This window comes from Pinus tabuliformis, chromosome 5_2, assembly GCF_031772625.1.
Source record: "Pinus tabuliformis cultivar Carrire ecotype Pingquan chromosome 5_2, CPIR1, whole genome shotgun sequence".
Taxonomy (NCBI): Eukaryota; Viridiplantae; Streptophyta; class Pinopsida; order Pinales; family Pinaceae; genus Pinus; species Pinus tabuliformis.
The window spans coordinates 404,088,211-404,160,299 of NC_142306.1; positions in this window are offsets into that span (position 1 = coordinate 404,088,211).

Here is a 72,089-nt window from a genome sequence, read left to right on the forward strand (position 1 = left end):
TTCCTAAAGGGGGAGGAATGATCTAGGTGGATATTGGTGTCCATCTGCCTATTCCACTTAGATCCTCACCATTGTTTTTTTTCCTTAAGTGTAGCACAATTTACTATTTTTGGCAGTTTTTTGGGTCCTGAACTTCCGGAGCCGTTTTGAGGCCCTAAATGACGTTTTTTAGGAAAAATTTGGTGATTTCTAAAGAAATCACATCAATAGTTGTAGTCCTCGGAGAGATCTTTCCAACAAGTTATCATACGCATCAAACGGAGATAATGTGACCAAGTTACGACCTCGGGAAGTTGGCTCCTCAATTAACCCCATAAACTCTTGGTGTTACATCTCCTCGGGTTAGGGTTTTGGTTGTTTAGGGTTTTCTCTTATTGTTCAATAATAAAAAGGCCCTTGAGCCTCATTGTAACTCAGTTCAGAGGCATGTAACCGCCACATCTCTTCTCATAGATAAGCTACCATCGCCCGAACTAGTCTTATTTCCATTCTATTTGTAAGCATATTTCAACATTTGATATTAATGAAATGAAGTGTTATTTCTGCTGCATCTCTGTATTTATGGTTATATATGTAATTTGTTACGTTCCTGCTTAAATCCGGATCAAATACGAGTCTAGAGGTTGAATCACCCTTACCCCTTCTACTTCAAAAGCCATTTGTTCCTTCTTTATATCAATTATAACATAATTTTCAAATGCCCAGTCTATTTTGAGCAGTGCTCGATAAGGATTCTTGTCTCCCATAATATTTATTACTTCAAATGTGCATGGCTCTTTGCCCTTGCTACATCCACTTCTACATCCTTCACTCTCCCAATTGGAAGGATACAATACTGGTTCATTATCCTCAACTGGATTGGTGAGAATGTCAACTGAGGTTTCCCTAGTGCTTCCCACGTTTTCCTTGGTAGAAAGTTGACATTGGAGCTAAGATCTAGCATAGTGTCCTTGATATGAAATCTTGCAATCTAAGCATCAATTTTGAACTCTCTGCATATTCTCTTCTTGTTTCTCCGTACTATTCTAATGTGTCTTTTGGGTAAGTTAGTGGAAATAACTCCTCCCTCAACCTCCTCCTCTGGGATGGCTGATTTCAAACTTTTCCTCAACCACCACAACATTTGGTCATCATTCATGATATGCAGAAACAATCTAAACCATTCTTCGATAGGTCAGACTTTTGTGGAATGTGAAAGGTCCGGGCTCTTAGCTTTATGAGACTCTAGCTGCCCCTTTTGTGGTCCTGTGCCTTCAGCTAGATTGTCAAAAATTTTTGTTTCCTTCGTGTAATATTGCTTCTGTTGCTTAGGGTCATATGAGTGCTTTGGGGAGGCTAGTCTAATGATCATGGGATGGTATGTGGTTCCTCGATCAACCCCATTTTTTTGCCTCTACGAGCGACTATAATAATATTGGAGATGAGGGTTGCCTCTAATACCCTTGGCTCTATGTTAATCAAGTTCACTCCCCTCTATCGGTTCTTCTCCTCCCATCTTGCAATTAGCTTCAGAAAATCCTCTGTTGCATGTGCATTTACCCTGCACTGAGAGAACCATGGATTTCTTGGTAGCAGAAAATCCCATGCAACATGCCCTTCTTGATCACAGTTGTAACAATGAATTGGGCCTCTGCCTCTTGCCCTTCCGCCCCTTGTTCCTCCTTCTCCTCGCCCTTCTCAAGCAGTTTCATTGACTTAGAAGGTTGAGCGATCTAACTTATCGTATAGAGCATCTAGTTCTCTACATTGGTCAGTGTGGCGAGTTGTGGAAGAATATAACTCATAATAATTGTTATTTGGAACATTGAATTATTTTTGTAATATCGGGTACATACGAGGAGAGTTTCCATAACACACACATACTTCACAGTAGTCCGGCTGGTTGCACCCAAGATACAATCCTTGCGATCCTACCTATGTGACTCCTGTTGCGGGTGTAGGCCCAAGTGGTCCTCCTGGAGTATATGTGGTACTTGCGCCCTGCAACCTCGGGCATTTTGCTGCAACATGACCTTCCACTAAGAAATTTGTGCACTACATGGTTGGCCTCGCCGGGCGGGCTAGTTGTAGATCTTCAACTCATCTATTAGACTTGAAATTTGATGTTGAAGACCCAAGATAGATGGATCATGCGATGTTTCCCCGCCATGGTATTCATGCGGGTATCCTGCCATAGATTCTATATAAGTTTCTGTCTCGAGAGAATCTTATAGTGTGTCAATATTTTGTTGCATCAATGGTGTACTGGTGAGAGGTAACAATGCTTTGATAAAACAATCTATTTGGTGATTCGGGTATATTGGGTAACTGAGTTTACCGATTGCATCCTTAAATATTTGCATCAACTCCCATGCAGTCTCTCCCTCCCGTTGCTTTATCTCCCACAGTTCTGACAACCCTTGCTGATCAGTTTGGGGAAGTTTGAATTCTTGTACAAATTCTCTTTTAACATCGTCCACAGTTGGGTTTTGGTGTAACTCTGACCATTTTATGAACCACCTCAAGGCCCTTTCCTTGAGAGTGGTCTAAAATTCGATTAGCTTCACATTATTAAGCATCTGGTGGGATCTCCAGATGGTCTCACATAGATACCAATGTTTTTCTACGTCTTCGTTCCCCCTACCAGAGAACTCGAGATACCTTGTGAATGATCTCGCCATTTTTTTTTAGTTTGTGCTAAAATCACAAATTCTTGTGATCCCGGTTGTAAAGATCCTTGTAACCCTGTACTATTGCTACTACTTCCGTTACTACTAGTACTAGCTTTGTAATTAACATGCACACAATAAAATCCTATAGTTTTGATCAACCTAGAAAGGAACTTGTGAGGATTGTCAAGAATACTAGGGGAAGGTTGGGTGAGACACTACTTGAGCTTCAGGGAGACATATCATTGATTCTTTTGGACACATCATCTTTAGCAAATAGTCTCCGTATAACAAAATTCATGTCATCCTCTAGGCCTTCCTCCAAGCCTACGTTGCCTTTTCCATCCAGCATCCCCATCTTTACTGGCGAGGGTGGATCCCTATCACCTTTTGGACCCACAATGGTTGTGGCCGTCTCCACCTCTCCCACTGATCTTCCTTCTATCCTGTCTCCTCCCTCCGGACTTCTCAACACCGCTCCTTCTTGGTGCAATCCTCCTGTTGACTTTTAATAGTTTGCATGGCTCTTTCCTGATATCTCTTCGCTATGTGCGCTCTCCTTTGCACTCTTAGATACCTGGACTTTCGGGAATCATTTGCATCCATCCTCCTAATAGCCTCATAGTTCCCACTCGGTAGTATTGTAACATATTTTGGTACACTGAAAATTACAAATTTTTAGTGAGAAATTGCCAATTTATTTCTTGGCCAAATGCTAAGATATATGTTGATTAAGTACTTTTGAATGATTTATAAATTCCTTTTTATAATAATAATTTTAATTTTAAAATAATCATATTTTTATAAAAATATAATGATATATTTTTATGGAAATATCTTTTTAAAGTTAAAATTTATGTTATAAAAAATTATTTGGGTATGCCCAATTGCAAAACCAAGTTAAAAGGTCAAAGCCCATGGGCCACCCCACACTTAACCATTCAAAGCTCCCTATTTTCCCATGCTTTGAGATATGGGCACATTAGATCCAAAGGTTATAAATATATTTAGCACCCCAGCTCTTCTGACATTTAACCAAAGGGGGTCTTTTTCACTTCGCACCCCCTTCCTAAACCACTTCCTACCTACGCCCCCGAAAACCACTTCCCAAATTACTACTTTTTACACTTTTACACTTGTCATCTACTTTTTCACTTCGCACCCCCCTTCCTAAACCACTTCCTACCTACCCCCGAAAACCACTTCCCAAATTACTACCTTTTACACTTGTCATCTACTTTTTCACTTCGCACCCCCCATTTAAATCTTGTATGTTTCGCGGAAGATTTATAGTCACTTGGATTAATCAAAATGATTCATCGTTTGGATAAGATTTTACAGGTGAAAGGAATTCCCCATGCAAGGAAATAGATTTACAATAGGAAAAAAGGGAGACTTTTGCAATCATATGTTTACAATTAATGCACAAGTGAGCAAAAAAAGAGGCCAAGGTGAAATAAATTTACAACTACATGGTGAAATGGATTTACTGGGGAAATAAATCTTATAGGTACATGTGAATTTGAATTTACTAGTGCAAGTGAATTGAGGTTTATGAAAGTAAATGGAGGATAAGTAAAAAATGAGTTTTTACAAAGAAGGAAAAACAACACATGGTTTTGGGAATCCATGGGAAGGAAAAACAACACATGGTTTTGGGAATACATGATAAGGAAAAACAAGACATAATTTCAAATAAGTGGATGAATTATTCAATAAAATTATCTAAGGAGATATTTTATTTAGTAAATTCATGAAAATATAAAAATATAAAATTAATTTAGAAATATTTGAAAACATTTATAAAATATTTCATTCCAAATATTTTATGACATTGGTGAAGCATTGTCAAATTATGACATAATCATTCCAAGTAGAATGACAGCTTCACAAACCCCAAATTTTAAGGCACGAAATTATCAATTGAAATACATATGGCATAATTAGCAGCTCTAGATTTCAAGGGCATGGAGATATCAACATTTAGAAGACACCTAGTAGCAGAAGACCAACAAATTGAGTATCATTCTGCAGATTTTCAGTAGTCATTCAACTAATTTCCAGATATCAAGGCACAATACTTTCAAACAGTTCCAAATTTCTGGCAGAGTATCCAGGGATTGTTTTATTTTTAGTATATTGCTTAGGATATTATTCCAGAAATATTGTAACCATTTAGGAGAAGTTTATTCTATATATTCCATCATTTGTAATAAATATGTTTTGGCTTTTGAAGCCAAAACCCTTTAGCTTTATAAAACTTTTGTTTCAAAAATCCTAATTGAAGCCTTCCAAGCTCCAGTTAATGACAAAAATTGTGTTTCACGTTGTTTTTCTAGTGCTTCCATAACTTATTTTATGCACATGTTCAAAGTATTATAAAAGATTTGGGTAAGAAAAGATTGAGTTTCAATCTCTCTGAAATCCCCTGCAAATTAATAATCGTTTAAAGAGATTAGTATATTGGACTAATAATCGTTTAAAGAGATTAGTATATTGGACTATCTGTCTGAGTTATCTCTTCTTTGAACTGATTATTGTTTGTCCTTTTATTTTCTCTTGAATATGGTTTGTTGGGCTATAGAAATCTTCTACACACATCCAAATTTCCCTAGTTGTTAAGTAGTCAGGCTAACTACTCAATTATTAGGAATCTCCTTACATTCTTCTATCATAATTCTTAAAAATCTAATTCATTATGTCAGGCTGGAAGCTAATACTTTGAGAAGGGACATTGTGTGTTGAGATGGGGTGCCTTGGGTTAGTTTGAGGTTAAGATAACCAAATTTTGGTACAATTTTGTAAATAATGTAAAGTCTCTGCGATTTGTGGATGCGGACCGCGTAGGTGAATAGGAGTCAAAGGGGCTTAGCCCCCTGTTTTGGATAAATTTTGAGTCGGTTCTGAGATTAACCCATGGTCCGCAGACCATGGCAATGTATGAAAAGGCTATAAATAGTGAGTCTTAGTGAAGTGACAAGAAGAAAGGGATGGAGAAAAGATAGAGAATTGGGTTGATTGAAGAGTCTAGGATAGGAGCTAGTGCAGGAAGGCTCTGGTTCCTGTGCTTAGATGGGGAAAGAAAGGCTCCACAGTTGAGTGTGCGGAGGCCTAGGTAGAGTTGACAATTGAGTGCATGGACCCCTGCAACTGTGTGCGTAGGGCAGTTTGAATCTGTAACCTTAAATTGAATATCAATAAAGACAGTTTTCGGAAGAATTCCTGAGTATTTATGTTTATCTCTGTTAATGTTATATACTGCTGATGAATGATTTGTTTTATGAGATATTGGTTGAATGTTACGCGATTCTCTTGAATAAGTATTAATAATGTACGCAATGCATGTTTAAATATTTTCACGAAGGCTCTGGTGATTTCTCTTATGTTTACTAATAACTTAAGTAAATCTGCGCGAACACTAAATTATGACTGCTCTCTGATGTGTGTAAGTAGGCAGATTGACTGTTAAAGGTCCGCAAGGGCTTATCGTAGACCTTCACGAAGGTTTGAATATCGTTTTAACAGAATTGCACCAACTTTCCCTAAGAGTTTATCGATCTGCGCGAAGGTATATCTAAGGCGTTGAAAGACTTCACACTAGTCTCTGGATGTAGAAACTTGGTTCTTGCATCTCTCCATATTGCTTCGAGTGAGACTGCAACCTATGCTACACAGGTTGTTGCCGAAAGGGCAAGTAGTGTAGGGTTTTGTTGGTTGGCAGAGCTAACTCCAAACCTGGGTCAGAACACCCTAAACCAACAAATGGTTTCGTTGCCGGGACCAGGATCTGCTTGAAAGAGGTGTGATGTGGCATCATTGGAACCCAACCAAGAAATAAATTTAAAAGTGGTTGGATCACAAGATTCATGAGTTCATAGCGCAAGTAAACAAGAATCTGTACGTGTCGAAGGAAGAGTGGTTGAATAGGTATCTGTATATGGAGATACACAAGATCTCCTTTTGCACTTTCCCCATTGAACTGTATGAGTGGTTAGCTAAATTGACAGACAATCAAGGAAGGTGGAAGCCCTATGGTGTGGACTCCAGAATTAGTGCGATGATTAGAAGCTTCTGAAAACAAGATCACGCGAGCTGCCGATCATTGGCTTGATCAAATTCTGGGAGGATTTGTTACAGAATTTGCAGTTGATACCTTAGTCAGCTATAGTGAAGCGGAGCGATAATTTTCCAAAGTAAACATAGTTACCGATCAAATGAGAAAGTGAATTGGTACTCGTTTTCTTGAGGTAGCAAAAAATCATGCCATTTTGAAAAGTGGTGATGCTAGAATACACTTTTTTTTAAACATATTTTTGACATTTTAAATTTACTTATGTATCAACTATGAATAATTTTTTTTCGATGTTAATATTTTTCATGCTAATTTTGAAACGTGTTGATGCAACATCAACACATTTTTTTAAATGTTAGTGGTTTTCATGTTGATTATGCTGATTTTGAAAAGCGTTGATGCAACACCTTTTTTTAGAGGGCTTATTTTTGTTTAATTTTTTTTATGTATCAAGTGTGAACGTTTTTTTTGTTAGTGATTTTCATCTTGATTTTGAAAAGTACTCATGAGTATCAATTCTTTTTGTTTAAAGGGGTTAGTTTTTACACTTAATGAATTAAGTGTGGATAGTTTTTTTTAAATGTTGGTGATTTTCATGTTAATAATAAAACATAAAAATAAAAATAAAAAAACATGACAAAAAAAATCAAATAAAAAAAATATATAAAAAAAACAAAAAACAAAAAACCTATAAAAATGTAAAAAAAATCATAAAACATAAAAATAAAACATAAAACATGACAAAAATAAAAATAATAAAAACATGTTAGTAGTAAAACATAAAAATATACAAAAAAAATAAAAAAACATAACAAAAATAAAAAAGCATAAAACATAAAAATAAAAATAAAAAACCATGACAAAAAAATCAAATACAAAAAAATACAAAAAAAAAAACAAGAAAACTATAAAAATGTAAAAAAAAAACCAAGATTAACTCGTAAAAGTAAAAAAATTGAATAAAAAATAAAAAAAAAACAAAAATATCAAAAAATAAATAAAAAATTGAAAATGAAAATATATATATATATATATATATAATTTTACTACAACCCTCTCATATTCTATTAACAAGTTCTCAATTGAAATTTCAAATAATAAAAGAAATAACAAACCAACCCATGGTATGACAAAGATTGTAAAAGTGCTAGGAGATCAATTAAGGAAGCTCTTGGTGAATCTCTTAAAATGGGCAAGATAAAAATGTACACAGCTCTAACTAAAAGGAAAAAGAGGCAATACATTGGTCAAAGACAAGAGAATCTCTTACACCTCTCTAAGGTAGCTCCTAAGAAATTTTGGAGGCAGATTTTGACTAGGAAAACTAAAGATAATAATAAAATTGCTCTACACGATTAGTATTCCTATCTTAAAAAGCTTTATGAATCTCCAAATGTCATGGATAACTTTGAAACCCTGCTCACAATCAAAGAAGTTTTCTCTTTAGAAGACATTGAGTTTGGGGTTAATCGCCTGGCTAATGGGAAAGCTAAGGACATTGAAGGTTACCAGGCAGAAATATTAAAAATTGGAGGTCTTGTCCTCACCCCCCACATCCACAAGCTTTTCAATCAAGCAGTCAAGCAAGGGTTCCCTAAAGCATGGACTGAGAGCCTCATTATCACTATTTTTAAAATTAGGATAAAAATAACCCCTCTAATTATCGGACAATTATGATCATCCCTCTCTTAGCCAAGTTATATGGTAGCATTTTGGAAAATAAGTTGAGCATATGGCTTGAAAGTGAAGGTAAGTGGGCTAAGGGCCAAGCTGGTTTCAGAAGGCATCATTCAACAACATACCACCTCGTTATGCTTAGGATCATTGTGGAGGAATGTCGTATTGATAAATCCAATCTCTTTTGTTGCTTTGTGGACTTTAGAAAGGTTTTCGATACGGTTCCTAGAAACAACCTTTGGAATAGATTAGAAGAGCTAAAGGTTCCTTTTGAGTTGAGAGCTGCCGCTATAAGGTTATACGAGAATGTAATTGCCAAGCTAAAGAGCAATGAGGGGTGGTCGAAAGATATTAAGTGTAATATCGAAGTTAAACAAGGTTGCCCCCTCTCCCCTACCCTATTTGGCATTTACATCGACAAGCTCGAAGGTTATTTAGAGGAAGCAGGATGTGTTGGCACGATCTTAGCTAGGATAGTCGTCATCCTTCTTCTCTATGCTGACGATATTGTTCTTCTCGCAAGGTGCCCATCTGATCTTGATAAGAAACTTAGGCTTCTTAAGGATTTCTACTCTACCATGGGTATGACTGTTACCACTGACAAAACAAAAGTTATGATTATCAAATCCAAGAAGTACACTTACGATAATTTTATGTATGATAATAGCCCCCGATCGAGGTGGTGGAAGTGGAGAGTATGATTAGAAGGACAACGCAGGGGAGAGGTCGGCTAGGTCGGCCACCAACTGCCCTCATCATAATTCAAACAGACGTGGTGGCGTCCTGCATGCTTGAGGGAGTTTTGAGGCAACGAGGTGACAGGAGAGTGGGGGGAGAGGAAGGAAGAAACGACGGCGGTAGTGGGATGGGACATAGGACAGATAGGAAAGGGTTCATGAGGATGGATAGGGGAGGAGGAGAGATCAGTGTATAGCAAACGAAGGAGAAGGACGGAGCTGAACGGGCGTCGGATTCTTCAGCGGTCGAGCGTAAGTCCGGGTATGTTTCCTTAGCCTCAACTCCTGCATCTCATTCTGCCATACATAGTATGTTGGAGGAGGGGGGAGAGCTGGGAATTGCTGGGGGAGGGACGCGTCTGAGTGGGTCTGCAATTCACCTTGTTATACATAGTAAGTTGGAGGAGGGGGGCAAGCTGGGAAATGCAGAGGAAGGGCTGGATCTGAACGGGTCAGAGGTTTGCATGGTGAGGAAGCGTGAGGATCAGAACATCGGTATGCCGGGGGACTGTAGGAGCAGGGCAAAGGGGCAACCTGAGAAAGCTAAGTATGCAATCTAGGTGGGGGATAGGATAACAGAGGGCCCAACCATTTTTAGCCCAGGGGGAGAGAGATCAACGAGTATCCAGAACAATGGGAGAGACTGGAGTGGTGAAGGCAAGGCCAATGATAGGGACATGCAGGCATTTGGGATGAGTGTAATTCCTAGAAAACTAACTTCTGATGTTGATAATTGTAAACAGGAGGCAGTAAAGGGAAAGATGGCTCGCCTAGGTAGAGGCAGGGGTCGTGGAGGCAGAGGGCGTCAGAGCCAGCCGGGTAGAAACGACCCGACGACCTCGACACCAGCAAGTCAGAGGCGTGGCAGGAAAACCATGAGGATGGCTGTGCAAGAAGCCGTGCACGCATACAAAGAAGGCACGGACGCTGACATTCGTCAGCTAATACAGGAAATGGAAGACAATGTCATGGAAGAGGACTCTGAGCCCGAGATGGAGGAATGGGGGGATATTATCCCCGACCCAGGGCACACCAGAGGAAGGATGACGCTCTATAGGCAAGCCTTGCACGTGTACTGGGTGTTGAAGCGCTTACTAGCCAGGGCTCTGGAGCAGGTGGCGGGTGAAATGGCAGAAATAGCCCAAGGTATGCCAAATATCAAGAAGGATATGAAAAACCTGCAAATCATCATGATTATGCAAGACAGCAAGCTGGATGAAATCCAACAACAATTGAAGAAGTTATCTCCAGCACCGGGTGACTCGGTGGTAGCACCTGCAAATGTGGATTCTGACAAAGATGACCGAAAGGATTAGTTTCTTGCAGTTTCTAGTTTGCTTCATTTTGCGGATAGCATTTTCTTTTCAGTTGTTTTATGTTAGGTTGGAACATGATTAGTGTTTTTAGTTGTGCTGTTTACCTAGCTTGGATTGAAAGACTTATTAAATTTTGTTACTGGATGGCCTATAATAGACTCAGGTGGCCAACAGACTTGGTTTCCCATATGGGCAAGTTGAGGCCACCAAACTGTTGTATATGGAACAACTTGATTTTATAAATAGATAAAGAAAGGCACTACCGCAACTTACAATTTTATTTTATTTTTTTATTTATTTATTTATTTATTTTTTTTTTTTTTTTTTTATGTATGACAATAATAACTTGGAGGAAGTGTATTCTTACAAGTACTTAGGAATTAATATTCATCACAAGTTCAACTGGAACTATAGCATTGAGAAAAGGATTAATGGAGGGTGGAAAGCTTATTTTGGTCTTGAAAATAATTGTAAAATGACAAACCTTGTAATGTGGGATAAAAGGAAGTTCCTCTTTGAAACTTTAGTCACTCCTGTTATCTTATATGGATGTGAGGTTTGGGGTTGCAGCATCTCTAGAGAATCCTGGAGAAACATTGAGCAAATCTAGAAGCGTTTTATAACGTATAACCTGAAAATTAAAAGAAATACACCCTATCCTATTCTCCTTATAGAAGTAGGTCTTTCCCCTATCAAGAGCCTAGCTATGATTAGGCTTCTGTTGTACAAGCACAAACTCAATAACATAGGAGATCATAGAATTCCTAAGCTAGCTTTAAATTCCAGCCAAAACCACCTAAGGCTCAAACGGGGGTGGTATAAAGACACGAGGGCCTGGTTAAACTATTGGAAAGTCAACGAGAATGATGCATTGCAAAACATTAATAACATTAAAATATTGATACTTCTAAGTTCAAAGAAAAAAGGTGGTGTGAGGAAGATTTAGCGGCTAAAAGAAAATTAAGTTATTATAAGAAGGTCATCAACTCCACCCCAGAATATCAAGAGTATCTCTCTATTTTAACTAGCTCAAAGAAGAAAATTAATATAGCAAATATTAGAACAAAATCTCATGAGCTCCATAGTGGAACAGGTCATTGGGAAGTTCCTAAAACACCATGGATTGAAAGGATCTTCTATCTCTGTGAGAATAGGAGCATCGAGGATGAAAACCACTTCCTCTTAGAGTGCCCCACGTACAACCACATTAGATCTCAGTTTCATAATCTTTGTCGCAATACTGACCTTCCTAGCCTTTTACGATGTCAAAATTATAGTGAGCTCAGGAGGTTTCTCTCCAAACTTTTTGAGCATAGGAAAAAAATCTTAAACCAAACTAAATAATTTGTTTCTTTAGGTCCGATAGACCAAAGTTTGGTCTCAGTGAATGTTAACTATCATCATCATCATCATCATAATTTAAAGAAAAACAAATTGAACCACAAAAAAATCTAAAAACATTGTTTTTAAGTTAAAAAACAAATAAAAAAGAAAAATCTCATATATATCTATAATTCATTTCTTTAGGTCCGATAAACCAAAGTTTGGTCTTAGTGGACGTTAATCAACATCATCATCATCTATATATATATATATATATATGCCAAAAAAATTAAAATAAAAAAAAATTAAGAAAAAAAATGTTAAAAAAAATAATTAAAATTAAAAATTAAAAAATATTTAAATTAAATAATTTAGATAAAAAAATAAAATAAAAGATAAAATAAAATAAAAATTTAAGAATTTTTAATTATTATTATTATTATTATTAGTTTTTTTAAAATCAAAATTAATAAAATAAACAAATAACAAAAAAATAAATAAATAAAGAATAACAATAATTTAGTTTAATTAATTTATTTTTTTAATAAAAATTTAAAAACAAAAAAAAAAAAAATTTAAAAACAGAAAACAAGAATTAAAAAAAATAAATTATCAAAATAAAAAAACAAAATAAAAAATAAAAAAATAAATTTGAAAACATATTAAAAAAAACAAAACAAATTAAAAAAAAAAAAAAAACAAATTACAAAAATTAAAATAAATTAAAATTAAAAAAAAATTGAAAAAAAAAATTAAAAAACATTAAAAAAAAACAATTAGAAAAAAAAACATTATTATTATATATATATATATATATTTTAAATAAAACAATTAAAAAATAAAATTAAAAAAAAAACACAATTCCCCTCCACCGACCCCTCACCTCTCCCCTCTCCCCTCGGTCCTCCCTCACCCTCCTCCCCTCCCTACCCTTGGCCCCCGCCCTCCCTCTTGCCACTTGACCCCTCCCCTCCCTTCTCCTCCCCCACGTCCCTCATCCTCCTCTCCCCTCCCCCGACACCTGCTCACCACCCTCCCCTCCCCCGACACGTGCTCAACACCCACCCCTCTTGGCCGCTAGCTGGGGGCCCAGGCGGGGAGGGGAGGGTTGTGAGCGGGTTTCAGGGGAGGGGAGAGGGGGATGAGGGACGTGGGGGAGGAGAAGGGAGGGGAAGTGTCATGCCCCTACACTGGAGATAATCTTCCAACCGCACTATAGCAAGGTGCGGCACCATGAACACTTTCTTTTCACTAATAATTATGTTCATGGACTATGCCTTAAAATTCCATAGTTTATTTTTCGTTACCAAGTATTATATTAGTCCTTTATACAGATGAAAACCCATACACATTCATCATCAACAGCATTATACAAGAGAAATGCACAACAGTATAAAGGGAGGGGCAACTCCTTGCAATATAAGTCTGCCCGAATAGCAATATATATGAATTTTCCACTTTTTACAAAGTATAAGTTAAATCTTGGAAACTCCAAGTTTACACTTAGCCAATTTTCCAACTCGTCGTGTCGTTAGCCCAACTTGGGCGCGCCCTGTCGTAACCACCCAGGCGCCGTCCGCATGAGTCACCTTCGTTTCACCAAATCAACACTTCTTTGTTTCATTGTGCACGCCACGCCCACACCCGGTTCGCTTGTCCGCACGTTCACCGTTTCGTCATGCACGACTGCCCACCGCACACCTACTCGGCGTTTCACTCGTTCAGCTTGTTTCGTCGGCGGGCGCACCTGTCGTGCCACCCTCGCCCAACTCATTGAACTTCTACCCGAATGCCCTCACCCAACGCTTCACCCAAACTCCCGTTGCACCAACCAATCGACCGCACAACTTGTCGTGCACAGCGCGCCCTCACCCAGGTCACCGTTCCACATGACTCACCATCATGCAGCTCGCCTGACTGTCCAACCGCGGTTCTGCCCGAACGCTGCTCCGTTTCGTCCTGAACGCTGTTTTGACCTGCCCGTCATGCGGGTGCATGACATGCGTTAGACCGCAGTCACCCCACGCCTTCGCACTCCTGCAACTATCCTCAACTCTTCGCACTTCTCGCCTTGTCTTCGCTCTGTGTCCAAGTGATGATCATTGTGTTCCAATGCTTTTATCCAATCATCCGTCCACCTATACATAGATTGGCTGGTGGGTCGTGCCACTGGGCCGACCTATGTTTACAAAGCTCAACTGACTCATCCAACATCGCAATGCTCTCTTGAGAGGTGGGTTGGCCCGCCCCCTCTACTTGCCCATCGCTTATTTCTTCATTCGGTCAGCTTGCAAGTTGAGCGCCCAGCTCGCTCGTCTTATAAACATGCGACCAACTCTTGCCCACGCATAAGTGTCTTGCCCGTTGGTCGTACTTCAACTCGTCCTTCGCTCGGTGGAGTGTCTCGCTCGTCGCACGGACCGCAGGTCCTTACATCCTCCTCCACCCGAAGTCATTATCTTCCTCAACAATATCTCATCTTGGTAACCATCTGCCACCAAGATAATCATATGAACAGTCATACCCTTGATCCATGATATCAACCAATCCATACACTTCTAACATCCCTGCAACATATGAAAAATGACTGTCTCCACCATGTGTTGTCCCATCCCGTGAACTGTCGTCAAGGTACTCCAACATAATACTAACACATCTATGCACACTTCGCAACCCCATGTTTTGAACTAGTTGGGTAGCTAATCCATTTGTCACGCCCAAACCATGAGAATGCACATCCTCATGCCATCATCAGTCGTTTCTCATACTTCTGCCAGATCTTGGACTCAACAAGAATCTGCTCTAATCCATGCTCAGGTCCATGGAATCTCCATCCCATCTGCAACATGTCCATTCAGTCCATGGTTTTGTTGTATAAGAGTGCATAACCTCTCCATCGGCTCATAAGTATAACATCTCCATGTCTCCAACCTGATGTCCATGACTCAAGTTGCTCATGTTGTCCAACTAAGTAGACCCATCTCAACATTTGGTCATCTGCATCCATGTTTGCAAATCTGTAATAAAGAAGCCTCCTCCAAGGCCCCCTTGTCAAGGTGGTACAGCCCCTTCCAACCAAGGTCCCTGCACCAACCCATCTCCAAGGTTGTCTATCGAGAAAGGAGGGCCAGGAAGTTTCCTCCCTGACTCTCATCCACCCATGTATCAGATTGGTACTGTGTCCTCAATTATTTGTGCACAGCCTCAACCTCCTCACATGTACACCCAAGCTCCCCAAGCTTGTCTTTCGTCAACTGAAAGTCATATATGCCCATAGCATACCTACAAAACTCCACTATGACAACGGGATCTCTACTTGCATAATCCTCACCAACCACTACTTTTGAAGGAGTACTCGGACTTCCTTCACCTGCAACTCCATTGTGAAGATCTTCAGTAGAAGATGTCTTTGCCAAGTGCTTCAGGATTCATGTGATTGATCTCCCACTTCCTTCCTTCTTCCTCGCTTTTGCAACGAAGTCAATCAACTTCCCTTCCTTCGTTGTTTGAGTCATACTCACAAGTCCTCTTTGTTCCACATCCTCATGCTTCACATTCGGATCTTTGGGATACAAAGTCATAGAATTCATCCTCGGTCTATACCCCAAGCAACTCCTCCTATTCATCAAAACTAACATAGTTCTCCCTTAACTTGTGATCAAGAGAATGTTCTGGTCCATCATCGGTATGGCTTGTGCAAGCTTCATGAAATCTTGCCCCAACACCATAGAATGATCATCCATGTCCATGATCGTCAAGTCCAACTTTTCAAACCATGAGCCCACTCTCACTTGAGTGTTCTCCATCACACCAGTAACAACTTTCATGGTAGAGTTGACTGCTTTGAAAGCACTCCACTCTTTCTCCATCTTAGCTTTCTTTCCAAAAGACTTTGCTACCTTCCTACTTAAGAAGTTATGAGTAGCCCCCGTATCTACCAAAGCTGCAAATCTCTTGCCCTTCATGGTCACCTACACAAAACTCAGCTTCAAGGCATCACCTCCTTTTGTCGGCTTTATCTTGTGTCTCACATCGACAACCTTCCTCAAGAATTCGGCCTCAGAAGTGTCCATTGGCTTATATTCCAACCCGACATTTCTCCTAAGGTACTTCACTTCCTTGCTTGGCTCTTCTAAGCAATTTGATCCTGGCTCAACTTGAATTCCTTCAACCTTATCCTTCATTGCATTCTGCTCAAGTGCACCAATCAAGTGCCCATTGACTTCTTTCATAGAACTAAGCTTCCAAACATCTGCCTGATTGTCTCGGTAGTAGTCCCCTAGTCTTCCAATGTAGTCGAGCTCATCCTGCTCAATTACAACAACCTTCTTACAAAGAAAGTTATTCTTCATCTCCTCCTCAAGCTGCTTGACTTTGGTCTCCACCATGGCACTTTTCTCCCTTAGTCAAACTCTCTCATCCAAGAGTTCTTGAAGACTAAGACCATTTCATTGGATCTCCTTATCAAGTTCCCTGAGTTCAACATCCATCGTACTTTCGCATTGGTTCATGAGTTCTCCAAGTTCTTCTATCAGCTTTGAACAACCTTCCCGAATCTTCATATTCTCGGCCTTCATCAAAACCCATTCAGAACTCCATCTACTCACCTGTTCCAACACTTTGTACCGGAAAGCTTCACCTGCATTATGGCTAGATTCACCTGCCATAGGTTCTTCTACCATCTTTTCCATTCAGCCTTCTTCACCATTCACCTAAATCACCCTGACACCACCTGTTCACTTGCAAAACTTGAATTTCCTTTCAAGTCTTTGGCCTTGTAGAATCAGCTCCTTGATTCAGTTCACCAAGTTTCCTGCAAAACTTGGACCAACTCTGATACAAACTATCACACCCCTACACTGGCGGTAATCTTCCAATCGCACTATAGCGAGGTGTGGCACCACCAAACACTTTCTTTTCACCAATACTTATGTTCATGGACTATGCCTTAACATTCCATACTTAGTTTATTTTTCCTTACCAAGTATTATATTAGTCCTTTATACAGATGAAAACCCATACACATTCATCATCAACAACATTATACAAGAGAAATGCACAACAATATAAAGGGAGGGGAAACTCCTTGCAATATGAGTATGCCCGAATATCAATATATATGAATTTTTCACTTTTTACAAAGTATAAGTTAAACCTTGGAAACCCCAAGTTTACACTTAGCCAATTTTCCAACTTGTCATGTCGTTTCCCAACTCGGGCGCGCCTTGTCGTAACCGTGTCACCTCACCCGGGTGCCCTCCGCACGAGTCACACCTTCGTTTCACCAAACCGACACTTCTTCATTTCACCGTGCACGACACGCCCACACCCAGTTCGCCCATCTGCACGTTCATTGTTTCGTCATGCACAGTGGCCCACCGCACACCTACCCAGTATTTAACCCGTCCAAGTTGTTTCGTCAGCGGGCACACCCGTCATGCCACCCTTGCTTGACTCACCGAACTTCCACCTAAATGCCCTCACCCAGTGCTTCACCCGAACTCCCCTCGCACCAACCAACCGACCGCACAACCTGTCGTGCATGGGCGCCCTCACCGAGGTTGCTGTTCCAACATAATCACCGTCGTGCAGCTTGCCCGACTGTCCAACCACGGTTCTGCCCGAACGCTGCTCCGTTTCGTCCTAAACGTTGTTTCGACCTGCCCGTCGTGCGGGCACATGACCTGCGTTAGACCGCAGTCACCCCACTCCTTCGCACTCCTGCAGCTCTCCTCAACTCTTCGCACTTCTCGCCTTGCCTTCGCTTTGTGTCCAAGTGATGATCGTTGTGTTCCGATGCCTTTGTCCAACCATCCGCCCGCCTATACATATGGTTGGCTAGTGGGTCGTGCCACCTAGCCAACCCATGTTTACAACGCACGGCCAACTCGTCCAACTTCGCAAGGCTCTCCCGATAGGTGGGTTGGCTTGCCCAACTCGTGGGACCGCCCCCTCCGCTTGCCCATCGCTTATTCTTCGTTCGATCGGTTTGCGAGTCGAGCGCCCAGCTTGCCCGTCTTATAAACATGTGACCAACTCTCGCCCACGCATAAGTGTCTTGCTCGTTTGGTCGCAGTTCAACTCATCCTTCACTCGGCGGAGTGTCTTGCTCGTCGCACAGACCGCAGGTCCTTACAGGAGGGGTCGGGAGGCGGGAGAGATGGAGAGGGCTGAGGGTGGCGACGAGAGGGGGGTGAGGGAGGGTCGAGGGTGGCGATGAGAAGGGGGTGAGGGAGGGTGGCGGGACGGAGGAGGATTTCGGAGGGTGGGGATGGGAGAAGGGTGAGGGAGGGCCGAGGGGGGAGGGGAGGGGCAAGGGGTCGGCGGGGAGGGCCAAAGGTGGGGAGGTGGGGGAGGGCCGAGGGGTCAGCCGGGAGGGCTGAGGGTGGGGAGGCGGCGGCAGGGGGGTGAGGGAGGGCCGAGGTTGGGGAGGCGGGGGCAGGGGGGTGAGGGAGGGCCAAGGGTGGAGGGGAGAGGGGAGGAGTCAGGGGAGAGGGGATGGAGGGGGAGGCAAGGGGGGTGAGGGAGGGCCAAGGGAGGAGGGGAGAGGTGAGGGGTCGGGGGAGGAGAGAGGGGAGTGGTGTTTATTTTTTATTAATTGTGTGTGTGTGTGGTTTTTTTTTTTTTAATTTAATTATTATTTTTTAATTGTTTTTATTTTTTATTTTTATCTTTCATTTGATTTTTTTTAATTGTTTTTATTTTTTATTTTTATTTTTTGTAATTTTAATTTAATTTAATTTTTTAATCTGTTTTGATTTTTGATTTTTTTTTTTTTGGATTTTTTTGTACTATGTTTTTTTTTTAATTGTTTTGATTTTTTTTTTTTAATTTTGTTTATATATATATTTTGTGTTATTTCTTTATTTTTATAATTTTAATTTAAAGAAATCAATTCTTAAATTTTTATTTTCTTTTATCTTTTATTTTTAATTTTGTTTATTTAAATTACTTAATTTAAATATTTTTTTTGATTAATTCTTTTTCTAATTTTTTTTTTTTGGTAATTATTTTAAGTTTGTTTGTTTGTTTTTTTTTTGAATGAGGTTTTTTTTTTTTTTTTTTTTTTGTGGTTCAATTTGTTTTTCTTTAAAATATATCTGTTTTTTGAAAAAAATTTCATTTTTTTAAATTTATTTTTTGATTTATTTTTGGTTTTTTCTCGTTAATTTTTTATTCATTTTTTTTTTTTTTTTTTTAGGAGTTAATTTTGGTTTTTTTCTACATTTTGGTAGGTTTTTTGTTTTTTCCTTTTTTATATATTTTTTGTATTTGGTTTTTTGTTTGTTATTTTTTTTTAATGTTTATTACTAACATGTTTTATGTTTTTGTCATGTTTTTTAATTTAATTTATATATATATTTTTATGTTTTTGTCATGTTTTTTAATTTAATTTTTATATATATTTTTATGTTTTATTACTAACATGTTTTTATTATTTTTATTTTTTTCATGTTTTACGTTTTATGTTTTTTTTTTACATTTTTATAGGGTTTTTGTTTTTTTTTCTTCAAGTTTTTAATATTTTTTTAATGTTGTATTTTATTTTATTGATTTATTTATTATTATTTTTTCAATATTTGAATTTTTGCTTCCTATATACTTTTTGTATTTGATTTTTTTGTCCTTTTTTAAACTTGTTATTATTTTTTATTTTTATTTTCAATATTTGAATTTTTGTTTTCTTATGTATCTTTCATATATATATATATAGGGTCCATGTCGATGATTGTCTAGAAACCCAAACCCATTATGTGGAATCTGATAGTTGATTTTAAATTTTTCGTTATAATGAATCGATTCTGCGCCACAATGTGTTAATTTCTTGGTTGGTCTTTAAGTTTTCATTACAATGGGTTGAGTTCACCTACACTACGTGTCAATTTGATAGTTGATTTTTTTTTTTACAATGTCTCAAGTTGTCTTAGGCTAAGATTTTAAAATCGCTATACATTTAACATTTAAAAAAAATACTCTTGGTATACTAACTCTTTCATTCATGTATCCATTTTTAAAGTTTCTTTAGCCATAATTTTTTTTTCCATAATGTCATGCTTGAAATATTTTGAAAACTTGAGTTTTTTTGTAGTCATAATCTTTGGTTTTAATTGCATGGTTGAAAAATTGTCAAGATTTTAATGTTTTTCTAAGTCATGATATTTTATCTTTAATGCTATGGTCGAAAACAATTACAATTTCAAAGTGTTTTAGAGTCAAGATATTTTATCTTTAACAACATGGATGGAAATAGTTGGAATTGCCAAACATGATATTTTATCTTTAACATCATGTCCGAGAATTGTTGGAATTTTACAGTTTTTCAAAGTCCGGATATTTTCTCTTTAACTCCATTGCTAAAAAATGTCAAAATTGTAACCCGATTTTTTTTTTGTTATTCCAGAATAAACAATTTTTTAAAGAGTGTTTTTTCCATCCATTAAAAAAATGGTTTTTGCTTCCATTTAAAAAACATGTTGAAAATTTACCCTAAAAAAAAACATCATTCTAGAATAAACAATTTTCATTTTTGGGTTGTTTTTTCAGGTTTTTTTTTGGGTATTTGGGCTCGAGTACCTGTTTTGAGGTAATAGTCCCCGTTTCATCTGTAACTATGTTAATACCGGGAGGTAAGTATTTAATATCATTGAATACTTGGATTAAAATGTTGTTATGTGAAAAACAGGTGATGCCATTACCTTGATGTTTGGAGCTACGCGAAGTGGACGATTATTTAGAAATCATGAAGGATCATACCAGAATATAGTCCATTGATTGGACCTCCTTTAAGTGACGATGAAAGGGAGGGACAAAATACACCACAAAGCGTTGTTCAGCTAATCACTCAGGGGATTCCTCGAGAAAATCATCCTTCCATGCCACCTCCACCACATACACCTTCGCCCACACCTCCACCTCCACCACCACCATTAAACATGGCAAACATAATGAAGATGACGATCTTCAAAGGTATAGGAAACGAAGATGTAGAGCAGTTTTGGTTTGTTATGAATGTTGTATGGACAACACAACAGATTACTGATGACAATATAAAGAAGGCACAGTTGGTTACTACTTTGTAGGATCACACGCTAACCTGGTACATTAAGTATTGTTCTGATAATCCTCTTGCAATGCTGGCAGAGACTAAGGCTGCTTTAAAAAAAGAGTTGAGTAAGACTAAGTCTAACTCATAGTCAGTAATTGGATTTAAAGAGATCATGACGAGGGTCGATGATATGGATTGGTAATTTGATCAGAGGTTGAAGTGTCAGATCAGAGAAGCTAACATGCAGATCATAGATAGCCAACATTGCGAATGGTTTATCACATCACTTTTGCCCCATTTGAGGATTTCTCTATCACAACGGAAGATAAAAACGCATGCAGAAGCCTTAGAGATCGCAATAAGGCTTCAGGGATCACCTATTCATGATACGAACCTGGGTGTACAACAAATCCACTCACAATTAGCTAACTTACACCCATAGTTATAGATTTTGAAGAAAGACAAGGAGACTAAACCAGAAGTGCGCGTAGAAGTCTGGTGTTTGAAGTGTAAGGGCCATGGGCATGATAAATATCACTATCTAGTGTACGCAAATTATATTATAGGAGGGGGGCCAATTCCCCTGAAGCCAGAAGCCCACATAGGTTCGAGTGTGGGGGCTGTGCTATGGTGTTCTATTTGTCAAGTTGTTGGAAAACATGCGACAGATAATTTCCATTTACTTCAAAAGTTCATCCAGACACCCCAGCAATTGTTCTGTAACTTCTGCAAATCTGTGGGCCATGATGAGCGCCACTGTCGAAGCTATGAGCTAATGATGGAAAGGACACCTACATACCAGATGCAAGCAGAAACTCGATCTCTATATCAGAGTGCCGGAGGAGCGCGCGGAGGTTATCAGGGTCGAGGATGGGGCCGACGAGGAGGAGGACCTGGTAGAGGTTGCGGCTAGATTATCTTCTACAACTGCGGATAGCCAGGGAAATATGCACGAGAGTGCCAAAATCCTACACACCCGTCATGTCAATATTGCAGACAATTTGACCATACTATAGAAGAATTCCGGTGCTAATAGCTAAGATGCAAGAGAAGAAAATACAGCTTCAACAGTCTACATAGAATCTATAGATGATGAGGGCTGAGCCCCGTGAAGAAGATCAAAGCGTTAACATTGTGCTAAGAAGTGTAATGACGACTAGCACTGATAAGGATAAGCAACTTGAAGAAGAAGGATGGGTTCGCAAAGTGCCAGAGAAAGAAGTCAGCTTTGATTTGGATCGCGCTAAGGAAACATTTATGGAAGCTAAGAATATCTTCATTGAGACCTCCACCTCAGGAAGCTAGGAAAAGATGCAAGAAATCAACGTGCCTACAGAGGTTGAACCCTCTGTACTCACTATGTTTTTAGAGACCTGCATAAAAATCCTACGTGATAGAAAAGCTGTGGAAGGCCTGTAGGAATTAATAAATAAATGCGCCAGCAAAGAGAAAGTCCCTGATAGAAACCAAGTGGTTGGAAAAATTTGCAAACATAAGGCACGAACAAGGCACGAGATGAGGTTCACCGTGCAGATAAGTGATTATGAGATGGACAAGGTCATTTTGGATTTGGGGTCCCATGCGAATGTATTACCGAAACAAACATGGGAAAGGATGGGGAGACCTGCGCTGTAGTGGTCTCTGATTCAGCTTAGGATGGTGAAACAACAGAAAATCATCCCCATGGGACAGTTATATGAAGTAACAATTGATATAGAAGGTGCGAGTGGATGGCCGACTTTGAGGTTATAGAAATTGTTGACGACAGTAACCCCTACCCCGCACTCTTAGGAATTGACTAGGCTATTGACATGAATGGGGTCATTAATTTGAAGAAAAGGACGATGTCGTTTGAAAGAAAGTCACTGCGGGTTATAGTGCCACTAGATCCTGCAGAAGGAGTGTGATATACTGAACCAGTCTGCAATTCTGAAGAAAGTGATGATGAATTAGACCAAATATACAAAATAAGAGCGTGAGATCAGAACTAGATCAATCTGACAGTAGATGGGAGGATTGCATTGAACTGGGAGAGTTCTTGCACCTCTGATTCAAATGAGGAGTTAGAGCATTGGCAAAATCGTTTACACGAAGTGTCTACATTGCGATGCAACATGATGACGAGGTCGCTGTGCTGTGTTTCGTTGGAGGTAAGGAAATTACCCTATTATGATGGTTTAATTGACGTGGGTCTATTTTTGGATGAATTTGAGTGTGAAGTCCCTGAGGATCATTGCTTCCAAGCATTAGAGTTGGCACTACGTGCTACACCTGCATGATGGTGGGGTACGCATAAGGATAGCTTTGCTGGATGACGAGATTACCGAAGAATGATGAGGTTGTGGTTTGGGCATGCTAACACCAGAATGACTAAGAAATATAATGGAAGGGATGATCTGGGCAACAACCTAGCGAAATGGACTAAAGCATGGGGACTAGAACCACAGTAAGAGTGGGTACACATATTTTTCCATACTTTGGATACAATTACCATGAACTGGTATCTGGAAATGGAGCTCTGGCATGACACCGCAGAATGGGATGTATTGAAGGAAGGGTTCTTATTGACCTTCAACTTTGAAGATGGCTTCACAAGCATTGATGAAGCACTACAAGAGATTAAGGCGGTTATCTTTAGAACACTGAAGGAACCTATGGAATGGATCCAACTAGATTGGATCACCCAGCTGTGCCATGCGTTGGAATGCTATAATGTGACCGCTAAAGAGGAGGATGAAGACCAGAAACAATAATATTCCAAAGGCAGAAGGGCATCGCGAAGTCGAAGGCCCACAAATAGAAAACCCAGACATCTCTGCACCTTTCAAGACAAAGCAAGTAAACATTGGCACTGAAGAAGAACTGAAGTTCACGAAAATTGGAGATTATTGGGATGACGCTACAATGGATAAAGTTGTTGAGTTACTACACAAATAGGTCAGGATCTATTCCTCGCTAAGTTTTTGTAGAAATTTTGAATAATTTAACACATATTCAACAGAGATTATCCTGATCATGTATTATTGCGGAATACATACACAATACATAAGCTCCTCTATGTTGATCATCAATATAGCAACATCAATAACAATAAAACATCAAGAGCATTCACACATTAACACAGTATGTATCCCAGGGAAAGCATCTTGCTAAAAACCCCACACTATATGTATATTAATGATTGAGTCATGTAACATTACATAGAATAATACTTCTAACAAGTATCTCCACCTCTGTTACACACAATACAGCTCAAATCTGATCTCCAAATCTCTTCCACTGCTTGCCTGCCTCCACTGCTCAATACCTGCTCAAGAACTAATGAGAATGGCGCACCAAACTCGTTTTTCACCTGCAAAATAGTCACTCACTCTTTGTTGGACGTGAGCACAAGCTATAATGTGGGCCAATACGTGAGCAAACTCATTGGCATACTCAATCCCTTGATTGTGCAAGATCTGGTGCACAACTATAGTCACAACTGATAGCAATCTGATTCTCTACCACCTGTCCCTGTTGAACTGAACATGCACTGACATGCAACTGAGTTAACTGATGTATTCATTAGTTGTATTATGAGTTAATAACTTGTGAATTAATTAATAACTAATTCACCCAACTCATCTCTAGTCTATTTTCCAGTTAGACTAAATACAACCAGTTTAACAAAGCTAAACTGAACACAACTCCATCAACTCCACAATCAACTCCACCAAACTCAACTGATTGAGTTCTAACTGAAGTCATGCATGCAACAACTCAAATGACTCATAAGAAAAGCGTATTTCCTTCTGACAGCTGCATGTGCCACCTCTGTAGCTCAAACTGAAGTGCTCCAAGAGAATAAGATTAAGTTTATAGTCCAAATATTATTGTGAGATAATAATATTTGACTTTTCTATTTTTGACAGCCAGTCTAAAAATAGACTTTGATCACTCACACTGTGATCACTCACACTTTCATCAAAAATATAAGTCCATCTATTTTTTCCCAACTTGATCAATCATCCATAAACAACAATCTGCAATCCATAGACATGATCCATATGTCTAAAAATAGACATAGTCTAAAATTAGACTTGCGCCAAAAATAGCCTGCGGGCCCACTTAGTGAAGGCGACTCTTTTCACTAAGCTCCATCATATTGTTGCAATCTCAACACTCCCTCTCGACAAGATATGGATTATCAGCAACCCCTATCCTGCCTCGGTGGTACTCAAATTTGCTCCTGGTGAGAGCCTTCGTCAGAATATCAGCATCCTGATCCTCCGTTGGAATGTACGAAAGTAACATGATCCTCCCATTGCACACAATCTCTGATATGATGGTACCTGATGTGCTTGGACCCAAACAACCCGACCAGGATCATCCTCATCCACACAGATCTCTGCTTCTTGCTGTACCAAGAAACTATTGTTGATCCGATACTGAAGACCCCTCCTGATGTGCTCTTTCTGTCCGTTGGGCTCCCTGCCCAATCTGCATCCGCGAAGCCACATAGCTTCACCTCATCCTCCTGTCTGTACCATAAACCATATCCCGATGTGCCTCTCAAGTAGCGCAATACATGCTTGCCCGCCTTCCAAAAGAGCTTGGTAGGCTTAACCATAGCTTGTGAAAGCTGGTTAACTGCATAGCATATATCAGGTCGTGTATTGACCAAATACATCAGCGACCCCACCAACTGTCGATAAACAGTGGCATCCACTTCTTCTCCCGAAGTGGCATCCTCCTTCCTCCAACCTCCAAGAAGAGGAGTATCAATAGGCTTGCAGCCATGCATGTTGAACTTCTCCAGTATCTCCCGAGCATACTTGCCCTGAGAAACAAACAGTCCACCACTGTGCTGCCATATTTCCAATCCTAGGAAATAGTGAAGGAGGCCCAAATCCTTCATCTCAAACTCTGTAGCAAGATCCTTCTTGCATGACAGTATCAACAACTCATCACCCGTTAGAATCAAATCATCAACATATAGTACAATGATAAGCAACTTACCCTCCACCACAATCTAGTATAGGTTCGGATCCGCCTCGCTCTTGGAGAATCCAAGTCCTGTGAAATAGCTGTCTATCCGTGTGTACCAAGCACGTGGTGCTTGCTTCAACCCATATAGCGCTCTCTTGAGCCTACACACATGCGACTCGCTGCTGAAGACTTCAAAGCCTTCGGGTTGCTCAATGTACACCTCCTCCTCAATGACTCTATTGAGGAACGCAGTCTTCACATCCATCTGATGAATGTGCCATCCCATCTGCGCTGAGAGAGCAAGAATCGTCCGTATGGAAGAATACCTTGCGACAGGTGCAAAGGTCTCCTCATAATCGATCCCCTCAATCTGTGAAAAGCCTCGGGCAACAAATCTTGCCTTGTACTTCTCCACACTCCCGTCAGCTGCCTGCTTAACTTTGTAGATCCATCTCGAACCCACCACTGATTTCCCTTGCGGTCTAGGAACAATCTCCCATGCACTGTTTCTGACAATAGAATCATACTCTTCCACCATGGCGTCTACCCATGCAGGATCCTCCATAGCTTCCTCGAAAGAGGATGGCTGAGTCACAACACACTTGCTCATAAGAGCCATGTATCCAGTGTATCGATCAGGTGACTATCTCTGCCTACGTTGGGCTGTAGGTGGTCCTACAACTTTCTCTGCATCTTGAGCCAGTCGCTCAGCTTCTGTCAAGCGCTTTCGCCCTCTAATGGTTGGTGCTGCATGAGTGGTCTCTTCCACTCCATGAACCTCGTCCTGTGGCTGATCCACGTCCTGAAGCTCATCCTTAGGAACTAATAGCTCCTCATCTGCATGCAAGTGTAGCTCCCTCTCAAGCGAACACTTCATGGCTTTCTCCTCCTGAAATTTTGTATCCCGTCGCACAACAGTTTTACCACTATCTGGAAAATACACACGATAGTTGTGGGGCGTATCAGTGTACCCCACAAATATCCCAACCTCTGCGGTCGGCTCCAACTTCTTCTTGGCATCCTTCGTCACATGCATGTAAACGTTAGCACCAAAAATCCTCAAATGAGAAAGATCAGGCTTCTTACCAGAATAAGTCTCCTCAGGTGTACTCATGCCAAGTATCCTATGAGGACAACGGTTTTGCACATAAACTGCTGTATTGCATGCTTCTGCCCACAAGTGAAGGGGTAGGCCCTGATCATGCAACATCGCCCGTGCAGCACCCACGATTGTTCTGTTCTTCCGCTCAGCTACCCTGTTCTGCTGTGGGTTATGGGGAGCTATGAGCTCTCTACGAATCCCTTCTGTCTTGCAGAAATCCTTGAACTTGTTCGAGATGTATTCACCACCATTATTGCTCCTAAGAGCCTTCACCTTCTTCCCCGACTCCTTCTCGACCAGTGCTTTGAATTCACAGAACTTTGAATATGTCTCGCTCTTCTTCTGCATGAAGAAGATCCAACACTTACGAGAGAAATCATCAACAAAAATCACATAATACCTGTGTTTTGCTGTCGAAGCAACTGAGAAAGGTCCACACACGTCTGTGTGAATTCTCTCAAGGATCGTCGTGGCGCGACTATCCTTCTCGTGAAAGGTGGCTTTCACAAACTTCCCCAAAGTACACCCCTTGCACTGATCTGATTGGGCAAGTGTGCCTTTAGGAAGCCCTGTAGTGATCTGCTGCAGTATCTTCAAGGCTCCATGGTGAAGGTGACCCAATCTCCTGTGCCACAACTTGCCATCATCCCGGCTCACCAATCCTTCTGCCTTGCCTGCCATTGCTACACATCCATCTACATGCAACTGATAAAGGTTCCTCACTCGAACCCCTATCTTCCGGGTCTCACCAGTTGTCTTGCTGCGCAGGAAGGCCTTTCCCTCGCTGAAAACAACATCATACCCCTTGTCTTCTAACATCACCACTGAGATGAGATTCTTCTTCAATCCTGGAACATGCATGACTTCCTTCAATACAAAGGGTTTACCAGACTCCCTCTCAAAGGAAATGGTACCGATACCGGTCGCACTGTATCTACCATCATCGCCCATCTTGATGTGCACTCCAAGATCTTTGTCCTCCAGATCAGAGAACAAATATCTATCTCCCGTCATGTGAAAAGACGCACCACTGTCCAAGAACCACACTGATCCCATCACACTTGAAACCAAGCATGCGATCAATGAAAAATCAAGCTCAAACTGAGAAGCTAAGGCCTCTCCCCCTGCAGATCCAACAGCTTGCTTGTTCTTCTTCTTTTGCGGACAATTTGTGGCATAGTGTCCGTACTGGTGACAGTGAAAACACTTCACCTTGGACATATCCTGCTTCTTTCCTTTCGCACCAGACTGAGAAGCTTTCTTGCTCTTCCCTTTCTTTGCTTTGGCAGCCAAAGCACAATTCTCTTCATCAGATACCTTTGATGAAGATCCATTCTCACCTTTATTGTTTCTGAGTTTATCCTTGAGCGCCAGGTCGCTCTTGCTTTGGAATAACATTTGCAATCCGTTGAAAGACATTTCAACAACACTGCTGCAAATTTGATTTCCACCAGCTCCAAACTTAACCGCCTCCAATCTAGAATTCATGAGAACACAATATTTCTCGTACAGAGATTGACTGTATGGGCATTCACCGGATATCTCACCTTCCAAAAGAAGGATGAATCCAGAGGCTACCTGGCCCGATTACAGACTCTGCCTAAAGAAATAGAATGTAAACACTTCCTGAATAGTAGATCTGATGATCAACCCTTGCTTGATATCCTGTAAAAATCTCTTCTACAAATCAAGCAACTCTGATACCATGTAGAAATTTTGAATAATTTAACACATATTCAACAGAGATTATCCTGATCATGTACTATTGCGGAATACATACACAATACATAAGCTCCTCTACGTTGATCATCAATATAGCAGCATCAATAACAATAAAACATCAAGAGCATTCACACATTAACACAGTATGTATCCCGGGGAAAGCATCTCGCTAAAAACCCCACACTATCTGTATATTAATGATTGAGTCATGTAACATTACACAGCATAATACTTCTCACAAGTATCTCCACCTCTGTTACACACAATACAACTCAGATCTGATCTCCAAATCTCTTCCATTGCTTGCCTGCCTCCACTGCTCAATACCTGCTCAAGAACTAATGAGAATGGCGCACCAAACTCATTTTTCACCTGCAAAATAGTCACTCACTCTTTGTTGGACGTGAGAACAAGCTATAATGTGGGCCAATACGTGAGCAAACTCATTGGCATACTCAATCCCTTGATTGTGCAAGATCTGGTGCACAACTATAGTCACAACTGATAGCAATCTAATTCTCTACCACCTGTCCCTGTTGAACTGAACATGCACTGACATGCAACTGAGTTAACTGATGTATTCATTAGTTGTATTATGAGTTAATAACTTGTGAATTAATTAATAACTAATTCACCCAACTCATCTCTAGTCTATTTGCCAGTTAGACTAAATACAACCAGTTTAACAAAGCTAAACTGAACACAACTCCATCAACTCCACAATCAACTCCACCAAACTCAACTGATTGAGTTCTAACTGAAGTCATGCATGCAACAACTCAACTGATTCATAAGAAAAGCGTATTTCCTTCTAACAGCTGCATGTGCCACCTCTGTAGCTCAAAATGAAGTGCTCCAAGAGAATAAGATTAAGTTTATAGTCCAAATATTATTGTGAGATAATAATATTTGACTTTTCTATTTTTGACAGCCAGTCTAAAAATAGACTTTGATCACTCACACTGTGATCACTCACACTGTGATCACTCACACTTTCATCAAAAATAAAAGTCCATCTATTTTTTCCCAACTTGATCAATCATTCATAAACAACAACCTGCAATCCATAGACATGATCCATATGTCTAAAAATAGACATAGTCTAAAAATAGACTTGCACCAAAAATAGCCTGCGGGCCCACTTAGTGAAGGCGACTCTTTTCACTAAGCTCCATCATCTTGTTGCAATCTCACAGTTTTCATATTTAAAGGGCATAGTTGGTGATTTGGGCATTATAAAGATCACTCTGAAGCCAGATGCGAAGCCTATTAAATAGAGGTCGTATCACCTTAATCTTAAATAGAAGGAAAAGGTTCACCAAGAGATGGATAAGATGCTGGAGGCAGGCATCAATGAACCTGTTGAAGAATCTGACTGGGTGAGCCCGATGGTGGTTCAGGAGAAGAAATAAAAAGGTGAAATAAGGATTTGGGTAGATTTGCGGAAGCTTAATGATGCGTGTGTTCACGACCCATTCCCGACGCCGTTTATAGTTGAAGTGTTAGACAATGTTGGAGGGTAGGAGGCCTATTGCTTGACTAACGGGTTTTCTGGGTATCATCAGATCAAGATTGCGCCAGAGGATAGGATCAAAATGACCTTCGTGACAAATGGGTTGTTTTCAATACATTGTGATGCCGTTTGGACTCAAGAATGCGCTTGCGATATTTTCCCGCGTAGTCATAACATTGTCCAAGGAGTTCATTCATAAGTTCCTGGAATTATACTTTAATGACTGGACAATGTTTGGATTAGTGCAGTGCCATGAAGCAAGTCTGCGCCTAATGTTGGATACATGTCACAGATATAAGATTGCGTTGAATTTGAAAAAATGCATATTCTGTGTTCCTTTTGGGATCTTGTTGGGTCATGTTGTCTGCAAGCAAGGATTGATGGTCAACCCTATAAAGATTGCGGTAATCATGAATTTGGAGGCCCCTAGGAATGCCAGGAAGCTACGTGTGACGCTGGGACATATGGGATACTATAGAAAATATATCAAAGCTTATGCTCAAATTATTGCGCCCATGGAGAAACTGTTAAAGAAGGACGCAACATTTTGCTGGGACAAAGAATGTTAGCGGATTTTAGATGTGTTGAAAGAAAGATGGTCACTATGATGATCTTGATATTCCCTGATTGCAAAAACGAGTTTCATGTTCATGTGGATGCCTCTTGCATTACATTGGGTGTAGTGCTAATGCAGGCCGCTGAAGGAGAAATGGAACATCCTATAGCCTTCACAAGTAGGAATTTGTTGAAGGTCGAGAAAAATTATTCAACAACTGAGCGCGAAGGGTTGGCCATGGTGTATGCGCCACAAAAATTAAGGCATTATCTCTTAGGAGGGAATTTCAAGATGTACACGGATAATTATGCCTTGAAATACTTGGTCAAAAATAATGTGTTGGGGGGAAGATCTGTAGATAGTTGCTATTATTCTCAGAGTATGACTTTGAAGTCATTGTGAAGCCAAGTAGGTTAAATGTGGGACCTGACCATCTATCGCAGATCAAAATAGGAGAAGAGCCTACTAATCTGGAGTAAGGATTACCAGATGCGTAGCTCTTTGTGGTACGTGTAGCGGATGACCATTTTGCAGACATTATTCACTTCTTTACTATGGGGATGGCACCAGAAGGATATACAAGTTAGGAGAAGAAGGAATTAGTAGTGCACGCAGCTGGTTTTTCAGTTATTGTGGGACATTTGTATAAAATGGGTGCAGGTAAAATAATGAGAAGATACGTGCCGGAATTTGAGTGGGATAACATTCTCGCTGAAGCTCATGGGGGAGCTGCAGGAGGCCATTATGCAGGCAAGGAAACTGCACAGAAGATTTTGCGCGCAAGTCTATGGTGGCCAATATTGCACAAGGATTCCAAGGCGTATTGTAAGGCGTGCGAAGCATGTCAAAGAACCGGCAGACCATCACAAAGAGATGAGTTACCACTACATCCTCAAGTATCTTTACAGCCCTTTGAGAAGTGGGCGATTGATTTTGTTGGGCCAATTCAGCCCCCTGGAAAGAAAATGGGTGTGCGCTATATTATCACTGCGATGGAATATCTAACCAGATGGGTGGAAGCACAACTGGTTAAGGATTGTATAGGGGCTACGGTAGCAAAATTCTTGTTTGAGTATGTCTTAACCAGATTTGGTTGCTCGAAAGTGTTGATGAGTGACAGAGGTATGCACTTTCTGAACGAAACGATCAACGCATTGACTGAATAATTCCAAGTCTACCATCAGAAGAGTACACTGTATCACCCGCAGGAAAATGACACTCTTGAAACCTTTAACAAGATTTTGGAGAACACACTGACAAAGATTTGTAATGCACAGGGAAATGACTAGGATGTGTGCGTACCTGCAGTACTATGGGCTTATAGGACTACTTGTAAGAAGCTGACAAGGCAAACGTCATTCAAATTAGTATATGGGGTCGAAGCCGTAATGCCGATGGAGTACATTGTGCCTAGTCTGTGCATAACAGCTCTAACCGAAATGGCATATCATGAGGTCTTGGAGGAAAGGCTCGCGCAGTTGATGGAGCTCGAAGAAGATTGATTTTTTATCGGATTCCATCAACGAGTACAGAAGGAACGCAAAAAAGCGTGGCATGATCGCCATATAAAGCTTCGTACATTCAAGGTAAATAATCTTATCTTCTTATATGATAGTAAATTCACTAAATTTCAGGGTAAATTCTCGATGCATTGGTTAGGGCCATATATTGTCAAAGAAATTACAGATAGTGGCATAGTTCAGCTCGCGAAGATGAATGGGGAACCCTTTCCGGGGAGAGTGAATGGGAGCAGGTTGAAGTTGTATACAGGGGATCCTACACAATGACTATATGGAAGCAGGATAGTCTTAGTGCTCCAGGCAGTTGCAAGGGAGCGTGGGACTATAAACTACACTGCCCGGCTTGGAGCACAACGCAACGAGCAGACTGTGTGGAAAATAACGATGATGCAACCTATGAAGCTGTGCTCAGGAAGCTACGCCATGGGGGAAGGTACCATGCAATGCAGTAGGAAAATGACTGTTGGAGTTACTGTTCATGACTTGACGGCCAGAAGACAGTTAAGTGGAGCAGGGTGGTGGAAATTAAGGCAAAAATATTTGAAGATATGCCGCCAAAACAACATTTATTATCAGAAATTGGGGGGAACGACCGAATTTGAATTCAAAGCCCCCTATAAATTACGTGTGTCGGTGCAACAGAGAACACTTTTCACTCTCAGAATTGTTAGTGAATTTCACTGTTTGTTGCCTATGAGTCGAGTGTTTTGGGAAGATTTAGTTGCAAGCCCCATGTTTGCCAAATTGCCTACGATAAACAAGAAGCTTATTCTTGAGCAAATGTCTGCACCAAGTCCTACTTAAACTGTTAGTGTTGGTGATTTTGTCTCTGACACAGTTGCCCCAGAATTTGTAAGTTTGGAAGCTTCGACTACTATACCTATGGCGCCGAGGTTGCCTAGGCCGAAGCATACCCCTACCATAGAAAACTAACCAGCCAAGTTAAAACAAATCGTGAAGGAAAATCAAAAGAAGTCGGTGTTGGTGCGCTCATCCTCAAGGAAGCATACCAGCACACATGTAAAGCAGAAGAAAGATAAGCAGCCAGAGAGAGTAGTGGACTTGGAGGCGGAAGAATTCTAGGGAACAAAGGATATTGATGCTGAAGGAGTGGAACCCATGACAAGGCTACCTAAGTATATCCCTCTATGGAAGGGAAAATCAAAGGTCATGAAGGACTTAGATACCGAGAAGTTTATAGTATCCATGCCCCTACTACCTGAGCAGGTCCCTTTTGAAGGCCCTCGGCTCGCAAGGATCCCGTTGTTAAAAATGGAGGATTGGGACCTCGCAGACCACACTAAGTTTCCACATTTGGCAACAAAAAAATATATGCAGAGGGTCTATTATGAAGAAACATGTGTTACAACATTGGAGACGAAGGAATGGGTTTGCGATGTTGAGCAATTAGGGTTTCTCAATTTGTTGTTGGTGCCACATTATCACCACACCTCCATTAATATGATATGTGTGCACCAGCTCCTCACACTGGTCCACGATGGATGTTTATGGCTAGGAGAGCCTATCCCCATCACGAACATGCTAATTCATAGAATCACGCGGCTACCTTACAAAGGCATGAACCCAACTAAGGAGTTTGGAGGGAAGACTGGGGAGAAAGATCTTGCAGACAATATGGAGAAGGAAAACAACCTCCTTAAGAAGTCGCGATGGTATTACATTCTTTTTATTACAGACCAGACAGTTTAATTCGTTGCCCAGATTTTGGCAGGGAAAGTTATGAGAAAATGTCGTGTGGATGAAGTTCCAGTGCCAGTAGTTTCCCTTGCTCTGCAGTGCATGAAAGGCATACAATTTAATTGGGCAAGGTACCTCTGTCAAGAGTTCCTAGCGAATTATCAAGAAGCCCAGGACGAAACCAAGTTGTTCCACTATGCTTGGATGCTGCTGTCAATTGTGCTCGTTGCATGGAGATTGCTGAAGGATAGCCAATTTCCTCCACTTGAGGAAGGATTACCGGAGGCAGCGCAATTCGCCTCCTTATGGTCTACAAAGGATGTTGCGCAGATTACATAGATAAAGATATTTTGGATTCTGTTAGAAATGGATCTCCGTATGGCAATCAATCATCGTCCGAGGTTGTCCCCAACCTTGTTCACGTAGATGTAAGCCTACACGGCGTTCAAGGCTGATTTCCACAGAGTTTATATCCAATCACGGAAAGATACAGAGCAGAAATGGCACTGGTTGCCCTATTTGGTGTCAGAAATGGATGTGCAGGAAATTGTAGTGTCATGGCCTAAAGAGTGGCGTGCCCCGTTAGAATTAGATGTTGGAACAAGCACGAGTGTGGAAAGTTCTATTGCATAGAAAAGAAAGGAAGCCATTGAGAAAGCTACGCATACCCTAGCAGAACATAAAAGAGGGAAGTTGCCGAAAAATCTCACATAGAGCAAGAACGCGTTGCTAAGGAGCAGGCAGAACAAGAACAATGCGTGTCACCTTCGTCGGAGACCGAGGAAGAAGAGCTTTCAGAACAAGGCGACGGAGGTGATGAGGGGCAAAGCACCCCATTTATTTTGAAAAGATGTGGAAAGGAGCAGAAGGGTGGACCACGAAAAAAGAAGAAATCTGATAAAACATAGGTTGATCCCATGGTGTTGATAGAAGGCGATCTTGATGAGATCAATGATAAAGTCAGGGATACAACGACAGAAGTGTTGCAACAGTTTGAGAAACAATACATGCAGATGCTGGGGAGCGTCCAGAAGGATCTACGTGAGCTGCAGATCCAAATAAGCAGAATACAGGTGGGCATTGGACAAGCTAGCGTGACACCCAGGACAAGCCAAGCAACAAAGCTAGTAAGGACCCTATATCTCAGAATTATACCATTGCCAGACGGGTCCATTCGTGCAAATTCCACTGAGAATCGTATTATACTTAGTACAATCAAGGACATAGGACTAAATATAGCAGTGCTCTCCAACGAAACCCTCCACACGCTGCATAAGGGGGTGGCAGATGAATTGAGAACCAGGGACCAGCGTGCCCTCAACCTCATAAGCGTACAAAGCCAACAATGAAAAAATGTTCGTGGAAAAGACACAGGCTCTGAAGGAGAAGGAGGTACTTCAGGTGCACAGTTAATTTCTAGAGTCAGCAGTAGTGGAGGCATGCAAGATAGTGCCTGAGCTTCACATCTTAGAAGATGCACACCCAGAAGCCAAAATCAGAAAGTTAGCCACTAGTGTGTGTGAGTCCAGAGAATAAGTTGGATGAGTAGCTTTTGAGTTCAACATGAATATTGTAGAGGTGCAGTTGAAGTTGTAGCCCACGACTTCGCCTGAGGTCTGGGAGCAGCACAGACTCACAATAAGGGAAGGCATGGCTACCATGGATGCCATAGTCACTAACTGTGCGGAACTGTTCGAGCAGGCTATGGAGCTATTGACCAATTTGCAGGAGGATTCGAACCTGCAGACATTGAACACAGAAGTCAGGGTTATGATGAGGTCAGGACAACTACGCGTACCTTAGCACCAGCACAACGCCTTGCTAAGTTACAGGAAGGAAAACAGCTACTGCATAGGCAGAGGAAGGACAAAAGAAGGAGGCCTTGCTTAAGGCTAGGTTGCAGCCTTGGTTGGATGAGGCTTATTAGGTCACGAATTCCATCCAAGAAAAGCTTAAGGGGCTACAACAGATGCAACAAACGATGAGGCTAGCAGTAGAAGGACCAACCATTGAAAAATTGATTGAGGAGGTTCACGAGATAGTGGCACAGATCGTTGCTGAAGTTGCAGTAATCCAGGTGGAGCTGGGGGATCTTCGCAGTAAGATCATGGTGCCAGTGGAGTATCTCGAGGGTGAGTCATGATCTTTGTGTTGGGGGCCTGTTGGGATGGGGTCCCCTGGCTTAGTTTGAGGTTAATATAACCCAAATTTTGGTACAATTCTATAAATAATGTAAAGTCTCCGCGATTTGTTGATGCAGAGCACGTAGGTGAATAGGAGTCAAAGGGGATTAGCCCCGTGTTTTGGATAAGTTTTGAGTCAGTTCTAAGATTCACTCATGGTCTGTAGACCATGGAATTGTATGAAAAAGGCTATAAATAGTGAGTCTTAGTGAAGTGACAAGAAGAAAGGGATGGAGAAAAGATAGAGAAATGGGTTGATTGAAGAGTCTAGGACAAGATCTAGGGAAGGAAGGCTCTGCTTCCTGTGCTTAGATAGGGAAAGAAAGGCTTTGCAGTTGAGTGCATGCACCCCTGAAGTTGAGGCCTAGGTAGAGTTTGGAGCCGAGTGCGCAAACCCCTGAAGCTACATGCGTAGGGCAGTTTGAGTCTATAACCTTGAATTGAAGATCAATAAAGACAATTTTTTGAAGAATTCCTGAGTATTTCTATTTATCTCGGTTAATGTTATATGCTGCTGATGAATGATTTGTTTTATGAGATATTGATTGAATGTTACGTGATTCTCTTGAATAAGTCTTAATAATGTACGCAATGCATGTTTAAATATTTTTTTGAAGGCTCTGGTGATTTCTCTTATGTTTACTAATGAATTAAGTAAATTTGCACTAACACTAAATTAGGACTGCTCTCTAATGTGCATAAGTATGCAGATTGACTGTTAAAGGTCTGCAAGGGCTGATCGTAGACCTTCACGAAGGTCTGAAGACTATTTTAATAGAGTTGCAGCAACTTTCCCTAAGATTTATCGATTTGTGCGAAGGCATATCTAAGGCGTTGAAAGACATCATATAGTCTCTGGATGTAGAAACTTGGTTCTTGCATCCCCCCTTACTGCTTCAGATGATACTGCAGCCTGCGTTGTGCAGGTTGTTGCCAAAAGGGCCAGTAGTGTAGGGTTTTGTTGGTTGGCGCAACTAACTCTGAACCTGGGTCAAGACCCCCTAAGCCAACACTGTGAGAGAGGCCTTTAATCATGAATGGGGATTTTCATTGATCGCCAACCACCCCTAATTAAAACCATAAATCTAGCCATTGCTTCAAAGGCTGTTGTTCAGTGACAGGTGAACAACGTTAAACTAAGCCTCGTAGTAACTTAGGAAGCCCCCTTTGGTTCAAGGCCAACTTGAACCTAAAGGCTCGTTGAGTTGGTTTCCTAGCGTAGTTTTTACAACCAAGGACTGCCTACGGGAAACACGTACAACATTTGGCGTTGTTTCCGGGGAGCGAAGTAATGAAGAGATCTTTCTTCGGAGAACGATAAAGATTAGATCTATTCCTTGATGGTGAACAAGGAGTAGGAATTTATTATTGGTTTCATTATTTTCACTTGGCAACTCCACTTTGTCATATGACGATTTCACTGAATTACCGATCCCATTATTTCAAGATTTCAACTGCCTTTACTGCTATGCAAGGTTCATTGTTACTTGAAATCAATAGTATATGTTTTTTCCTCTCAGCCATGATCAGAAATCTAATCTTTCCATAGATGATGCAGCCGTTAAATTTCACCTGTCAATAAACCCACTCCTTACTTGGTTACATTGGAAAGCAGATTACACCTAACAGTGTAAAGTTTTCCAGTTTCGTTAATTAGAGGTGTGTGGGATTGATTAGTTATTTTTAGATTCAATGTGTAGTAGATCAGTGGTTGGTTTGTAGCATAAGGATTATTTCATTTTAAGCAACTGGTAAGCAGTAAATGAGTAATTTTTTTTTAAAGCAACAATGTTGGAGGTATTGGTGAGATTTTCTTAACTATTTTAAGAGTTGTATTATTTCTGTTGGGAATAGTCAGCAATGGACAGACATGCAATCTTGTTTATATTGGTCATATGTTTGATGTCATACTTACATCAATTGTCTTGGAAGAAATCCTATCCAAGCTGGACATCATCATTCAATTTTATTCTGCATCACTGTTTGACAGTAAGAGAGATGTTGTTGAGAGTATTATAAATGACAAAAAATGGAAATAGAAAGTATTACTCAAATTAATTTGGAGGCCTAGACATTGACATATTCTCAACTATGAACTCTTTCATGTTTTCACAACATATAGATGGGAAAGTTGATGTTTTCAAGGACATAATTTTTAGTTGCAACAGCCTTGAAAATTTGATGTACCACAAACACTTAAAGGTATGGGTTGCAGGTCAGAAATCAAGTTATTTTTAATGAAGCTTTGAATATCACTTATCAAACATCACATAGCTAATCCAAAGTTGAAACAATTGCTGGTGAATCAAAGGGTTGTGATGAGCATTGGATGGGAACAACGAGCTATGTTGACAACTGATATAAAAAGCAAGATATATTATCAGATCTGAGAAAAGGATTTGGAATAGGTCACAAGTTGCAGTGGTCAGATTATAAGTTGAGGTTACAGTTAAAGATTGTAGTGTTTAGGGAGTATCAGTTTGATTATAGTAGGATGCAACTTCAGGTCATAGGTTGATGACATGACTCCATTTCCCAACAAAAAGGTAGTTGCTCTGCTAGTTCTCTGCATCCCACAGGGAAGCAGTCCCCATTGGAGCTTATGTTGTAACATATTTTGGTACACTGAAAATTACAAATTTTTAGTGAGAAATTGCCAATTTCTTTCTTGGCCAAATGCTAAGATATATGTTGATTAAGTACTTTTGAATGATATATATATATATATATATATATATATATATATATATATTATAATAATAATTTTAATTTTAAAATAATCATATTTTTTATAAAAATATAATGATATATTTTTATGGAAATATCTTTTTAAAGTTAAAATTTATGTTATAAACAATTATTTGGGTAAGCCTAATCACAAAATCAAGTTAAAAGGTCAAAGCCCATGGCCCACCCAACACTTAACCATTTAAACCCCCCATTTTTTCCCATGCCTTGGGATATGGGCACATTAAATCCAAAGGTTATAAATATATTTCGCACCCCCAACTCTTCTGACATTTAACCAAAGGGGGTCCAAAAAATGATGTTTTTAAATTATGCTTTTACCAAAGGGGGTCCGAAAAGGGATGTTTTTAAATTATGCTTTTTACATGTGTCATCTACTTTTTCACTTCGCAGCCCCCTTCCTAAACCACTTCCTACCCACCCCCTCTGAAAACCACTTCCCTATTACATTTAAATCTTATATTCGTTTTTTTATGGAGTTAAAACTTGGGTTCTTCACCCTCCTGGATAAGATTTTACAGGTGAAATTCATTTATCAATTACAGGCGAATGTAAAACAAATTTACATTTACAGGTGCAAGGAAATGGAGGTGCACGGGAAATAAATTTTATAGGTGCATGTGAATTTGAATTTACTAGTGCAGGTGAAAAAAATGAGTTTTTACATAGAAGGAAAAACAACACATGGTTTTGGGAATCCATGGGAAGAAAAAACAACACATGGTGTTGGGAATACATGAGAAGGAACAAGACATAATTTCAAATATGTGGATTTATTAGTGCAGGTGAATTGAGGTTTATGAAAATAAATGGAGGATAAGTAAAAAATGAGTTTTTACAGAGAAGGAAAAACAACACATGGTTTTGGGAATCAATGGGAAGAAAAAACAACACATGGCTTTGGGAATACATGAGAAAGAAAAACAAGACATAATTTCAAATAAGTGGATGAATTATTCAATAAAATTATTTGAGGAGATATTTTCTTAATTTCATTTTGTAAAATTCATGAAAATAGAAAAATATAAAATTCATTTACAAAATATTTGAAAACATTTTAAAAATATTTCATTCCAAATATTTTATGAAATTGGTGAAGCATTGTCAAAAAGTGACATAAAATCATCCCAAGAAGATCTTCAGCGACAACTTCACAAATCCCAAATTTTAAGGCACAAAATTATCAATTGAAAGACAAATGGCAGAATCAACATCTCTATATTTCAAGGTCATGGAGATGTCAACATTCAGAAGACACCTAGCAGTATAAGACCAACAAATTGAGGGTCATTCTGCAGATTTTCAATAGTCATTAAACTAATTTCCAAATATCAAGGCACAATACTTTCAAACAGTTCCAAATTTATAGCAAAGTATCCAGGGATTGTTTTATTTTTAGTATATTGCTTAGAATATTATTCCAGAAATTTTGTAACCATTTAGAAGAAGTTTATTATATATTCCATGTTTTGTAACAAACAGGTGTTGGTTTTTCATGCCAAAACCTTTTAGCTTTGTAAAACTTTTATTTCAGAAATCCTAATTGAAGCCTTCCAAGCTCTAGTTAATGACAGAAATTGTGTTTTATGTTGTTTCCAAATATCAAGGCACAATACTTTCAAACAGTTCCAAATTTATAGCAGAGTATCCAGGGATCGTTTTATTTTTAGTATATTGCTTAGGATATTATTCCAGAAATATTGTAACCATTTAGAAGAAGTTTATTATATATATTCCATGTTTTGTAATAAACGGGTGTTGGATTTTCATGCCAAAACCTTTTAGCTTTGTAAAACTTTTATTTTAGAAATCCTAATTGAAGCCTTCCAAGCTCTAGTTAATGACAGAAATTGTGTTTTATGTTGTTTCCATAACTTGTTTTCTGCACATGTTCAAAGTATTATAAAAGATCTAGGTAAGAATAGATTGAGTTTCAATCTCTCTAAAATTCCCTGTAAATTAATAGTTATTTAAAGAAATTAGTATATTGGAATGTCTGTCTGAGTTAGCTCTTCTTTTAACTGATTATTGTTTGTCCTTCTATATTCTCTTGAATATGTTTTGTTGGGTTGTATAAATCTTCTACACGCATCCAAATTTCCCTAGCCTTTAAGTAGTCAGGCTGACTGCTCAATTATTAGGAATCTCCTTACATTCTTCTATCATAATTCTTGAAAAGCTAAGTCATTTTGCCAGGCTGTAAGCTGACACTTTGAGAAGGGACCCTATGAGAGAGGCCTTTAATCAAGAATAGGGATTTTCATTGATTGCCAACCACCCACAATTAAAACCATAAATCTGTCCATTGCGCTTCAAATGCTACTGTTCAGTGACAAGTGAAAAACATTAAACAAAGCCTCGTAATAATTGAGGGACCCCCTCTGGCTCAAGGGCCAGCTTGAACCTAAATTCCAGTTCATTTGGTTTCCTGGCATAGTTTTTGCAGCTAAGGAATGCCTATGGGAAACACATACAACAGGTAGTATCCCTCCCTTTAGGTCCTTCCCCTTGTACTAGGTTTTTACATTGCCATGCTTAGAATTTTGAAAACTAGCAAGCCCTCTTCCACCATTAAGACCTTGATCTAGATGGTTACTTATTTTAGGAGCTTCCCTCACAACCCTGCTCAGAACACAACTTCAGCCTTTGAAAAGGACTAATGGATTTTTGCCACAAACTCGATAATATACCCTTCCAATGTGGCTTGTACCTAGAAGTCTGTTGCTCTTGTCAGATCCGTGTCAAGATGATGTAGTGTAGTGATATCTGCTTGAGTCTAGTTGTGACAAGACAGATTTTTCCCACTGGATCTCCCTTTCACCTGTGACCTCTACAACCAGTTGTAAAGTTCTTCTGGAAATTTGCACCAGAATATCTTGTATTGATCACTTGTTGGTTCTGAATACAATATTTCATCCTTCAGTTTCACAACAACTCGATGGTGGATCTGATCCTGTTGAGAAACAAACTAGTCCACCTACTCATCCCACCAGTTTCACAGTTCTTTCTTAAAGAGCCTCGATACCATATTCTAAACTCTCTTTCTGAATTTCAGCTCCTGAAAACAGAACCATTTGTTGGCACAAAAATAGTAACATGGTTAAGACCTCGGGTTTAGGCACAGGGGCCGAAAAGGCTTCATTGTAGTCTAGCACAACATGGACATTTTCACCTTACTTGAGAAGGGTAACGTGTCTCACTTGAGGCGTGTCACAACCTAATTTAGAGGAGGGTTGGAATCCAATATGAGGGAAACCATATCAAGGGGCAGAGAGAAAGGAACATTAAATTAATATTAAAAGCAACTGAATCGCAACAATCTATACATGTTGTAACATAAAGACTACCTAAACATGTACATACTTAAAATTTTTAAATAACCATAATAACACATAGTGAATGCACTATGATCCCATAACAATATTCTTCTTTACTACCAAAATAGGTACATTACCTCAGGCTCGCGGCCTGTTCCTCAACATCAAAACTCCTATAGATGGGATACAAACTCATATAAAGACAATCACAAAGTTGTTCTCATGGCTCTGCAACACAGGGTGAATAGTATTACCCAGAACAACCACAACCAATCCCTTCTCGGTTCTCCTCTTTGCTTTTTATCTTCTTTTTTCTTTTCCTACATGCCAACCTGAACTTCCAGTTACTTTTCCCTTGCTCGGCTATATTCATCCTTGGCTACTCCTACTCTTTCCTAGCTCGGTTGTCTCTGCTTCTTCCTGAAACTCCTCCGCAACTTCCAGTCTTCTACTAGTCTCTTGTCTTTCCTTGGTTATCAGCTCTGCAACTTCCCAATGACTATTTTCACCACTTTTCACTAGCCTCTTTCTCCGCAAAATATCACAAAAATGAAGGCCCCAACACCTTTCTAGTCTGGCTTATTCTCAAATCCACACTTTTATTGCTCATAACAATGCTTTAGCTTCCGGATGGCCTCCTCCAATGATCTAGGCTCATCAAACTCAATCTTGTCTTTGAATGCTATCAACAACCCACTTATGAATCTATGAATCTTGGCCTTCTCCTCCTTGAGGTAAGGCACATACCTCAATCACTCTAGAAATATGCTAGTGTACTCCTCATTGGTCATATTCCATCTTCAACTCATAAAATTCCTTTGCCTTGTCATCATAGTATCTCTCCAATAGATACTTCTTCGAGAATAGCCTCTCAAACTCACTCCAAGTCAACTTGACATTCTTTAAACATCTTTCGACCAGATACCTTCTTTACCTTTAAGACTGAATGCAGCTATTATGGCCTTCATGTTCTTTGATTAATCATGCAACCTGAAGAGCTTATTCATTCCAAACAACCATTCTTTTTCATCCCGTTTCTATCACCTCTCCTATCCGGAGTGTCCAAGAACCTTCCATCTCTAATCACGCCATCTCCATCTGAATTGTACCCACCAGGTGGCCTAGTGCTGTATGCCCCATTAGTTCTGTCCTCCTAGCCTTGACTAATCCGAAGTGGCCTATGTCACTGCAAATCTGACAAACTATGAAGGATTACTACATTAACCTTTGCTTGTTTCTCATGTGCCTGTATGATTCTGTCATTATCTCCTTTTCAATTCTTTATTTATTCCTTCAACCTTCTCAATGTGTCTTCCAAGTCAAAAGAATTTCCAACACCATGCTGCTCATTTGATCCATATGGAGAATCTCATGAATTGTAGTCTACCATATTGCTAGTCATTCTGATCTCTTTCCTACAAGTCATCTTATGCCAGGTAAACCAAATCATAAACAAACCAACATACATTAGCATCATTCAGGGAGGATATCTCCTCCAAGATCAACAATCAACGTAATACATGTATAAACATAGTCATAACGACATGTAAATATGTAGCATATAGAATAAACAACATATAAACATCATTCCAACCATAGTCCAGTCATCAATGCACAACCATATCAATCACATACCATGACCTCATGCATGACAACAAAAACCATACCAATGTACACTTGACAACACGTAAGCACTTGACATGCATAAGCAATGCATAACCAATCATACACTCATGATGACACATTCCATGACAACACCATAAACCTTCACAGGGTGACATAACTACAACCATGATCAACACCATGCATACGCAACAAGCACATAGACCGCACATATGAGTAACACATATGCAACTAACATGAATGCATGACCAACATGACGCCCATCCGTTCCAAGGGGTGAACCATACATTGATACCACTTTGTAATACCCTCCTCCCACATCTACCTAAGTAACTGGCCAACCGAGGTAAACATGTGAGGAAGAGTTAAAAAGATATGATTCAACTCCCTATGTGTCAGTTAAGGAAGTGGAACCGATGGAACACAACAACACAGGCCTTCCATACCTACTACAGAACCCCTAGGAGCCATCCAAACCTTCCAGGTGATTAACACTAGCAAAAACTAACTTTTTAATGCATTAATCCCCTAGTTGCTCCCATGACATGGGCATGAGTGTGACCGGGACCCTTCAGTCTCTCCCACAACATGGGTATGCCTACGACTAGGGACATTCGCAAGTAGTTTTGTGCTCGTGACTCCAAATTATATGCCACTTTTTTAGGCCTAGGGCTCAGGTCACTACCCAAAACTTCATGACACTTCTAGAAATGAAAGATAACAATGGAATAATGATACAAATTTAATTACTTGAACAAGAAATTGACTAGACCCCTACTAGACATGACATGTATTTCGTCAAATATGTCACAAATATGCATTCTACAAGTTTAAACAACAAATCTGAACATAGGGGTCTCATACTTATATGAGAATCACTAAGAAGCATTGATGCCTCATCACAATAACTAAATTACCATATATTAAGTCGCATATTCATTGTACATTTAGTGATTAACCAAAACATGATGATATCCATACATTTTCACTATCATAAAGGTCATCCATAACCAACATATAACCAACAAAAATACCAAGGATATAACAACCTCATAAGCCACATATAAACAAGTATATTTACCCATAAAATACCAAGTAGAAAGAGAACTCTTATTGATGATTGCATAAGCCAACCAGGTATGGGACTTCCATGGACCACCTGACAATAGACCAGGCTGGACCAAATCTTTCTTCCATCCAGTCACCCTCGATCCATATTCCGAGCATGAATGTGGGATCTCATAAAAAAAATCAATCAGAACCATCCAGGGATTCCAGAGGCCAAACCACCTCAACCCTAAACCAGTGATTCCACCTCATGGTCGGACATCATTAACCATCACCATATTGGTCTCCACCCAAGTTGTCTAGGGCTCCAGAGTGTTTGTTCCAATCAGGGCTTTAAGGACTAGTAACTCAACCCAAAATCGGTGTTAGATTTGTAGGGCATTTTCCAACTGAGGCTTCTAGCACTAGTAACTCAACCCACCAAGGGCTTCCAGAGCATTTTTCCAACCAAGGTTTCTAGGACTAGTAACTCAACCCAAGCTGTTATAGGGCTTCTAGAGTGTTTGCCCAACCAAGGATTCTAGGAACTAGTAACTCAACCCACAACCAAATGCACAAGAAAACCAACCAGAAAACAGAAGTAAAACCCACAACACCACGACTATCTAGGAAATGGAAAGGCTAGGAAAACCCACTTCCAATCCAGGCAATCCTCCATGTTAATAACATATCATAACTAAGAAACCACATGCATATGCCATGCATGCCAAAACTAGTGACGAAAACATACATGCAACTCGGTACCTGCAAGTAAAACCCATTGTAGCTATTGATCCCGGTGTCCTATTGCACTTTCTTGCTCTTCCTTTTCCTTCTTGCTCCAAAAAGCCAAGTATGCTACACTCCTCCAATAGTGCTCCAAGAAAACTCTAAGTATCCAAGAGTATGAGAGAGAGACAGAGAAAATGAGAGCTCCAAAACTAAACTGACAAAAGCCATGAACTAATCATCATAAGCCTTTTTATTAATGAGGCCGATGTTTTCTTCATTTTCCATTATTTTCCTTGATTTTCCTCCTCAAATGCAACGTGCGACCTTTCACTTACCTTTTCTCCTAATTTCCATTATTCTCATAAATAAATGCCAATAAATGCCATGTTCCCTTTCCAAATCCTTAGCCATTGCCTTTGCCAATTTCCATAGCCATTAATTAATCACTAGTGATCCCCATCGCTATGTTTTTTCCAACATTCAACTTGGAATATGTGTCCCATGACCAAGGTCTTATTTTACCTTTATTATTTTTTACATGGATTTTTAACTAGTGTTGTTACACAAATTTCTACTATTTAGTCTTTATATGTTACAATCCATAAATCAACATCCCTATACAGATAAGCTTTTCTACTCGAACTCATGCATGTGCTCTTTCAATGCCTATGGGCATCTTCTCATTCATGCAGCTACACTTTATTCCCATGCCTTGACAACTCATACAAGAAAATACTCATGGCTATACTTGCGCATATGCCCATTTTTGCATTCATACACATATAGTTCAGACCTAAACTTGAAAAACCCACACGCAAACCTTGCAACTGCAAGTATAGAAGTTTAGAAACCAACCTAGATGTTCTTTCACAAACTTTATGTTGTTGAGGATGTCACATGCTCTTGTATATTGAATACGGTGAAATATTTGATCTCAAGAGAATGACTAGCCTATATTTTCTTATAGAATATTAGAGGACTTAATCTATTAATTAAGTTAATGAGACAAGTTTCAAGACCTTATTTCTAACCTATATTTTGCTTTGCACACTCTTTGTTGTGGATAATGCCACATGCTCTTGTATATTGAATACGTTGAGGTATTTTATCTCACGAGAATGACTAGAATGCCACATGCTCTTGTATGTTGAATACAGTGAAAAATTTGATCTCATGATAATGATTAGCCTATATTCTTGTTATAGAATATTAACAGGCTGAAATGAATTAATTTCATGAGAAAAGTTGCAAGTTATTTCGAATAAGGTGGAAAGTTGCACTTGACATAACTACAAAAAAAACACTTTATTTCACAAACAACTAACATAATTGAAACTATTCTTTCTCCTTTGCCTTGCTACTACCAATACAAATATTTCTAAGACATTCTTGCAACAACTTTAAGGTCTCTTTGCTTGAACAAAACCTCGATGTAACACTCAAATTGTCTTTTATCTCATCTAACAACCATTTAACAATTTGTGTATTTATACCCCTCTAGCAAGCAATCCAAAGGTATAGTCGCTCCTTCCAATCCCTTACTCTCTTCCCTCCAAACCTTTCATGCACTCAAGGAAACTCGTTCCATAATATAAGATGTGCTTTTTCCTTGCTTTCTTGGACATGAAACCTTTTGCTTCTGCACATTTGTGAGTCCATCTAAATTCCATAATTGTTGTTGACTCATAACACCAGTAATGCAATAGTCTATAAGACATGTAGTCGTGTAATTTATTTCCTTCTATTATTTAATTTCCCCAACTATATTCCTCCTTCAATAACAACATATGCCCATAAACCCATAATATCTATCTTCTTCCTTGATGAGCACGATATGAACATAGACCCATAAAAAACTAGTTCTTTGTCGTTTCAAATTGCTACTATTTAGTCATTGTATGTACAAACCATAAATCAATGTTTCCCTATAGCTATAAGCTTTTCTAACTCGAACTCGTGCATGTGCTCTTTCGATGTCTACAAGCATCTTCTCATTCATGCACCTACACTTCCTTCCCATGCCTTGGAAACTCATACAAAAAAAATACTCATACCTATACTTATGCATATGCCCATGTTTACATTCATACACATATAGTTAATACCCAAACTTGAAAAGCCCACACAAAAACCTCACAAATTCAAATATATAAGTTTAGAAACCAACATAGATGCTCTTTCACACACTCTATGTTGTGGAGAATGCCACATGATCTTGTATATTGAATATGGTGGAAGCTTTAATCTCACGAGAATGACTAGCCTAATTTTTCTTATAGAATATTATAGGACTTAATCTGTGACTTAAGTTAATGATACAAGTTTCAAGCCCTTCTTTCTAACCTATATTTTCCTTCCCACACTCTTTGTTGTAGAGAATGTCATATGCTCTTGTATATTCAATACAGTGAGAGATTTGATCTCACGAAAATGCCTAGCCTTTATTTTTCTTATAGAATATTAACCGACTGGATCTATGAATTAAGTTCATGAGAAAAGTTACAAGATATTTTGAATAAGGAGATAAGTTGTAATTGACATAAATGCAAAAAAAACACTTTATTTAAAAAACAACTAACATAATTGAAACTATTCTTCCTCCTTTGCCTTGCTACTACTAGTGAAAAGATTGCTAAGACATTTTTGCAACAACTTTAAGGTCTCTTTGCTTGAACAAGACCTCAATGTCTACTAGGTAACTCATTCAAATTGCCATACCCCTCCTTTGTTCCCTCCAAACCTTTCCTACCCTCAAAGAAACTGATTCCATGATAGGAATTATTTTTTTCTTAGCTTGCTTTCTTAACCATGGAACATTTTGCTTTGGCACATAAAAATTGCACAAATCAAAAGGAGAGTAGCCTAGCAATCTCTTTGTTAGTGGTATCACCTTCGTTCTTGTCTGTTTTGTTTTTCTCATGCTTTTAGATATTCCACACTTTTCCCTTCAATTTATGTTGTTCCTTCATGTCTTTTAAGATAGACTCTTTAGCCTTTTCCTTCAATTTACTACAAAAAATGCTTTTGTTCTTACGCACTTACAATTGATATTCACTTGCAACTCCTCTCTTCTGATCCAAAATGGATTTTGGATAGACTCCTAAGTCTAATTGTTCCTCACTGAGGAAAATGAAAGTCCAAGTAAGTTCCTGGAAATAGCCCCATTGTAGAGATTGTATCATTCTGAATCTACTGCAACTTGAATGGGAAAAAATGGACTTAGGATGCAGAAGTTATCACAAGAGGAAGATGCCTTTGTTCCTTAGAAAAAGAGGCAAAATCCTTTAAAAAATGGCCCAAAAGGGTTTATGAAGAAAATCGCATCGGAGGAGGCCAAAGGCGGATTTAAGAGGAAAAGGGGAAGCACCCCCACTCGCCGATCCCCGACATATCGGGTCGAAGGCGGGCACATGCATATAACATAAAGCGAGACCCGGGTCGATGCGATATCACGATCACCGATATCGGCAGATCGCAATCAGCGACGGCATAAGGCAAAGGACGGACCCCCGCGCCGAGCGATATTGCGATCGCCGATATCGGCGGATCGCAATCAGCGTTGGCATCGGCCATGCCATATACACAAAACCTCGGGATCCTGCGATATGTGATTGCGATCAATCGCATCGGAGCAACACCACGAAGCGGGGACCGATACCTACGCAACTTGCGATATATATCCGGACCCAACAGGGTTATGAATGCCACTTCATAAATGCTTTAAGTCCGCCATAAAAGCCGTTTTGTGATATTTTAAGTGTTTTAATGTATTTTTTTACAAAGGGAAACATCGGAATGGGCACTGAGACAAGTGGACCTGATAGAAGTATAAAGCGGATTTATGAATATTTGAAGTCCGATGAACTGTGTTTTGGTAGATTTTCCCGTGTTTAAATGTATTTCTCTGTGTAAATAGGGAATGGATATTTTGGGGATTTCAAAGGCCCGATGGACTCTTCCATTGCAGAATAGGCGACCAACTCCCTTGAAGACGTTATGCTATTATTGCTAATGCTCAGAAGGGGGATTTGAGCGGACAGAGGCCGAGAGCAAGAGAACCCGAGAAGAGGAAGACGAATGGACAACGCCAGTTGGCTTAAAAGCTATGATTGCCAGAGATAGAAGGGGGTGGTTGGAGTTGTTGCTGAAACTGAGCATAAGCAGAAAGCGAAGCCAAAGCAAGAAGCTAAGGCATAAGAGAGTAGTGTAGAAAGGCAGCAACAAAACAAGCAGTGCAGAAAGCAAAAGTTGAAGCACAAGCAGCCAAGGGAGTCACTTGGAGTTCAAGTGGAAAGATAGAGGGCTATAAACTGATAGAGAGCCGAAGAAGCCAGAGCCAAGATCCAGAGCCAGAGCCAGAACCAAGAGCCAGAGCCAAGAGCCAGAGCGAGAGCCGAGAGCCAAAAAGCCGAGAGCTTCAAGAGCCAGGGGATAAAATGGTGTTTGAACCCACTGTTTTTGTGTAAAACAATAGGAGTTGAGCCAAGAGCTTGTAAAAAGGACTTATACCATAATCCCAGAGAGCCTAGTTGAGTTGACTAGAGCTCACGGAGACGTAGCCCAAGAGTTTTGGGTGAACTCCTAATTAATATTGCTGTTCTGTGTGTGTTTTATTGCTGCATTGTCTCTGCTACTTTATTTACTGTTATATGTATTTATATATCAGTTTGAGCACATTAAATTACAACACATAAATTTTTTTAATAAAAAACACCAGCATACACCTTCTGTTCAAGCACATATTTAATTCTGCACTGGTTAATCATAAAGACTTGGGAATATTTAAAGCTTTGGAAGTGGGAGAGGTTCTTGTAAGTTAGACAAGAAGCCTAAGAGCCCCATTTTCAGATCAGGTGGTATCATAGCCCGAGATTGATTAACCATGCCTTCAAAGGAAGGTTATAGCTAAATGCTTGATTGAAAAAGCAAAGACTGCTTGTCTGAAAGGTGTTTGAACAACAAGAGGCTGATTGTATGCTTGTTGCAGATTGACTATTGTTGAGTTTGCAGAGAAAAAGGGAAAGATGTTGATAGCTCAGTACAGGAAGGACAAGAAGGAAAGAGAGCTGAAGGCACTCTTCTTATCCCAAAGGACCTCGAGGCAATCCTTGAAACACAAGATGTTTGTTGCAAAAGGTTGCTTGAATAAGCTCTTTGTTAATCTTGCTTATTTTTTTTTTTTCATTGGCATAATGACAACTTCTACAAGTGGGTCCTCAAATTTTGCTTTCTTCACAAGATTCTTTGATGAAGACATGAAGCAAGAATTGTCCACCATGATGGATATGGTGAGATAAATGTATGAGGATGGAAGGAAGAGCAGTAGACTTAGAGAGCAGTTGAATTCCATGGAGGAAGAGAAGTAGTCACTTTCTGACAAATTGCAAGAAATGGAGAAGAAACTTCATATTACAAATATGAACTTGAAAAGGATGCATGAGTTGGAGACACAACTCTTTTTTTCCCAAGAATACTTAGTCAAGTATTAGCTTGAAGAAGAGGTAAACCATTCCAGTTTGTCTTCAAATTCCTCTAAGGATGCTTATATTGGTTCTTTTGAAAAACATAATAGAGGCATAGGTTCCAAGCTAATGTCCAAGATGGGCTATGAAGGAAAAGGCTTGGGTAGACATGCATAAGGTATTGTTGAGTCAATAATGGTTGAGGAAAGGCCTATGTATTTGGGTCTTGGCTATGGACAGTCTTATGGAGAGAGTCCCAAAGATTCCATGAAGGCCATTGAAACAACTCCAAGAGGGAGTTCATTGCAGGTGTTCAGAAGCACACACTTGAACCAGAGAGCTGGGGGGACTCTAACAACCTTGAAGAGATTGATGGCGTTCCAAAGGGAGCCACTTCTTCATTTAATTCACCTCCTCATGAAGGCAATAAAGGTGAAAGAGAAAGGTATAAATCTAGCTCTAAACATTTTCCTTTTAATTTTGCAAAGCATGATAAATTTCCATATATGTATGGGAAAAGAATTGCATGTTCCTTTTGTGGGTTGGATAACCATAATGTTTCTAGATGTTGGAAGAGAATGGCCACATACAGGAAACTTTTGAAGGGAAAGAAGCAAGAAGCCAAAGGTCCATTGGACAAGGCAAATCATGTTGTTAAGAGGATGCACATGCAATGCACTTACTGCCATAAGCAATGACATCTTGCTGCAAAATTTTGGACTTTGAATCCAGCAATGCTTCCACCAAAGTTGAAGAAAGTGGAAAGAGAAGATGGTAGGCATGGAAAGGAAGATTCCATGAATGATGTGTCTCAGAATGATTCACATGATGATGTTGATGCGCAGACAAAGGCAGTACCTTTGAAAGGGTTTGGTAAGAAACGATTAGATTTCTTATCTGATTAAGATTGCATGTCTATTGATGCATCTACATTATATTTCATTTCAACTTTGAAAGTATAGTGTGCTTAAGTGAAAGTTGAAGTATGAAATGCATGCATGAGCAGGAGATGCATGAACACAGGGATGTTGACGATTGCCTTGTTTTCGAACATGTATGTGTAATTAAATTGCAGGGTTGATTGCTTTGACATCCATGTGATGCCATGTCGAATTGGGAGAAGTTAACTTGGTCTTCATATGGAGATAATGATGAAGTGTTTCATCTTTTGAAAAAGAGCCCTAATGGTCTTTTTCTACATGCTTGACTTGAACGGTCATTTGTTCAAAGGCATGTTTTGTGGGCTTGTTATCTAGTCCATCATTTGTATGCAAATGTAGGACATGGAGGTGTTCACAAGATGTGAAAATCTGTTTCTTTTATTGAAGCAGGAGTTTAGGCCATCCAGTTGTTTTCTGTATACCTGTTTTTGTTAACAATTGTTGTTGACAGTTTGTCAAATAGGTACAAGTGAAAGTTTTGTGGAGCAGGTGTACTTCACATTTGTTTGATCCACCTTGGATAAATGATCAAGGCAAATAAGTTCAAACTAACTTCGGTGACCATCTAAGCATGAGTTCTACAGGAAGGCAAAGAAGAAGGCAACTCTTCCCAGGAAGACCAACCCATCCAAGAAGGGAAGTGGTCAGAAACTTTGATTCAGAGGCACTATGCAAGGCAAGTGTAGGGGGAGGCTGAAAGAAGAGGGTGAGTCACTCTCATTTACTGTTTAGATCAATATATCAGTCTTTTGGAGACCAAAAGTTCTTTTAGTGGGATGGTGTGATCCAAAATGGATAAGTCTAAGTGTTCCTCATTGAGGAAAATGAAAGTCCAAGGAAGTTCTTGGAAATAGCCCCATTGCAAAGATCATCTCATTCTGAATCTACTGCAACTTGAATGGGAAAAAATGGACTTAGGATGTAGAAGTTATCGCAGGAGGAAGATGCCTTTGTTCCTTAGAAAAAGAGGCAAAATCCTTTAAAAAATGGCCTAAAAGGCTTTATGAAGAAAATCGCATCGGAGGAGGTCAAAGGCGGATTTAAGTGGAAAAGGGGAAGCACCCCCAATCATTGATCCCTGACATATAGGGTCGAAGGCGGGCACATGCATATAACTTAAAGCGAGACCCGGGCCGATGCGATCTCGCCATTGCCAATATCAGTGGATCGCAATCGACGACAACATAAGGCAAAGGACGGACCCCCGCTTCGAGCGATATTGCGATCACTGATATTGGAGGATTGCAATCGACGTTGGCATCAGCCATGCCATATGAACAGAACCTCAGGACCCTGCGATACACAACTGTGATCAATCGCATCGCTAAATTGCATCGGAGCAACACCACTGAGCGAGGACCGATACCTACGCAACTTGCGATATATATCTGGACTCGACGGGGTTATGAACACCACTTCATAAATGTTTTAAGTTTGCCATAAAAGCCATTTTGTGATATTTTAAGTGTTTTAATGTTTTTTTTTTACAAAGGGAAACCACGGAATGGGCACTGAGACAAGCGGACCCGATAGAAGTATAAAGCGGATTCATGAATATTTGAAGTCCGATGAACTGTGTTTTGGCGGATTTTCCCGTGTTTGAACGTATTTCTATGTGTAATCTGGGAATGGCTATTTTTGGGATTTCAAAGGCCCGATGGACTCTTTCGTTGCAGAACAAGTGGCCAACTCCCCTAAAGAAGTTATGCTATTATTGCTAACGCTCAGAAGGGGCATTTGAGCGGACAGAGGCCAGGAGCCAGAGAGCCCAAGAAGAGGAAAACGAATGGACAATTCTAGTTGGCTTAAAAGCCATGATTGCCAGAGATAGAAGGGGGTTGTTTTAGTTGTTGTTGAAACTGAGCATAAGCAGAACGTGAAGCCAAAGTAGGAAGCTAAGGCATAAGAGAGTAGCACAAAAAGGCAGCAACAAAACAAGTAGTGCAGAAAGCAAAAGCTAAAGCACACACAACCAAGGGAGTCACTTGGAGTTCAAGTGGAAAGCCAGAGGGGTGTAAATTGATAGAGAGCTGAAGAAGCCAGAGCTAGAGCCAAGAGCCAGAGGCAGAGCCAAGAGCCAGAGCGAGAGCCAAGAGCCAGAAAGTTGAGAGCTTTAAGAGCCAGGGGATAAAATGGTGTGTGAACCCACTGTTTCTATGCAAAACAACAGAAGTTGAGCCAAGATCTTGTAAAAAGGACTTATACCATAATCCCAGAGAGCCTAGTTGAGTTGACTAGAGCTCACAGAGACGTAGCCCAAGAGTTTTGAGTGAACTCTTAATTAATATTGATGTTCTGTGTGTGCTTTAATGTTGCATTGTCTCTATTTCTTTATTGACTGTTATATGTGTTTATATATCAGTTTGAGCACATTAAATTACAACACATTAATAGTTTTAATAAACAACACCAACATACACCTTCTGTTCAAGCACATATTTAATTCCGCACTGGTTAATCATAAAGACTTGGGAATATTTAAAGCTTTGGAAGTGGGAGAGGTTCTTGTAAGTTAGACAAGAAGCCTAAGAGCCCCATTTCAGATCATCTTTGAACAAAAAGGTCGTTACACAATGGAGACACCCTTGACTAGTAATGCACTTTCATTGTTGCTTGATGATTGTACTGATATGTAGCTAGTCCTCCAGGTCATTGTCGTCGAGCACATTTGCCCCACTAGGGTGACAACCGCCTGTTACCACCTCTCTTTTTCTGATGGAACTCAAAACCATGGAGTTTTTCTGCCTTATTCTCACAATGTGCTTGCAACAACTGGGAACTTGAAAGTCGGCTCCATTGTGCTCCTCAGAAAAATTTCATGCACATCCATACATCGATATTTGTGTGTTGCAACTCCTCCCCTCTACCTCCCTCGCCTCCCTCTCCTTTTATGTCCCTTTTCATGTCCATTTGTTTTACTAGTGTTTCTTCTCTCAAATATTGTTTCTTTTCGTAGGTTTCTCTGTGTCCTCGAACTTGAAATAATCCACTGTGCAAAACCTTTGGTTAGCAAGCCAACCTTTCTTGTTCTCTCCATCGAACAAGAACTCCATGTCACCTCATCCTCTTTTAATGCATCCAGCTTCCTGTCAACCCCAGAGGTAGACAATTAACCTCCAAAATCACCATTTGGTGCCCCTAAAAGTACAACCCTCGTCCCTTTCAAGGTGCTCACCCCATCCCTTAAATATTGGTCCATATAAGGCAGATTTCTAGCAAAAACACCCCTCCATGAATACACCATTTCACATGGCTCTAGGAAATTTCTCAACTTTTACCTAGTTGACCATGACAACCACGAGATCCACATACCCACCTTCAATAACTTGGAAGACTCGTTTCATGCTCTCGTTCAAGTCGATCAAGTCAACACAATTTTGAATGGAACCATAAAGGTTCCAAACCCTCCCTACAATCATCTTAGCTTCCCATTCGAAATCCTCCTTTTCTCTGCATCGACCGCGTCTCCCTTCATACATGATTATGAGTCGAGACCTTCCCATATCTTCCATTTTGTGGCAATTAGTTCACTCAACCTTGCAACTCTCAACTCTCTCCCCATTTTCTCTACCCTTTCTCATCTCTTCATCTAATTTGCAACACACAAACATGTTTCGAATATACAAATGAATATGGAACTTCTCAATATGGAAAACATACACAACTATTGCTTAAAATTATGGTGGAATAAAAAAGTAGGCTTCCTTTAGTCCAAGACAACTATGCATAACAATATCCATTCTAATATTAATAGTGGTCATTTGAACATCCTACCATTCACTATTGGAATTAAAAAACACAAAAAAAAAAATTGCTTTCATATTTGTATTTCACCCACGTTTAATATTTTCCACCTTATATGATGCATGGAAACTCGTTAAAAGAAACAAACATGCCAATTAAATGCTACTATGCTTTGCAAAAACAAACACACAAAAAAATCTTTTGATTCATACAAACAAATACACAACTTGATGCTCCAAAGCATCATTCGTTTACTTTTAATGTTCCTACAACACTTGCACAAGTTGTTGCCTACCTTCCTTTTCATTCAGTAAAAAATAAAAAAAACAACATAAACAATAATCAAATAGAAAAAAACACATTCTCATATCTTAATTTAGCACATGACATGTATTGATCACCACTTTCTTCATCAATCATATTTCTTACTTGTTTGCAAAGATACATGTTTGTTGTCTCATTTCCATTAGCCATTTTCCTAGTTATGTTATACATTTTCCAATTGGGACACAATAAGTACCTCTTCTTGCATCACACCAACAATTTTTCCCCTCCATAGACTACTTTCCCTTTGACATGCATGGTTTACTCACTTTTTCTCCAAATTCACTTCGAACTCTAACTTTGACAATACTTTTCTTTCTTTCTTAGCTATGAAATCCACTCTGGAGAATGATGCATGGAGGGCATGTCGACAACGACACTGCACACTTCATAGGAATAAAATAAATTCATGGTGTCATTTCTCTACAACACTCATGGATACACCCTCTCTCCTCAAACCAACCCAGCCTGAAATTCCATCCCTTCCTAACTTTGTCTCCCTCCCCTTCCATCCATCCCTCCTCCTCTGTTTCCCCCTCCATTTCCAGTTGTCAACCAATATTTTCCAAACCCTACCCTTTCTTCACCTTCCACTTTCCTTGTACAACAATCCCCCCATGTTGCTTTCTCTTCTTCCCAACAATTCCACAAAAAGCATCTCCAATATGCACATCGTTGCTTTTGTAAAAGGATTCATGCACTTACGCCCATGCAAGTATGTTCCAATTGTAGTGAATCTTACCCATCCATGAAAATGAAAAACCATAGTGGTTCCATTACCTACTACCATTGTGCCTCTAAGCGAACTGTCAATCGTTTATCCTCCTTGAACAATATGGACCTAGGAAAAAAACTCCATGTCTTCTACTACCTAACGCAAGTTGAAGAGATGCTAATTGCCTGTGTTAACGCAGTTCTTCAAGTGACCCATGCACGTGGAGGGAAATACAAGTATTCTGACCATGTTATTATCTTCCCCCAAGATATCACTAATATTTTCACCTACCTTCCCCGCATGCTCTCAGAAACATATATCCTTGTTGTCAACAAAAAACAACATTGATCACACATCGTATGAATTATTTGTCAGCATGTTCTTGCAACATTACAATTCAAACTAGTAAACGATCCATACTACATGGATTTTCAGCTTGAACCAACTGTGATTTCTTCTTTTCCTGTTGTCCCTACAAATGTCACCTTCCTTCTGCGCCATGTCGCCACCAGCTCCCCTTCACCCCACCAAGTCTTCTATGAAAGTATCGCTCTTGAAATCCTCCACACATGCCCATGTGACATTCATCCATCCTCCTTTATTTAAACTATTCCAAGTTCCCATACTAAGATTGATGAAATACTTGCCTACATAGAATCCTTCAATTCCACACCCACCCATTCACTTCAATGGCCCATTATTGGCCTTTCTCCAGTTAATGAATACAACACTGAGGGCCTCTTCTCCATTTCCTTCCCCACCCTCTTCCCCACCGGCTCTACCATGAATAACCAACCAAGAATTGCAAAAGTTGATATGTAAGAATATGCTCTGCATCTAATGCACTACCATGATAATTGTTTTGGCCAACATCCTATATTTTTCTATTACTTGTACAACCTTATCATGCACCATCACAGCTAGGCAATCGTGTCTATCTTCATTAAAGGAGACCTTGCAAATAGCTTACCAGCAACCATTGTAGACATTTGGCACCACCTTCTATAACTGCCCCCTTCGACCATTCCAGATCATATTATGCACCTTGGTTCGTCCCTCTGAGGGAGCCGGTCTTTTTGGACTAGGGCTAGAGGGGAGCTTAGTGACATGATCATTCAATAAGGTAGCCCTTATTCTTCACACTAAGTGCAGCTGATACCAAATGGCATGACTTGCATATGGCCATGCCTTCTAATCCTCCATCCAATGCACATGATCAACCTCATTGGAGAATCCAAAACATTGTTGCAAACCCACATCGTGCCTCTCAATACATCCATTGCAAATTCACAATATTCTTAGAAGAGGTCCTACTAAAAGGATTCCTTGTAAATAACTTTTGGTGCAAGTCTGAAATTACCATTGTTTGTCTTCTCTCCTTTATGTACATTATTTTCATACAAACTTCTTACTTGTTCTCATCTTTTTTTCCTAAGGTGTGAATGACAACATACAGGCTCTACACATATACATGGTTTCCTATGGTTTGAAAACACACCTGATATGCACGATCTCGACTGGACTGATGAAGCAAGCATTGTTGCTGCCAAATCCTTTTTTGATGCATACGTCACTGCTTGGAACCCTCACCCCCTCCATCAAAGAAATCTAGGAATCCATCGATCATTAGTTCATGATCCTTACATCCTTACAACAACTGAAATCCTCTCTTCCAACGAGCACCAATACTATGAGGAACTTGTTAACTATGTCCAAAGGCACACAACTTGTCATTCCTCTACATGCCTTCACAAAAGAAATAACTCTACAACTTTTCGCTATGGAGTCCCATGGGAATTGCACAAATCCTCTTCTATGAACATTGATGCTTCCAACCGTAGAATGTAGAAATTAAGGTATACATTTGCAACTGCTCATGAAGTTTTAATCAAAATCACATGACACATATCTACATTATTGCTCTGCGGAGATTAATTCACACTTTAGAACAAAAATTTCAGACATGCAAGAAGGAATAACACACATGTAACACATATTTTTATCTAGGGAAAGAAATATTCTAAAATCCCCAATGCCTCTTGCGTTAATCAAATTAAATAGATATGTATTACAATTTATTTGCTCAACTGAGCTCAACCTACAAGTGCACAACTTATCTCTTTACTCACTAAAGGCCTCTGACCCATAGCCAAATTTCTCCTTAGCTTGAGCTCCTATATCCTTGCGTTGTTCCTTGAGGAATTAGCCCCTGTTATTTAGGAAATTCCCTCAATTGAATTGCACAATTCCTTTAGGATGATCATCTTATTACATGCAACACTTGTACACTCAAGACAAGTCTAAAACTGGTGTTAAACTTCCTTGGAATCTCCACCTCAACTGGGTAACTTGAATTCTCTGCATGCACTAGCTACTTTTGGCTGATTTATCACTTAATTGGATGATCACTGAGTTTTACTAAAGTCCCACTATTTAAATGACCTTCCACTAGTTCCTCCAAAAGTTGGAACTAGTTTAACTGAAACCAACTTGAGATAATTGACCTTGATTTCTACAAATTAGCAATCACACATGTAGAATTGAAATCTAACTCCTCCAACTTGAATTTACTGAGTAAACTGGGTGACAAAAGCCATGTCATATAAGTTAACATCACCCAAGTTGTCTAATGATGTGGAAATTCAAATTTTCTCAAATTTAATCAAGGAAAAATCAATTTGAGATCTTTTTGCTGCATTTTTCAACATAGAACGTATATTCCTGCTAGAAATGATGACAATCTTAACATCCATAACCATCATATTCTTGCGAACTGGAGGGCCAACATCGACTGCTAGCATGTTCTCTCATGTCATGCTATTTTGAACTACATATCAAAATATGTAGTGAAAACAGAGTAAAAACCTGAAATTTACCACCAAATGCTTGCATGCCTTGCCCAGATTTATCCCCTCAATGCCCCGACCATCACTATAATTTAAGAAATCTTAACCGAGATCATTTTTGATAGGGACATTGGTGCACAAGAAGCATGCCACATGCTCCAAAAACTCCCACTAACACATTGCAATCGTTCTTTGTCTCACTTAATATTAAGAGAAAAGTTTTCAGACATGTTTCAAAAAACTTGGAAGGCCATCTTCCAATGACACCCTTCATTACTTCATACATGCAAAGACCTCATTCGCTTGAGTCATCGTCTCTTATTAAAGTCACATGAACCTAGTCGTTCTCCTCCGACCAAAAGACATCACCGTGGAAACACATCTTCCCTTCCATGGTCATATGTTTCATTCCTTACTACACCTCAATCCCATCTATAGATTCATAATGTTATGTCGAATTTTGCTGGAATGAAATTCTCTTGTACTTCCCTTTTCATGAACTACCTGATGACATTGGCGAAACCAACGATGTAATATTCGCACATTGGGAACAAATTAAAAACATGTATCATGCTTGGCATGCCCATCATGCACCTGTAGAACCACCCCTCTCCACCTCTGAAAATGACTCTACTATTGAACCATACCCCCACTACACCATAGACATGGATGAATGCCAGTTCCTCTCTCAACTTCACTCAGGTAACAACATCCTCTTTGATCAACGTCATATGCTTGGCCATCGTGACTTCGATGTAAACCATAATTGGGCCCATTCCCTTATCCCTTCACACTTGCAAGAGATGGCCATTCACTTCATAGAATTCAATCACTCCTCTACACAACTCCACCAACTCCTCTCTCCAGCTTTGCACTCCCTTTACTCCTTGTCCCCAAGCAAAAACATGGCTTTCAATGTAATTTTTACCCACTTTTCTAGCAATTCCTCCAACCCACCGCTAAAAATGATAATTTAAGGCACTACTAGCACCAACAAGTCTTTCCTAGTTGATTGCCTTAAAAATTCCTTTCTAACCACCTTTTGCAATAGAGAAATCCCTCAACCCTTGCTTTTTCCAACCAATGTTGCAACATCCCACATAAATGCACTAACAATACACTTCGACCTTTTCATCCATGTCTCCTCTATGTAACCTTTGGAAGATCAGTCCCTACTAAACCTTCAAGGACAACATCAACCTGTGAAATACATTCTCATTGATGAGATAAGCTTCATTGGTCCTAAAATGCTTGCTCAAATTGATGACCGTTTACGAGAGGCATTCCCATCCAACCAAAACACCCCATTCGGTGGTCGCTTTGTAATCCTTGTAGGTGACCTTGGGAAATTTCCACCTGTTAAAGATACACCAATGTATATAGGCATGTCTCATGGAAATTCTCTTTGGTGGACCTTCAATATAGTTTTCATACTTTCGACAATATTTCACCAGTAGGGCATAAGCCATGACCAGATTACATTCTGCCAACTCCTCTCCAACCTTTGCAATGAAACTCCCCAACTGGATGATTGGAAACTTCTCATGGAACACATAAAATCCAAACTTCCACAAAATAATCAATAAACATTTGATAATTCTATGCACCTCTATGCAACTAATGAATTTTTTTCACTTCACAATAAAGCTATGCTAAAAAAAATGAACATGCCAATTGGTCATTGCTATGTCAAACAAAGTAAACAAATTCCCTCTACCACTTAATAGGATGAGAAACTTGTTGCAAAAGTGCTTCCATGCATTGGACAACAAGTCATTCCAACAAGAAATTTGTGGGTTGAAGTAGGCCTTGTTAATGGGTCACTTGGAAAAGTTGTTTCTATTTCATATGCATCTAGTTCTTGGCCCCCGAAACTCCCATAATTTGTGGTTGTTGATTCCATTCACTACAAAGGTCCACCATGGGATGTTTCAAATCCAAATTGTCTTCCAATCCCCCCTATAACAAGGGTCTCTCACACAAAAATTCCTCTTCGCATGGCATGGGTGCTAACAATCCACAAATCACAAGGCACGACCCTTCAAAAGGAAACAATCAACATTAGAAACATTGATCGGCAAGGCCTAACATTCACAACTATATCTAGATTTAGATCATTAAACAATATTTGCATCTCTCTAGCTTTCTCCTTCTCACACTACTCACACATGAAAGACAATCCTTACGTGATACACAGGAAAAAAGAAGCATACCTTGCCTCCATACCTATGCATCAACCTCCTTGAATACATTATCTTTCTGGTAACTTGACTTCCTTTGTATTGCACTTGCAAATGTTCCATCTTGTCTCTCATTTAAAAACTTTCATAATTGTGTGTTTTTTTACCTGCTCTATTTCTAATATGCTTTCACTTTCAATGGTTTCTACTACTTGTATTTTATGATTTACTTTTCAGTTAATGCATTTATAAATGTTCACTTATAACCTTTTCCTTTGCTTGAACAAAAAAATGGATATACAATATGCTTCCCAGCTCTACAATTTTTTCCATGAAATACATGAATAAGAAGCTGCTCTTTGGGAATTACAATCACAATGCCTACTCTCACATAGTTTTTCTTTGTATCGAATGCGACCAACTCTCCAACTACTAAAAATGATTAAGGCTTTCATGCATTTCCTCATCCATACACATGAAAGGGATGCAAATAGGCAACTCCGCTCTGCTTATCTTGAGCATGTCCCAACTCTGGATCTCAATTGGTGTTGTAGATGCCATGAATCAACTTGTATTTACGGCTAGAAGTTTAACTTGCAAAAAAAAAACAATGCCCTTTTGTTGATCGATTTCAAACAATTTTTTTCCCACTCTGTTGCATGCTCTACTTTCATAGTAAACACTACACATTTTTTTTGTATAATTTTGCTTGCTTAAAAATGTCTTATAAACAAACCTCCCATACTTACATGCACATTTGTTACTTCTCACTCTCTTCTACTATGTTTCTTTACTTTTCTGCCTTTGTATCTTCTTACATGTTTCCAAGCTTTACAAACAAATAAATGCTATACAAAACATGCACACTATCTTATCACATGACAAACATCAAAATAAGACAACGCACATGACAACAACATTTTTTTGCAGGACTTGCCTAAAATATTACTGATGTACTTATCTTCACAAATATAAGTGAATTTTACTAGATTGATATATTCAGTGTTGTTGCGTCTCTTTATATAGGTAGGCTATGTCCATTTTAAACTTGTTCAGACATGTCGATGTGCATTCCCAGTGTTGAGTTACTAATACAAATAACACTAGTATCTATGTAAACAAAGAAATGCATCCACCATTCAATATGTTCCTATCCCATGGTTGATATCAGAACACATCAACTTCCCAAGTGTATGCACACTCATACTCCCAACTATATGCACAATGAAAACCACAGGCCATATGCCTTTAAAAATCACACTCCACACTTTTGATAGACACAATCCCTGATACCGAGTTTACCCAATGAAGCCTCTATAGATGAAATTTACTTGGAACAAATAATTATGAGTGATATAGATGCTACACTTCTGCTATCTAATCACCTTACACTGTTTTCATTTACCGATTCTCCTCTAAATGCTTACAATATACTAATATATATCATAATCAATCCCAGGTTTAGCTCTTCATAGAGATAGGAAAAACATAAAGCAAGGTAATCCTCCATAGTAACAACAATAACATGCCTGATCAATGTTGTGGTTGCAAGTTTTCCCTTTCACAATATACAAACTTGAAATACCAACAAGATAACACACAACATAACAACAAACTCCAATGTATACAAGTATATATGATATATTAATCCATAAACAATTCCATATAGAATCACAACATGAGAAATAACAATATAAATGGGATAGAATATGAATTTATTTTATTGATAACAACAACAAATAGGTAGTTACAAGATCACCTGATCCTGGTTTCTGACACCAAGCAGAACCTTTTTCTGGATCCTCCCTTCTTGAGCCACTCAAGGTATCCCCCTCCAATAGATGCTTGGTAGAGATAGGAATTTTTCAAAAATCACAATGTGGAAAAAAGGGTTTCTTGGAGACAAACAAGTGCTTAAAAGCATATGATAACATACCTAATCTAGGGAATTTTTTCTAGAGTAATGATATGCATTTTAATGGATGCCATGAGTATCACCAAGCTGTGTATTTATACCACCATAAATTGGTTTGGGTGGTTATGCCATGGGCTCTTGTAGGTGATTTTCTTGTCTAACCTGTAAAATCCACTAGAAAAATAATATTTTTTTATATTTTTGCAATATATTTAAATCCATACACAATTTTCTTTAAGGATATCCACATGCATACATGACTTTATTGTGGGAAGCTTTCATACAAAAATTGGGAAAAACATTTTTGAGATAAACTTAGGTCTACATAGGGTAAATGTATGTTGCCTTTTCCAATAAATGCATCTGATAATAAGTGAGACAAAGGATGTTATAAAACAAGATTCTCCTTTCAAGCATAGTGCATGTGAGACCATGAATATGTGTGTAGCATTTGGGCTTAGTTCATGAATATCATATTCACTATTCTGCCTATGTATAATACAATAACTACCAAGGGGGGAATACTCTGTGAAAAAGGAGAATGTTGTGTGAACAATGACCCGATATATGAACTCGCTGAGAGGCTTCAAACATATTTAAAGATCTTAACTATGGCCTCATCATGATCCGAAGGCTTAAGCTTAAGCATCAATACAAAGGAGATATATCAATAACAATAAATCTTTAAAGTTTCTACATGGAATCATCTTAGCTATTGTTAAAGATCCCTCATCTACCTTGTAGCCAATTTTTCCCGATAAGAAAATAAAAGGTATAATAAATCAATAAATATCAATGAACAGAAAGTTAAAGGCTTGATAATGGTTTCCTAAGTAGCTAGGACATGCAGGTAACTTTGTCAAGGTTATGTATGCTAGCTAGTAGTGAAGCAATTCTTGTCAAGGTGACTCCGTTAGGGCTATAGATGCTCACTAGCAATAGGGAAACATCAAAAAATCATATTTAAAATATTGAGCTTCTAATCTCCTAAATTATCATTATATATATGGAATCAAAGTCCAAAATGAAGAGGTAGGCCATTGTAGGAATTTATACCTTTCTAGCTTTGCATAATGCTACAAGCAAAATCAATAAAAGAGAAATCATGTAACTCAACATTCCATAATCCTAAGTAGTGGTACCCTCATGGAAAAATCAATAAAATATATAGGAACATTGAGCAAAAAGAGATTCATAATCGATTCTGGGTAGCGCTCAAAGATTCAAAAGTCCTACTAGTGCATTCCTAATTTTTGTAGTAGCTACAAAAGCCTCCTTCAATACATCGTAGTAATTTGTTGCTTGAATGAATTTGAGGGGCCCACCTAATCAAAGGCCTATTAATCCATCTTACAAGCTTGATTAACCTTTTTCTATCTATGATCAACTCTCAGAGAATGTTGGGACCCTTTGTAACACCCTCCTCCCATATCTACCTAAGCAACCAGACAGCTGGGGTAAACAAGCGATGAGAGGCCACTATGGATAAGATTCAACCTCCTTGGTGACTTTAAGGAAATGGAATAGAAAAAAACAATAAAATGAACAAGATCATAACCAAAAACCCATTAGCGATGACAGGCATTTCGTCAAACATATCGTTGATATGTAATCTACAGGTGTAAATAACAGAAATAAGAGTAGGGATCTCATACTTATCTGAGAATAGCTATGAACCATTGTTCCCTCATGCCATTTGCTGCATTATCCTCCATTAAGTCATAGACACATTATCCATTCACATATAAGTAAAAACATTTTGATATCCATACATAGTTGTTGTCATAAAATGTGCATATAACCAATATAATAGGAACAAAAATACAATAAATATATTAACCATCAAATCCATAAATACACCAGTACCTTTACACATGAAAATCAAGGGAATGGATTTCTCATTAATGAATGAAATGAACCAACCGGAGATGGGACTACCATGTTCAACCCTACTGTAAAATGGTTGAGCCAAATCTCTCTTCATCCAATCACCCTCGTTCCATATTCCAAGCATGAATATGGGATCTCATAGAGCACATCAATCAAAACTCATCGAGGGCTTCCAAACACCATCCACCTCAACCCATCAAATAGTGATTCCACCTCGCAGTCGGACATCACCAAAAAAAACCATCATCAGATTGGTCTCCATCCAAGCCTTCCAAGGCTTCTAGAACTAGTAACTCAACCCACAGCTTATACAGGGCTTCCGGAGCCTTTGTCCAACCAAGGCTTCCAGGAATAGTAACTCAACCCACCCTAAGGAAACAGGAGAACCAACCAAAACAAAACAATGAAATTAAATCTATAGTCACCATGGCTATATAGGAAATGGCAAGGCTAGGCAATCCACTATTGATCCAGGCAATCCTCCATGCCAATGACATATCACAACCAAGAAACCACATGCATGTGCCATGCATGCCAAAATAGTGAAGAAATCATACATGCAACTTGGTAACTGCAAGAAAATCTGATGTAGCTATTGATGTGATGCCTTCTTATTCTTTTTTGTTCTTCCTTTGCCTTCTTGCTCCAAGAATCCAAGTATGCCATACCCACCAAGAGTGCTCCAAGAGAATTCTAAGTCTCTAAGAGTATGAGAGAGAGAGAGAATAATGAGAGAGCTCCAAAACTGGATTGACAAAAGGTTCACACTGAAAGGAAGAAGCTTGCCAAATGATCTTAGAAGCCTTTTTATTAATGAGGCCTCTATTTTATTCATTTTCCATTATTTTCCTTCATTTTCCTCCTCACATGCAACCTATGACCTTTTACCTTCCTTTTCTCCTAATTTCCATTATTTTCCTCCATTTTCCTCCTCACATGCAATCCATGACCTTTCACCTCCTTTTCTCCTAATTTCCATTATTTTCCTAAATAAATGTGCCAAAATACCTTTTTTCCTCTTCAATGCCTTAGCCATTGCCTTTTCCAATTTCCTTAACCATAAAAAAGCAAATGAATACCCACTAGGATGTCCTGCTCACCATTCAGCTTGGAATATGTGTCCCATCATCCGTGGTATTTATATATTTTTATATGGAATTTTCACCAAGGCTGTTATAGAACCCTCCTCCTTGGGGGAACATTATCCTCGGTGTTCAATGACACCTATAACCAACATGATTGCTGAAAACAAAACATACTTCCCATGGAGCTTTATAACACAACTCGTTGCAGTATTTACAATGAATGACCCGCTCAAAAGAAAAACATCATGACAACATGACCAGATAAAAACCATACTACATATTGGAGCTTTATAACACAACTCATTACGGTATTTACAATGATATACACATATACACATTTTCTTAACCAGAAAATAAAGGATATGATGCCCATATCAATCAACAAGGGAATCCAGAGGCTCACACCTCCACCCTCAAAGTAATACCAGGATTCACCTCCTTCCCAGGAAGTCCAAAATCCACTGCAAAGTCAAATTTGCATCCAATGTCCAACGCTATAATCCTGTGCCACTTTTCCTCTCAACGAACAGTTACCGACTCATTGTTCCAGGGTGCACTCCCAATGTGCATCTGATTCCATCTGTCAATGCTAATGACCAAAAAATATCCATCCCCGACCTTCCCTTCTCTGCTACACAGTCCATCAAGCAATCTGGTTAATCACTTCTGTGCAGTCACTCACCTTCCAAGTTCCGCTGACACCCCCATCCCAAGCAGTCCATCCCTTTGCTAGGTTTCCTTGCATCTGAAGATACAAAAACCAAGGTATATCCCTGCCTCAACACATCATACTAGTCATAACATGCTCATGGCAATCAATGGACACTATTGGGTACCAGTGTCCCACAATGACTTTGCTCCTGAATACTTTACTAGCATGCTGCTGCATGTTCCGATTTCTTTTGTTGTTGTTGCCAATTCTTACAGTTGATTTTAACCACCCAACTAGGCATTTACGTGCTTCTCGTACCAAGCACATAACTTCCATTAGATTCAAAATAAATTGAAATAACTTCAAATCATACCTCACTGGTAGCTCGTTGATAAGCTACATTTTCAATCCTGTTTACTTCCTGTCACAACAAGTCAAACTAACTGCTTGATCAAAACATCATGTATAAACATATCACATATGGTTAACTCAAAACACAACCATCATATACCAACATCATAAATCAAATGTAACCATCATAAACTAGAATCATAGATCACCTATAGTCATCATAAATCACATGCATACTAAAACTGAAATACAATACTGATACTTATCCTTTGTCAATCATCCTTACTTCTGCCTTTGTTCTTTTGTACACACACCGGATTGGTTGCCACACCCAGCAAACACCCAGTGCCTTGTCCTCCACTAGGTGCACATACACATAGTGTGCATCACACACATACAACCACACACACCATACAACGCCATGCAACACATGCACCTATACTTGACGTATAACACATACACCAACACCCAGTGTACATACGTATACTTACACAATATACATCACAAGACAAGCATCCTTACACAATGTGTGATGCCACAAATGCATGCACATACACCCGATATACAACATAACTCATATACCTATACCTGATGAACAACACAAATCATACTCCTACACCCAGTGCATAACACAATACATGCACCTACACAATGCACATACATAGTACCACATGCCCTCAAAACAACATGTATGACATGCACACAATACCACACGTGCACCAGTACCATATGTACAACATGTACATAGTACCACCTATACATCACACCACCTACACAATGTGTGCACAACATCACATGTACATAGCGCCACCTGCACAACATGTACACAACACCACATGTACACTACACCACTGTACAACGTGTACACAATACCACATGTACATAGTACCACACACGCGACATGTACGTGACACCACATGTACACAGCGCCACATGCACGACATGTACATAGAAACACATGCACATAATGCCACTTGTACACAACACTGCATATGCAACATGCGCATAGCACCATATGCACAAAACACTACATATACATCACACACACAGTACAATATGTACACAATAGTGCATATCCAACATGTACATAGCACCATGTATACCCAATATTGAATATGTAACATTCATACAACACTATCTGTACCATCTTATACATAACACTGCATAAACAACATGTACACACACTATATACACTCAACATCGCATGTGCACACATCATATATGAAAGATGTACAACATATATAGTATATGCACAATAGTAGCACCACACATCCAAAACCACATTGTCCTTACCAAGAAGCCTTGCTTCCCGTGTCTTATCCATGCTTCATTCTGTTGGTGTATGCTTCAGCATTACCTATCATAACATAAACATAGGCATAGTACAAGCATATAAATTCATATTCACATGACATTGACCTCATATATTTGTCATGAATACTCTTCCACTTGATTCCTAGCGAGACTAGGAACCTCTTCATGCCATTCACCTGCATAAGCAATCATTCCTCCACAAGAATGATTCTTGATGACCCTATCAGACAGTGACATAGATACATGTACACATACATACACCATAAAATAATAATGATCTCGTCAGTCAATGTCATACATAGATACATATGTACATATAAACATTAACATAAAATAATCATGATTCATGATCACCCTGTCAAATATGACATACATACATACATGTATACATATATAAACATCAACATAATCATGATCATAAAATAATTACCAGATATCAAGGTCAAGGTTAAGAGAACTTCCTTTATTCATGCACAACATGCACGATATTGAGAACAATAATTCCCAACATAGCCAAGGCATCTGATGCCTCAGATCCATTTACTTTACCTTTTTTGGTTACCTTTCTCATGACTATACTGCCACTGTCCATTTACACCAATGGACCGAACCAATCTAATCTGATTGTCATAGTCTTACCTTCCGCTGCGCTTACTCATACACTGAGCTTCATCTGGGTCTTGCATTACTTGCATTACCTGTTGGGTACCACACAACTCTCCCCGAGCTCCATTAACTTTCCTCTTTCCCAACCAATTCCCAAGACTCGAAACAATAAAAGGAAAGTCAAGAAACAAACAAGAAGAAGATCATGGAAAACCAACAACAATACAACACCAAAAACAAAGTGGCATGGCCATGAACCATACATAATCAAAACCACAAATCAAGCATAAAAAAATCATAAAACACTGAAAGCACAAGACTTCCAAAAAACACCATGACTCAACCCCCATGATTTCCCAGTACTTCCAAGGATTCATGAGTGAAAGCTCAGCTCGAGCCTTCTTCAAGATCTATGATGATCTCTTTTGTCATTTGATTCCCTACATCACACAACATTAACTCATTCTTTTATTCATTCCTTTACAATATTATCTCAAATATCAACCTTAAGATAACAACCTATCAAATACATATTCATGAATATAACATATATCCACATAATGTCAGCTGAAATTATGGTTAAGAAACTTTTTGTATTCACACAAAGCACTCATTCATTTGGAATTACGGTTTCCAAACATAGCCAAAGGAATTCTCACCCAATTCCTTTATTTTACCTTTTTACCTTGCTGCAATTGAGTCTTATTATGTGCTATCACATTCACCAAGATGTTAGTTATATAGACAAATCAACTATTACCTTGTCAAGATAATATAGAACACGTTGCCCTGCAACTGCTCACACATGTCAGTCACATGTTCCAAAAATCAAGGCATCGTGTCTATTGATTTGAAATAATCCTTCACCAATACTAACAACCATGTCATAGTCGGCAATCAACTCACAATCATAGTCATAATACTAAAACTAGCACCCATTTGCACACAAGTACATATTAGTTTTCTCAACAAATATTGTGTTAGTACAACAGTATTAAAACAAGAGCATTCCTTCATACAATTTTATAAGCATAAACACATATCACACACTTAATCAAGCATTCAGACAACCTATAAACATAGCCCCTTACTATCCATGGTCCACACTAAGGTAGAAGGAGGAAGTTACTATAATGACATGATCTCCAATGTCCAATTATGGAAATGGGATCTCCAAAGCTCTACTAAATTTAACCACACTTGAAAAGAAATTGATTTTCATTTCTCATGCATTTTGTATGAGATTAAGTCAAAACATTGCACTTGTTCCACTTGTAACATAATAACTAAGAACATGACACTTTTCCATTTCCTTAAATGCAACTTTTCAAATTCCTTGCATGCAACCTTTCAAATTCCTTACATGCAACTCTTCAAATTCTTTGCATGAAAATAGGCATAGATCAACGACATCCATATTATCATACTACAATACTATCCCATCCAAAAAAAAAAAAACGTTTTCTTCAAACAATTACCATACTTTTACATTTTCTTCAAACAACTACTATATTATTACATTTGCATGTAAGCATTTCTTCAAACAATGTACATGCAAACTAATATAGAAAACTATTTGCATACAAGTAAGAATATATCAACTACAACAATATTATTACACATCAATACTATCCCCAACCACAAACAACATACTCATTGGGGCATTTTATCAATAGTTTGTATGCAATTAATCATTGAATCACTTAAACATTTCTTCAAACACTTTGCATGCAAACTAATATAGTGAATGATTCAATGCATATATCCTAAAATATAGTAGTAAAATTTATGGAAACTGAACCATATGATCAGTGGTATTTTCCCTCACTATGGTTCAAGTTTCAACTTCTAATATTTCATAGATGAAAATTTATAACAAAAATACCAACACAATCCTATTTGGTACACAATTCTAGGAGTATCCAGAAATCTCGAATTCCACTGGTCATATCTCCTCAAATATAGAAAATAAAGGTCTGAAATTTTTATCACAATATCAATGGGATTTCCCTCACTGTAGAAAAAATTGCAGCTCTTGAGAATTCCCAGAAGAAAAGTTATAACAAAAATGTCAGCGTGACTTGTTTGAGGCCTGATTTTAGGAGCATTTAGAAGGCTCGACTCCCTCTACTCATATCTCCTAAAATATTACGACCCAATATCTGAAATTTCTACCACATAATAAGTGATATGTCCCCTTAATGTGAAAAAATTTTCAGCTTCTGAAAGCCTACAGAAGATAATTTATTGCAGAAATTCCAACATGACCTGTTTAAAGGTGCATTTAGGAAGGTCATCTTCCTTAGATCATAATTCCTAAAGTATTGTGAACCAATAACTGAAATTTTGACCACATTATCAGTGGGATTTACCTTCAATATGAACAAATTTTCAACTTCTAATATGCCATAGAAGAAAATTTATAACAATTATGAAATAAAGGTCTAAAATTTAAACCTTTGTTCTTCATTTCAGCTATGATAGAGCCCATCCAGTCCAAGTGTTTGAACCATGCT